A 72,089-nucleotide genomic window follows, 5' to 3' on the forward strand; every position below is an offset into this window, starting at 1 on the left:
GCCCTATGCACACGGCCGTGCCCGTAATCACGGTCTGCGATTTCAGGCACTCGCATATTTAGCCCGTGCTCCCATACAAAGTATGGGAACACAGCCCATAAAAAGCAAAACCTAGGACATGTCCTATCTTTTGCGGAGGCTCTCTACGGCCTGGACACCTTCCCGTAGATATACCGGAAGGTGTCCGTGGTCAATAGAAATGAATGGGTCTATAATTACGTTCCGCAATTACGGATGAACACTATGGTCGTGTGCATGTGGCCTAAGTCCTGCACGGGTGATCCGTGCAGGCTGGAGCGGGTGCTCGGCTGTCTGATGACAGACGAGCTCATGCTCCAATGGTAGCGATCGAAGTTTACTTAGATTGCGGCCTTTTAACCTCTTAAATGCTGCGGTCAGTAGCGACCGCAACATTTAAGTTGTTTACAGACTGAGAGAGCTCCCTCTGTCACCCATTGGCGGCCCGCAAATGCAATAGGGGGTCATGGTAGCCGGGGGCCCCAGGCCTGCCCTGGCTATATGCATATTATGCTGTGCCAGAGGCATGGCCTAATAATGCTTTGATATACTGAGTATACCAAAGCATTATATCTGCGATCTAAAGATCGCCTAGTGACGTCCCCTAGTGGGACTAAAAAAAAAAAAGTTATAAATGTTAAATAAATAATAATTATTACAGTAAAAAAAACAAAACTTTTTTTCCCATAATGGAAAACAAAGTTAACATGTAATTTAAACCGCAAGGTGAACGCCGCAAAAGGAAAAATTAGAAATTGCTATTGTGCTATTTATGAAAATTGTCTCGTCCCACAAAAAAACAAGCCCACATATCACTTCATTGACGTAAAAATAAAAAAGTTACGGCTCTTTGAAAGAAACGGCGCAAAAAACACAAAAAACATTTGAGTTCAAAATACTTTTTATTGTGCAAAAGTAGTAAAACATAGAAAACCTATGCATTTGTGGTATCATCGTAATCGTACCGACCCATGGAATAAAGGTAATGGCGAACCGCGTGAATTTAATAAGCATAGAATAATGGTGGAACTTCTGGCTTTTTTTTCTATTCCCCCACCAAAAAAAAAAAAAGTTGATAAAAAAAATATGTACCCCCACAGTGGGGCCAATAAAAAGTACAACTAATTCCGCAGAAAACAAGTCCTCATACAGCTGTGTAGATGGAAATATAAAAAAGTTATAGGTCTTTGAATGCGACTATAGAAAAACGAAAACAATTGCTTGGTCATTAGGCTAAAATAGGCAGGTCACTAAGGGGTTAACGCCTATTCATTGCAGCTTCCATAAAGCAGTGACACCTTGCAGTGCTGTTTTATACAATGTAGAAAGGAAGTGTGTGCCTTCTTAATATGGCGGCTCCCTGGGAAGTTTTCAAAAAGAAATGGCTACAATATATATATATTTTTTTTTAAATGTTAAATAATAACAATGTGGAATAAATATTTTTGAACTTCTGCAGACTAAAACAGGGCTAGTTCACACTGAGTTTTTTTGCAGGAGGAAATTTCCTCCTGCAAAATCTGCTCCAGGCGTTTTTTGCACAGTGGTTTGAAAAAACATGTCAAAACACTCGTCGAGGCGTTTTTTTTTCCCCGTCTCTCACGGATTAAAATGGGGTTTTGGAGGCGGAAACAGTCTCGCGATGCGTCATGTCGCTTCTTTTTACCGAGCGGTGGTTTTTCCGCTCACTAAAAAAAACGCCCCTGCCTCCCATTGGGAGGCATTTTCGGACGTTTTTTTTTACGAGTTTTGCGGAGCGGTTTCTGTGCCAAAAAACTCGACAAAAAAAACTGTGTGAACAGGGCCTTACAATGAGCGACGGATGTATTTGTCACAAGCAGGTGTTCGTTCCTGCATAGCGACTGATGCATCCGTCGCTTTGATCTCATGGTTACTGCCAGTGTACCCACGAGATCAGGGTCAGGAGCACGGCTGTTATACACAGCCAGGCTCCTGCCGCAACTGCTAGAATAGAATCGCTCTCAGGTTCCGGAAGTTTAACCCATTAGATGCTGCTGTCAATATTGACAGCGGCATCTAATCTGTTTGACAGAGGGAGGGAGCTCCCTCTGTCACCCCATCGGCAGCCCCGCAACGATCTTGCAGGACGCTGATCTGTTTCCATGGCAGCCTGGGGCCTAACAAAGCCCCCAGGTCTGCCTTCCGCATATGCCTAGTAGGCCATGCCAGAGGCATGTCCTACAAGTTTTACACTGACAGGCAATAATGCTTTGGTATACTGACAACCAATATAAGTATACCAAAGCATTATGTCTGCAATCAGAAGATCGCAAAGTGAAGTCTCCTAGCGGGACAAAAAAAAAAAAAAGTAAAATAGTTAGATAAACTTTATGAAAAATAAAATAAAAATATTACACTAAAAATAAAATCACTTTTTTCCCCAAAACATTAATTAAACCGCCAAGTGAACGGCGTCCAAAAAGACGCAAAAAAACAAATGGCAAAATTGCTTTTAAAGGGGTTTTTATTTTGCAAACGTAGGAAAACATAAAACCTTTACATAATTGGTATCCCCGAAATCACGCTGTCCCATAGAATAAAGGTAACATGTTATTTACGCCGAATGGTGAACGGTGTAAATTTATAACGTCGAAATTAATGCGGGAATAGCTGTTTAACTTTTATTTAAGGAGAGAATAGAAAATAATCAATATATTATATGCACCCAAAAATTGTGTAATTGACAACTCGTCCTGCAAAAATTCTAGGGAATTTAGGAACCACTTTTTTTTTTTCCCCTCGTTCTTCCTCTTCTCTCAGGCCACACCCATAACCTTTTAATTTTTATATATAATTTTTTTTCCTCAAGCTTATGTAGTTGTTTGGAGGCTTCGATTTATCCATGGACTCTTCAGTAACGAGTGACATGGCTGGGCCAGATGAGGAGTCTGCAGAATGTTAGTGTCCACTGCACTTGACAAATTACCACAGTAGAAAATAAGTTTAGTTTCATTAAGGGTATGTTCACACACACTAATTACGGACGTAAATCGGGCGTATTAACCCCCGAATTACGTCCAAAATTACGGCTTGAATGCGTTGACAAACATCTGCCCATTGAAAGCAATGGGCTGACGTTTGTCTGTTCACACGAGGCGTATATTTACGCGCCGCTGTCAAAAGACGGCGCGTAAATAGACGCCCGCGTCAAAGAAGTGACCTGTCACTTCTTGGGGCGTAATTGGAGCCGTTATTCATTGACTCCAATGAAAAGCAGTGCCAATTACGTCCGTAATGGACGCGGCGTTCAAGCGCCTGCACATGCCGCTACGGCTGAAATGACGGGGCTGTTTTCTCCTGGAAACAGCCCCGTAATTTCGGCCGTTACGGACGCTGTCGTGTGAACATACCCTAAAAAGAACTAGACCTAGTTTACACTGTTTTTTGCTGCAGAAACGGTGGCAAAAAACTTCCAAAATCGCCTTCAATGGGAGGCAGAGGCTTTTTTTTTTTTTCCCGCGAACGGAAAAAAATGCTTCCGGGAAAGAAGCGACATGCCCTTAATTCGTGCGTTTCCGTCTCTGACCTCCTATTGCCATCAATGGGAGGCAGAGAAAGCGTTTTTTGCAGCGTTTTAGGCCCGCAGCACTCAATGGCCACGGTAAGTGTTCTGTCGGGAAAGGTCGGAATTTTGAGGCAGGTTTTTGTGCCTGCAAAATACTGTGTGAACGTACACTACTAGGTATTATATTTTCAGGAGTATTTCGGGGGTGTTTATACCTCGAAAAACCCCTGAAAAAACGGAAGTAGAACGCCTCCAAAGATCTGCCCATTGATTTCAATGGAAAAGAATGCCGTATTTCCCGACTGGGCGTTTTTTTTATGCCTCGTTTTCCAAAAACGCCATGTAAAAAACGCTGCAAAAATTCAGAGTGGCTTAAAAAAACATCTGAAAATCAGGAGCTGTTTTCCCTTGAAAACACCTCCGTATTTTCAGACGTTTTTGATTTTGTGTGTGCACATACCCTTAAGTGTTTCAAGTGGCTTCTGAAATGGACCTTCATTTAAGATCACGTGAGTGAATTGTATAGATAGCAGTTCCTTGCTCTAACGGTATTATAATGCTGGTAGAAATGTTAAATATATGTTGCATTATCGTTGGCAGGGTCCAGATGGTGTGGAATATTTGATCATCCCACTTGATTTAGGGACCTTATCAGATTTTTTGGACATGGAAGACAAAGAAGGGTGAGAGCAGAACCATCAACACAAGAGCAACAATTGCGAACTTTGCTTGAGGGCCTCGTCAATGATCTTCAGATACACTGCTCGGATGCTGGTGACGCAACAGGAGAATTTGCCCTACAAATATATACGGTCGTTGTATGTAACCGGGTGCTACAGTATTGAGCATGCCCAATTTTGCATCTTGAGAGATGAACATTGCATTAAAATAACATTTGCTATTGGCTGCTATGTGACAAACCGTTAACATTGATTGAGTATGTTAACATGCAGCAGGTGAACATATTGGGACACTGTTCAAAATAAGCTTTCAATTTCTAAAGAACCTTTTCAAGAAATGAGGGCTGGAATCAAAGGCCGAGTTCACACGAGCTTGAACCCCTCCCCCAGATTAAAATCAATGGAAGGTGTTTTCGGACGTGTTTTGGCTCTGTTTCCGACGCGGTTCCCGTGTCAAAAAAACTGTGTGAACATACCCTAATGGGTGCTACGAGTAACTGCTCCACTTCCCGGCACTAGTTTTGATGTCTTCCCGTTATGTTTTCCGTGTACTATAAATACATGTGTAATATTAACCTGTGTCACAGGATGTCATCAAATAAAATTGGTATTTTATAGTTTCATGAAAGTTGAATGGATGAATTAAGGAAGCACTCTTTAATTAGGTACCTATCTCCCCAATATATATACTCTTTATTTAGTTATTCATTTCCTATCTGAATTCTTCTTATTTAGGCCATGTGACCTCACTCTGACCTAATAAAATTTACAACAGTTAGGGTATGTTCACACGACAGCGCAAAAAACGTCTAAAAATAGGGAGCTGTTTTCAAGGGAAAACAGCCCCTTATTTTCAAACGTTTTTTGAGCAACTCGCGTTTTTCACGGCCGTTTTTGGAGCTGCTTTCATTGGAGTCTATGAGAAAACGGCTCCAAAAACATCCCAAGAAGTGTCCTGCACTTCTTTTGACGAGGATGTAATTTTTACGCGCCGTCTTTTGACAGCGACGCGTAAAATGACAGGTCGTCGGCACAGTACATCGTAAAGCCCATTGAAAGTAATGGGCAGATGTTTGCCAACGTATTGGAGACGTTTTTTCATACGTAATTCGTCTCCATTACGTCTGAAAAACGCCTCCATTACGTCTGAAAATAGGTTGTGTGAACCCAGCCTTAATGTAGATCAGAATCGGCCTCTTTACTTTCTGATTTATGGACTGTATCAAACATGTTCTCCCCAGAGAGGATACAGAAACAACTGTCACTAACTACTGATGAGCAGAGACATAACTATCATATACTTCTCAACCATCCCGGATTACGTGGAACAATCCCGGGCGGCATGTCCTCAGGACGCAGATACAGTTGAACACCATGCCGAAGCAGGAAACAATCAGCTCCCTGCCTCAGAATTAGTTTAGAGCGGAGGAGCAGAGGGAGCTCCTCCGCTCGCCGAGGACTCCCCGGCACAGCGCTACTTTATGCGTTCTGCTCTGGGAAGCCCTTGATGTCACTGTCTACTCCTTCAGCGGATCTGGCTGGGGATTCCGCTCCTAGAGGAAACCCTTGAGGTCACTGTCCATATATGGACATAGACGTCAGTAGAATTCCCGGACAGAGTCTGCAACGGGGATTCCACTCAAGGAGTAGCCACTGATGTCATTGTCCATATATGGACAGTGACATCAGGGCTTCCCTCTAGGAGTGGAGTCCCCGGACTATGCTCTGGCTGGGGATTCCGCTCAGAGTGGGCCCCACTGGCTCTATCTACGCGGGGCAGGGGGGAGCGCTATCTACAGGGTGTGGAACAATCTACATGGACACTGGCGCTATCTACATGGGAACTGGCACCATCTACAAGGGCACTGGAACTAGAGGCAGCTAAGGTGATTATACTGTGGGCACTATACTGCATTGGGGCAGCTATGGAGGCCACTGCTGTATGGGGGAATTTGGGCATTATATTGCATGAGGGCATCTGTGTTGGCTTTATACTGTATGGGGGGGGGGGGGGGCATTATACTGCATGGTGGCAACTAGAGGGTGCTATGGGAGCATGATACTGTGTGGGCTGAACTGGGTGTGTAGAGTCAGGGACTGGGTGGGATTAGAGGCGTGGGTTAAAATAAAAATATTTGCTGCGCCGCATTGGTTGTCCCTCTTTGTGATACTTGAAAGTTGGTGGGTATGCTATCATATGGTTATAATGAATGAGTTTGCAGCTCACTCTCCAGACTTAAGGTCTAGTTCACACGGTTTTATGCAGGCAGAAAAAAATCTGCCTCAACTCCTTCAGGAATTTTGAGGCAGATTTTGACAGCCTGCATTTTTTTTTTTTGCCGTGGATTTCGTGAAACGCTTTTTCTGCCTCCCATTTTTTTTTTAATGGGTGATCAGAGGCAGAACTGTGGCAAGAAAGGATATGCAGCTTTTTTTTTTTTTCCCCACAAGCCGCTAATATCTTCCCTGGAAAAGAAACTCATCTGCCTCCCATTGAAATCAATTGGAGGCGATTTCGGACGTTTTTTGCCACTGAGTCTGATGTGGTTTCCAAGTCAAAAAACTTTGTGTGAACTGGGCCTAACTTGGTGACCGTTACAGTATGTGCCTGCTAATCAGTAGTTAGTGACAGTTGTTTCTTTATCCCCTCTATGGAGAACCTTTTTGGTACAGTCCATAGATCAGGAAGTGAGGAGGCCGACTACATTACATTTAAAGGGATTGTCCACTGCTGGACAACTGATGACCTCATCAGTATATCATCGGTGCGGGTCCAAAACCCGGATCCCGCAGTTAAGCTGCCTCTGCGCACCTGATGTACATGACGGAACCAGTTGGCTCCATCCACTGAATAGCGGCAGAGCTGCAGCACAGCTGATATGCAATGTACGGAGCCAACTGCTTCCGTCTCCGTACATCACATAATGTGCAATAACATCCGGTGCCTGCGGCTGAATGGTGCCCCAAAAAGGCTGAAAATAAGGAAGCTGAATGCCTTCAAACATCTACCCGTTAATTTCAATGGGGAAAAACGGCACTTCGTCCCGATGAGGCGTTTTTGATTTTTTTTTACACGGCTGTCTGAAAAAACTGTGCATAAAAAGAAAGTTCATGTCACTTCTTGAGCCGTTTCTAGAGTTTCTAGAGTCACTAGAAAAAAAAGCTCTAAAAAACGGCTGTAAAAAACCTGCTGAAAATCAGAGGCTGTTTCCCTTTGAAAACGGCTCCGTATTTTACAGCCTTTTTTTTGTTTCGCGTGTGAACATACCCGAACTCCTGTTGATTTTATCAGGTTAGCGTGAGGTCACATGACCCAACTAAAGAGCGACTTACCTTATTTTGTTATTCCTTTCCGTCTGAATTCTTCTGAGTATCTATATTTACTGTGTCTAGATGATTTTTAAAATTGCTGCTTGTCACTATGGAATGTTGTTAAAGAGGCTCTGTCACTTCGGAAGCAAATTGGATTGTACAAACATTGGTCCCCAACCAGTTGCTCTGGCAGAAATTTATTTTAAGAGGCTCTGTGACCACATTATAAGTGCCCTATCTCCTACATAATCTGATCGGCGCTATAATGTAGAGAACAGCAGTGGTTTTTATTTTGAAAAACAATAATTTTTGAGCAAGTTATGAGCAATTTTAGATTTATGCTAATTAGTTTCTTAAAGACCAACTGGGCGTGTTTTTACTTTTGACCAAGTGGGTGTTGTAAAGAAGTGTGAGGCTGACCAATCAGTGACCAATCAGTGACATACACTTCTCATTGTGGGAGGAAGCTTCCCCTCCTCCCAAAAAAAACACAAATTGAGACAGTGAAACCGTTCAATCTGTCTAAATATAATCTTAAGGATGAAACTAGCCTCTTATCCAAGGGCCTGTCTTTCTGTCCAACCACTCCTCCAGATGGTTTTGAAATTTTTATGGATCTTAATAGATTTATGCGCAAACTGACATTGCTACGGCATTTCGCAATTTCTCCCTCTAATATTATACCTATTCCCCTGATACCTTCTTCAGTCCCTATGCCTATCAGAGTAGATATATGCCCAAAATCCACGTTCTATCCTCTCCATCATCGGGGACCAGCCCTTGAAACATCTTTTCAATTTTAGTTAGTAACGATTTCAAAACAATCGAACATCCGATAACCTCACCAAATCTGAACGTTTTTCTTTGAAAAGTTTACAAAAACTCAGCAAATCGTCATACGTTCAGCTGACAAAGGAGGCGGTATTATTATTCAGGACCGCACTGACTACACAAACGAGGCCTATAGACTACTGTCAGATACCAATTTTTATGAAAGATTACAGTCTAACCCTATCCCTTTATTTCAAATCGAATACAAATCCCTCATTGAAAAAGCATTCCTTGACAATATTTTATGCAAAAAAGAAAAATAATTTTTAACTGTCCCTTTCCCTACTATTCCATTTTTATACCATTTGCCTAAAATTCACAAAGCTTTATCCAACCCCCCTGGCAGACCGATCATCTCAGGGATTGGGTCTCTCACCAGTAATGTGTCCCATTTCATTGACATGCACCTCCAACCGTACGTTGTGAAGTTACCATCATACTTGAAAGACTCTACCTATCTCATCAGAGAGCTACATAACTTACAATCCACTCAAGACCTGACAGACCTATGGTTCCAGCCGATGTATCATCTTTGTATACAAATATTCCGCATAACCTTGTCATGCAAGCCATCACTTCATTCCTGACCGCTGATCCACGTTTTCCGAACGATCAGATCAATTTTTTAATTAATTGCATTGATTTTATACTAACTCACAACGCGATGGGGTCACGTTTTGCCCCATCATACGCCAATCTGTATATGGGAGTCTTTGAAGAGTCATATATATATATATATATATATATATATATATAGGGATCATACTTATAGAGACATCATTTTCTATAAACGCTACATTGATGATCTTCTATTTATCATCAAAGGAGACATCTCTGATCACTGCATTAATCAATCACCTCAATAACAATACTTTTGGAATTTCCTTTACACATGTCTCTTCTGCCAACAAAATAGATTTTCTTGATCTCACGATTAAGAATGGGCATTTACTAACCAAAAAAACCCATTTTAAAGCAGTCGACGTCAACAGTTATCTGAATTTTAGGAGCGCTCACTATCCACCATGGCTCAAAAACGTACCTTTTGGTCAATTCAAAAGGATACGAAAAAACGGCTCTAGCGACAAAGATTTCTCTAAAGAATGCAACCTTCTAAGAAAGAGATTCAAAGAAAAAAAACTTCCCGTCTAGTTTGATTAAGGCACCATTTACACGAGCGTAATATACGCGCGTGCTTTTCACGCGTGTCGTACGCACCTATATTAGGCTATGGGGCAGTGCAGACTGCGTGAATTTTGTGCAACGCAAGTGCGTTGCGTAAAACTCACGACATGTCCTTTCTTTGTGCGCTGTTCGCGCATCACGCACCCATTGAAGTCAATGGGTGCGTGAAAACCACGCATGCCGCACGGAAGCATTTCCGTGCGACCTGCGTGATTCGCGCAACAGCTGTCAAACTCTGAATGTAAACAGAAAAGAACCACGTGCTTTTCTGTTTCCAAACATCCAAACGGAGTGTCATAATGATGGCGGCTGCGAGAAAATCTCACAGCCGCGCATCATACACTGATGACACACGCAGCTGTTAAGTGCCTTTTGTGCACGCAAAACGCCTCGTTTTTTGCGTGCGCAAAACGCACACGGTCGTGTAAATCGGGCCTAAGGGTGCTGAATCCAGGGCAAGAGCATTGACGCAAGTTGATTGCATAAACCCTGTAACCCATGACCCAAAAAAAATCCACTGATTTCGGATGCAATTTTATTACCACTTTTAATAAAGGTAGCAGATTGGTCAGCTCCACGCTACAAAAACACTGGCATATCCTTTTGAATGATCAATTTATGAAGACCCTTCTCCCTGTTAAGCCCAAAATTACCTATAGAAGGGCCAAAACCCTAAGGAATTTGATTGCACCCAGCAAATTACACAATATCAAACAGTACCCCCAAAAAATGCCTATGATTACGAATGGTTCTTTTCGTTTTGCGAAAGACTAGATGCCTATGTTGCTCGAATATTGAAAACAAAAAATCCATGTTTACCTCCCTAGTAACCAAAGAAAGTTTTCAGATTAAGAGTTTTTTGAACTGCGGTAGTAGCTACGTAATATATCTGCTGCAGTGTACATGCAATCGTCAATATGTGGGTCGCACCACTCAGGCCCTAAGGAGTAGAATCAACCAACATAGATTCAACATAAAAAATGGCTATTCCAAACACAGTGTATCCCACCATTGCGCTCTCGAACATGAAAGCAATTTTGACGTTATTACTGTCACCCCTATTGAAATCATTCCCTTAGATTTATCCAATCGGTTCATTAGACTGAAACGGAGGGAACATTTTTGGATTTACAAATTGGGGACCCTATAATCCAAATGGCCTCAATGACATAACACAGTCTGCATTGGATTAGCATCAATTTTTCTATTCCGACATTCTGCAATGTATTATCCCCCCTTTAGTGTGAAATTTTCTTTTCTACTACCCTCTATGATAATTTCTGGCTCACACCGATCATTAATATTGTAACACTTCAATATTTGCCAATTACCGATTATTTCAATATTTTGTCTGTATGTCCGGTCATCTTTCATATCATCCTTAACATGGAGTCCCTTTTAGTGTATATTTTCTTATAATTTCTTGTAATATATAATCATTATCGCTCTTTACTTACTGTTCCTCTCCCATCTGGGCTCTGCTACACGCGATCCTTCGCTTGTGCGTGTCATCATGCGTTCCATCCTTTCTTTTTTTGTCCTCCCAGGCCACCGTAATGTTTGCGGTCGCCTGGACTCCGGCAACGATGTTCTGTTTACACTCCAGGTCATATACAGACTGTCTGTACGTATATATTTACGACAATCTGTTGCACTAATCTTTATTTATTGCCTTTATCTCAGGATATGTTGCTTCCTCTCCCCTCTGATAAATTAGATGAACTGAATTTCTGTTTTGCCGCAACACACTGGTTTATTCAATTGTTCATTTATCGATCTTAAACGTATACCTTGCAATTTTATTGTTATATCATGCTTATTTGCACTGTGTATTATGCAAACTTTTACCCTGTTGCTTTGAACTTTGACCTGCCTCTGTTTTGGCATTTGTTTTTTGTTTTTTAATTGGTCCAATCAGCTATATTGTATCTCTGTATATATACACGTTTTGTGTGGGTTTTACTTGCCTGATGAAGACACCAGTCCGGCGTTGAAACGCGAAGCAGCTGTACTTCATTTACCTAATAAATCTATTTGTTCATTTACAACCAAGCAGCGCCTGTATATTCCCATTTTTTACTATTATATATTTATCACTTTTGGCAACCCCTCCGGGTGTTTGCGTTTGGGATTGGCAGCAACTTCTTTTTCATTGCAAATACCTGCCAGTACTTGCAACTACAAGGTGAGCAATTTTCTTGATCAATTCACCCTTCTACGTTACCATCTGAACTACACTATGTGCGCCGTGTCCTTTTCACTTTGCTTTAGCAATACATTAGTGAGAGACGTAATAACAAAACCAAAAAGACAATGGAGGAATTGCAGGTTTTTCCAATTCCACCCCCCAAAGAATTTTTTTTTTTTTTTTTTTTTTTACATTTCACAGTACATTATGGTACTTTAAATATTGGCAATAGAAACTTCAACTCCTCCCACCAACAATAAGAGTTCCCACCGCTCCATTGACCGAAAAATAAAAAAAAGTTATGGCTCTTAGAAGGCAGGGAGTGAAAAACAAAACTGGAAAATGTCTGTGGAGCAAAGAGATTAAAGCATCATCATTTTCGAAAAAAAATGTAGCCACGGTGTGTATCACACATGCGGATTTGTGGACACCATTTTCTGTCCTGCATAAAATTTAACAGTGTGCGTGCACGCATGCACACTTTGTCAGTAATTACGGGCACGGTCGTGTGCATGAGGCCTAAAAAGTCAGTAATTACGTACCCATTCATTTCTATGGCCGACAAACCCCTTCCCATATTTTTACGGGAAGGCGTCAGTGCCATAGAAAGGCTCCGTAAAAGATTGGCCAGGCCCTATTTTTTGCTTTTTACAGACAGTGATCCCATACTTTATAATGGGAGCACGGCCCTTAAATACGGATGACTACGGCTAAGGCTGGCCACAGACAATTACAGACCGGCATTACGGCTACGGCCATGTGCAGGGGGCCTAAGTGCATGTTCACATGCTAAAGTAAAAACTGCTGTAAAATACAGAGCTATTTTCAAGGGAGAACAGCCTGATTTTCAGACATTTTTAAAGCATCAAACATTTTTTTGATGCGTTTTTGGAGCTGTTTTTCTATTGACAATGAAAAATGCCTCCAAAAAACAGCTCAAGAAGTGACATGCACTTTTTTACGGGGCGTTCTTTTATGCACCGTTTTTTTGTTTTGTTTTTTTCAAACAGCCGCGTAAAAAGAAAAAACCACCGTCTGAACATACGTTTGTTTCCTCATTGAAATCAATGGGCAGACGTTTGGAGGTGTTCACGCCCCAAAAAAAGGCTGAAAACACAGCATGTGAACAATAGTGCAGCTTGTGTGTGCTGGAGCCCTGGTAACTACATATAGGGAGGTGGTGGCAAATCACATCTATCGGATACTAAAGTTACAGGGAATTTCATATTGTGAGCAGGAGAGCAACAGATACAGGTCTAAACCACACAGGTGAGCGTGCAGACTGTGCTTTGTGCAGCCGAGTTCATGTCGCAGACAATGTGCAAGATGATTGGCTAAACGGGTTATCCAGGATTAGACCATAGGCTGTGTTTGATATTGCAGCTCATCCCAATACTAAATTCTTGGTGCCACAGGTGCGCCACTTCGTTTGTTTGGCTTAGCTCCCCTCGGAAAGCAGAGCGAGCGGCGTACAGGCTCAATAGAAAGTAAGTCTATACACAGGAAAGCAGAGTAGAGCCAATCAGAAACAAAGCGGCACAGCACTCGAGCGCCTCTACTGCTGTTTTAGTGATCGGTAGGGGGTCTCACTGCTCGAAACTACTTACATGTCACTATGACATGTCAAAAGTTTTCTGAAAGTTTAGTTGCACTTTAAAAACGCTGAAACAGAGGCCACGCAACATTTGGCCTTCATCCACTAACGTGATAAAAATATCTAGAGTTCTAAGAAAAGAAACCCCAGAATTGTGATTTTATCGGAAGTACAATTATTTACTAAAACAAAATGTTAGATAGGTGACAAGTACTCTTAATAATTTAGATACACCACACCTTCACACAGCTTTGCATCAAACAGTAATAATTTGCCGAAAGTACAAAAAAAAAAATTCAACTTTGTGACTAAAACGCTTTGGCCTTATTCTCTCATTGCAGCCAAAACCAGGATTGAATCCTAAATACAGGGGCAACGTAATATAAGGCGCATACATCTATTTTAGACATCCACTCCTGATTTTGGCTTCAAAACACTATGCAAAATACTGGCCAATAATGGTGCCCATGCTGACCCTGCTCTCCTTCCAAAAGCGCCTACAATGGGCACAAACATCAGAACTAGACCATGGAGGCAGGTGGCCTGGTCTGCTGAATGATGGTTTCTTTAACATCATGGGGACAGCTGGGTGCATGGCTTACCTGGGGTGAAGATGGCACCAGGATCCACCATACTAAGAAGGCAAGCCAGCGGAGGCAGTATGACGCTCTGGGCAATGTTCTGCAGGGAAACCTTTGGTCCTGGCCTTTATGTGGATATTACTTTGATACGTACCACCTACCTAAACATTGTTGCAGACCAAGAACACCCCTTCATAGCAAAGATATTCCCTAATGGAAGTGGTCTCCTTCAGCGGATAGTGTCCTGCCACGCTGCAAAAATTGTTCAGGGATGATTTGAGGAACATGACCGGGCTCAAGGTGTTAATTTGACTTTCCCAGATCTCAATCTGAGAATCTGTGGGATGTGCTGAGGAAAAACACAAACAAAAAGTCTGATCGATGGAGACTCCACTTTGCAACTTATAGCACTGAAAAGGATCTCCTGCCAACAGCTTGGTGCCAGATGATACAGGACACATTTAGGCCTTGTTCACACGGCCTGTATTAGACACATCTTACGCACCAAACGCATGATTTAAGCTGCCCATTGACAACGGGAAAGCGCATTGTTAGTGCATACATTTAAACAAACAAGTGCAGCAAAAAAAAAACAGTCAAGTCAATTCTTTGGCGCATAAAACGCACCCGATTCCCATAGTCAATGAGAATCCTAATTACACACCAAAAAGGCCAGCATTTTAAAGAGTGCAAAACCGACCGCAGCATTTAAATCATTAGAAAGAGGGGGGGGGGGGGGCAGCCCCTTCTAACAGCTCATCGCACGCCCCACCCCCCGCAACACAGTCACCGGGGGGGGGGGGCGATTGTTGCTATGGCTGCCTAATGAAGACCCAAGTCCGCCATCTTTGTACACCTATTAAAGAGGCTCTGTCACCAGATTTTGCAGCCCCTATCTGCTATTGCAGCAGATCGGCGCTGCAATGTAGATTACAGTAACGTTTTTATTTTTAAAAAAACGAGCATTTTTGGCCAAGTTATGACCATTTTCGTATTTATGCAAATGAGGCTTCCAAAAGTACAACTGGGCGTGTTGAAAAGTAAAAGTACAACTGGGCGTGTATTATGTGCGTACATCGGGGCGTTTTACTACTTTTACTAGCTGGGTGTTCTGATGAGAAGTATCATCCACTTCTCTTCAGAACGCCCAGCTTCTGGCAGTGCAGACACACAGCGTGTTCTCCAGAGATCACGCTGTGTCGTCACTCACAGGTCCTGCATCGTGTCAGACGAGCGAGGACACATCGGCACCAGAGGCTACATTTGATTCTGCAGCAGCATCGGCGTTTGCAGGTAAGTCGATGTAGCTACTTACCTGCAAACGCTGATGCTGCTGCAGAATCAACTGTAGCCTCTGGTGCCGACACGATGCAGGACCTGTGAGTGACGTCACAGTGCTGCACTGCCAGAAGCTGGGCGTTGTGAAGAGAAGTGGATGATACTTCTCATCAGAACGCCCAGCTAGTAAAAGTAGTAAACACGCCCCGATGTACGCACATAATACACGCCCAGTTGTACTTTTACTTTTCAACACGCCCAGTTGTACTTTTGGAAGCCTCATTTGCATAAATACGAAAATGGTCATAACTTGGCCAAAAATGCTCGTTTTTTAAAAATAAAAACGTTACTGTAATCTACATTGCAGCGCCTATCTGCTGCAATAGCAGATAGGGGTTGCAAAATCTGGTGACAGAGCCTCTTTAAGCCTTGCCTCTGGCAGGGCTTAATAGATGCCTGTCAGAATCACGATATACTGCAATACATTAGTATTGCAGTATATCGTGCAAGCGATATAACGATCGCTGGTTGAAGTCCCATAGGGGGGGACTAATAAAAAAAAAAGTTAAAATTAGTTTTTGTGTGTAAAAAAAAAATAAAATATTAAAAGTTCTAAAAAAAAAAAAAAAACCCTTTTCCCCCCTAGAGCATAGTAAAAAAAGTAAAACATAATTGGTATCGCAGCATCCGTAAAAAAATCTGAACTATTACAATATATCATTATTTAACCCGCACGGGGAACGCCGTAAAAATAATTGTAAACGCCAGAATGTCTATTTTTCTGTTCACCTAATCTCCCACAAAAAAAATTAAATAAAAAGTGATCAAACCGTCGCATGTACACCAAAATGGTATTATTAAAAACTACAATTTATCCCGCAAAAAATAAGCCCTCATACCACTTAGACGGAAAAAAAAAAAAAAAAAAGTTATGGCTCTCGGAATTCGGCGACAAAATACATTTTTTACACTTAGGTTTTACTTGTAAAAGTAGTAAAATATAGGAAAAAAATATATATATATTTGGTATCGCCGTGATCGTATTGACCCGCAGAATAAAGTTAACATGTTGTTTTAATTGCACAGTAAATTCCGTAAACACCATGTAAGAATTGCTGTTTTTTCATTTTCTACCCCACAAATAATTTTTTTCCCGTTTCCTAGTACATTATACGGCAAAATAAATGGTGCTATGAAAAACTACAACTCGTCCCGCAAAAATCAAGCCCTCCTAGTACTATATCGACGGAAAAATAAAGACGTTATGGCTTCTGGAAGGTGGGGGGAGGAAAAACCGAAAATGAAAATCTGAAAGTTGTTTATGACGGGAAGGGGTTAAAATAAGACTCCACAAGCTGATTTGTTCCATTGAAACTTCCCCCTAAAAAAAAAATAATAATCAATCAAAACTAATGTTGGCAAAAAAGCAAAAAATGCTTTAAAAATCCAGCTCCAAAAACACCTGGATTCCAGAGGCTGTTGTCTCTCAAAATCAGCCTTGTATTTTTGGGTTTGAACACATGGCCCAAGTCTCATGAATCCCCAATGTATTCTATCAAAAGTCTTTTCGCAATCTATAGACAAACCCACTAGGAATCTGTTCTAGGTCTACTAGAGGCTGCAGATTGAGACAAGGTGTGGCATCTCTGGCTGGTCTACCTTGTGTAAATCCTGATTGCTTAGACTATAATAAGGCCTCCTGCACACGGCCATAGTAGAGTGACAGGACAGAGTGACAGGACAGAGTGACAGGACAGAGTGACAGGACAGAGTGACAGGACAGAGTGACAGGACAGAGTGACAGGACAGAGTGACAGGACAGAGTGACAGGACAGAGTGACAGGACAGAGTGACAGGACAGAGTGACAGGACAGAGTGACAGGACAGAGTGACAGGACAGAGTGACAGGACAGAGTGACAGGACAGAGTGACAGGACAGAGTGACAGGACAGAGTGACAGGACAGAGTGACAGGACAGAGTGACAGGACAGAGTGACAGGACAGAGTGACAGGACAGAGTGGTTTATTGCGGTAATTCTTGAGCCGTGGAAACCAGTCTGCGTTGGCCCATAGGGTAGCATGTGTTCTATACTATCCACAATTACAGATCGTATACAGCCACAAAACTACGATAGTGTGCATGATGACTAATTCTTGCCAATACCTTCTCCACCCCTAGTATAAAAATTATGGATTTTTAGATTATTATAAAGAGGGCAATTGACCTGTTAGCAATCTTTCATCAGGCTTTGGTATCAAAATTATACTTGTCTCCAGCATTAGATAACCAACTATTCCCATGCAGAACTTAGACATAAGTGTCAAAAAAAGACATTCAAACAGTCTCTGTAGGTTGCACGATACCGGTGTACCCCCTAAGATTAGTCTCCCATAAAAAGCAAAGCCATCTAAAATTTGATGTTTGCAAACATTTTCTTCATTAAAACAATTTTTTTTTTTATACCTACCCAGTAAATATATAGCATGGAAGGGGTTAAAGGAACATTTATAATTGCCATTTACTTTGAATTTTTGGGTTCCTTGTACGTAATTAAAGAGGCTCTCTCCACATTATAAGGGCGGATTTACACGGACCTATGCTAGTCTATGGGGCAGTGCAGACTGTCAGTGATTTTTGCGCAGCGTGAGTCCGCTGCGTAAAACTCACGACAGGTCCTCAGTTTCTGCATTTTTCGCACATCACGCACCCATTGAAGTCAATGGGCGCGTGAAAAGCACGCATGCCACACGGAGGCACCTCCGTGGGACGCGCGTGATTCGCGCAACAGCAGTCAAACTATCAATGTAAACAGAAAAGCACGCAGCCGCACACCGTATGATCACAACACTGAGCTGTCAAGTGCCTTTTGCGGGCTCAAAAAGCAGTGTTTTTTGCACACGCAAACGCTCGTGTAAATCCGCCCTATCTTCTACATAATGTGATCGGTGCTGTAGATTACAGCAGTGATTACAGAAGTGAAGTGTCAGAATTCAGAATACATGAACGTTTGTGCTTGATTTACAGCACAGCAGGCGTAGTCTCACTAGAGGATCACGTACAACGCAGGATCACTATGTGTGGAATAAATGAATGGATAGAAGTGTATGACGCTGATTGGTCAGCGTCATGCACTTCTCTCCACAACGCCCACTTGGTCAAAATGTTAAAAAAAACAAAAAAAAAAAAACACCCAGTTGGGCATTAAGAAACTCATTAGCATAAAACAGGTCGTAACTCAAAATTATCATTTTTCAAAATAAAAAAACACTGCTGTAATCTACATTACAGTGCCAATCACATTATGTACAAGATACACCACTTATAATGTGGTGACAGAGCCTCTTTAAAAAAAAAAAAAGTCTGTTTTATTAAGGCCTCGTGCACACTATCACCGTTTTTGACAGATCCGTGCTTCCATGATTGAATCAGTGTGCTTCCTGTGTTTACTCAGTGTATACTTCGTGTTTGTTTCCTATTCACACTATGTATATGATATTGTGAACGCCGCACATGGTATTCACTGTCCAGCGGTAGTCACTGTCCAGGGTGCTGAAAGAGTTACGGCCGATCAGTGCAGCCCCTGGACAGAGACTACCGCTGGACTACCGCTGGACAGTGAGTACCATGCGCGGCGCTCACAATATGGATTATTATTATTTCATTTAAAAAAAAAAAAAAAAATGATAAAAAAAGAAGTTACTTACCCAGAACTCCCTGCTTCCCCCTCAAGTCCGGCCTCCTGAGAGGATGTTTCAGACCACGTGACCGTTGCAGCCAATTACAGGCTGCAGCGTCATCCAGGGAGGTCGGACTGGATGTCAGAAGAGGGACACGTCACCAAGACAACAGCCGGGGTACGTATGAACTCATTTTTTTTGTTTCTATGGCTGCGTTCCAGCACTGATCAGCAGCCTCTTCTCTCTATCAGTGCTGATAGAGAGAAGGGGCTGCCTATTAGTGCAGTGCAATATCGGTCTCTAGGTGTACCTCTGCCCGCCCGGCCGTTGCTAGGCAACGGCTCCGTCACACACGGACGCCTTCAGTTTTTGACAGACCCATTGACTTGTATGGGTCGCACGGTCACGGAATCTCAGACAAAAGTAGGACATGCTTCACTTTTGTCGGAACAGGACCGTCAAAAAAAACTGAAGTGTGCATGGCCCCATTGAAATGAATTTGTCAGGATGCTAGCAGTCAAAAAACCGGCTAGCACCCTGAAGGAAAAAACAGAAATGGACATGAGGCCTAAGCGATCTGCAGTTAGTGAGAGTTCTGAAAAGCACCTATTAACATATCTGTTCGCCCATCACAAACTGGCACGTAAAAGAAAAAATATACCATCTTATGCAAATAAAAACCACGAAGAGTTGTTGGTTGTCGAATATGGCATTTAATTTGCAAATAGTTTCCATAACAAATATACCAAATCAGAGCAATTTTAAACTTTATTTTTAATAGAAAACCAGGGGATAAAACAAATGGTTAAATTTTGAAAGGCCTTAAATTACATTATTACAGTAGAAAATACAGGAGGTAGAGGGTAAAAAAAAAATTTGAGACAGATCTAGACATAGCAATGCTATTTAAAACATGGTTTGAGGAAAAAAATTAAATAATAAGTTGACTTTAAAAGGGAAAACAATAAATGAGTGATGAAAGCCCTTATATCATGCTTGATACAGGAGGTAGGATGCAATAACAACCAGAAAGACATAATTGAACATGAGAAGTTTTATCTACAGCTCCTGTGTTTGCTTACTGACAACTCAGTCACCCTCTTCATTTTCAGACTCTGATTCTGTAACAAAAATGAAGATTTAAAGCGTAACTAAACGTTCAATCAACTTTTTATTTTCTAGCAGCATGTGTAATATAAATATATTTTGTAATATACTAATGAATTTGGGCTCCTTTTTGTGTTATATGTGTTTTAAATGGCCACTCTGACCACATTTTATTTCTTGCATTTCTCCTGTTGCTAGCAGAAATCCGTACACCGTTTGACCGTATCAGTGTACGGATTCTGCTGCCTATGAGTACGGGTGGGTGGTGGCCCCATCCTGACGTCAGATGTGCACGCCACCATTGTGACGTCAGAAAGGTCTCTCTGCCTCTATACACTACACAGTTCTCTTTAGTGTAACCTGCAGCAGCAGAGCGCATGAAAGAGACTGGTCTCTGTGCCTGGATGATTCTCCCCCTTCCCTCCGGCAAAGTCTCAGGACATTGTAATCTGAGCTGCCAATTAGCATCAGATAAGACTAGGACTGCTCAGTCCATCCCCTCCCAGCACGTCCTGTCTTATCTTCCCTGAACTTGCCAGGGAAAGTGAAAAGAAAAACTCGGATTGCTTTCTTCTGGAGTGTGCAGAGATATTTCCATCTCTGTATACAATGTGTTCTGCTGTGCATAGCTCAGTGCACGCTCACAGTATTGTAGTGATCACCTCAGAGTTCACTGCCCATGAAAGATACAGACAAATCGTAACATCACACACAGTAAGACACGCCCCTAGCAACCAGCCAGAAGTTGCCATCAATCGCTCCAGCACCTCATGGGGTCAGTAGGATTACTTTTTTTTTCTAGGATCATTTTGTGATGCAGTTCATTATTGAATATATATTTACATACAAACGTTTGTACATTCCTGTCTGCATTTGTATGTTTTACTTCATTTTCTGACCCATGTAGATATGGTTTATCACTTGTCTTTCTTTTAGTGTGTCTGTGGACCTTTTTATATAGGTTTGGTTTTAGTATTCTCAATAAAGATTACATATATTTTGATACGTTACAATTGTGTTTTGCATTTCTTTTCGCCTTGGTTAGGTTATCCAGTTTGGATGCAGGCAAACATATACTAAACTTACTTTTTCTCAACCCTCCTAATAAAACTATCTTTTGATATATATTACTTGTATTTGGTGGGTGACCACTACTAGAATTGTCTTTTTAGTTATACATGTCCTAATGTTGGTTGATTACATCTGTATTTTGCTGGAACTATATTTGTTTCTTTGGTTTTACAGTGAAATTCTGCTGCTTCTCCGCAACAAAATGTGCACGCTGCAGAGTGGAAATTCTGCACCGCAGCCTAAATTCCGCACAGTTATTTTCTGCAACGTCTGAACTAAGTTACCTAGAAAGGTATAGAAACTAATGTAAAAAACGGCTGCTGCAGATTTCCACTGCGGACTGTCCGCAGCGGAATTCAACAGCAATTCCGCCATGTCTGAATGTGCCTTAAAGAGTCTGTCTAGCCCTGGCCTTTAGGGTTCATTCACATGTTGCAGTCAGAACCGCATGTGTTTTACTGCTACTTCATGCTTTTTAGACGTGGTTGCGTTTTATTTTTTACTGCATCGAAAAACGCACCAAATTGCATGCAGTTTCTCAATGCGGTTTTAACCGCACCACAATTGATCTAAAATAATTTTCAGCAAAGTGCCATATTACAACTCATTAGAGAGTGTTCATGGTTTTGACCAGATTAAAATAAATAGAAAATCCAGTCAAATTGACCTAGATATACATGTTGAGTAGACGTGAGATCACATTCCGAAAAATGTGATCTTAGATTGCTTCTTACTTGCAGAATTAAAAAATAAAATCAAAACAAAGACTAGACTTAACCCCTTTGGCACTGCACACAAAAACCGGCCTACCTTCTTCGGCGTTCTTGAGCCATTCAACAAATTTTTTCATCTGTTCCAGAAAGACACTTTTTCCTTTTGCAACATGTGCATCTTTGTACCACTTCAAAATGGGCTCTTCACTTAGAACTTCAGCTGAAAAGGAAGAGATTGAGAAGTTAACTCCCTTACCCATTTTTAAACTTCATATCAAAAGACAAAGCGGAAGGAAAATGTTCCTCTGGAATAGGGGTACTTCATGATTCACTAAACCCAAATAACTTAACTTTTCAAGAAACCTTAAAACAAAATTGTGAATTTAAACTGGATTTTGTCAGCATTGAACCCCCCTCCCCCTCCTGTAATAAATCATGGTGTAGAGTGGACTATTCTCTTCCCGGTGTACAAATACTTTTATTTATAATCAATTAAAGCACTTACCTTTGTAAAAAAGCACCACAATTTTCTGGAAAGATTTCATGAAGTGAATGTTGTCATAACAATACTCCTGAATTTTCAGCAGCAAAGTCAGTTCAGACTGACCTTGTGTAGTAAAGGCAGCAAGGAGAGGGCTGTATTGCTGGGGAACAAAAAAAAAAACACGAATGAGCTGTCGCTGTAGGTAGAAATACTTCATAACTTCTGCTCCTCAATAATCTGAACGGTTAACGGAATGCTAGTGGTCACATGACTGTCAGATTCAGATATCCTACAAGTGCTTTTTTTATGGACAAGTCTGTGGGCTATACCTTTTTTTTACTTTTAGACAGACAACTGCACGGATATAAGAAAAGTATGTGTGAGCAGAATTTTAAATACATTTAGATTATACATTTGTAGGATTGACAGATCTAATACATTGCACTACGGGGGATTGCGTGGTTCCTGGCTATTTAAAAGGGGTTGTGATATAAAACACATGTATCCCCTATCCAAAGGATAGGGGATACATGAGTGATCGCTGGGGGTCCGACCGCTGGAACCCCCAGCAATAAGGGGAATCCGAAAGTCACCACAGCACTACACGAGAAGCTTGGGCTTCCGGGAGTCTTCTGCGCATGCGTCAGCGGCTCCATTGATTTCTATGGAGCTGCTGAACAAATAAGCTGGACACAGAACCCAGAAGTCCAAGCTTCTTATATAGAGCTCGGTTACTTTCGGCCCCCTGTTCTCATCACTGGGGATCCCAGCTATCGGACCCCTGCGTTCACACAAGGGATACACATGTTTTATGGTAGACCCCTTTAACTAGTTAAATGCCACGGTCAGTAGCAACCGCAGCATTTACAGGGGTTTTTCCATGAAGGACATTTATGACATATCCACAGGATGTCAAATTTCAGATAGGTTAGGGTACCAGAGGTGGGACTTGCATCTATCTCTAGAATGGTGCCCCCTAAACCCTGTTCTAGCTTTTTGTGCTCTCCCGGCCACTTGGTTACATGTTGAGTTACTGAAACAGCGTAACTCGCTGAGCTATGCTGTTTCCGTAACTCCAATGGAACTGAATAGTAGTTACAGAAACAGAGTAGCTCGCACGCCACTTCTGTAATGGCCATTCATTACTATGGGAGTTACGGAAACAGAGTAGCTCAGCAAGTTACACTGTTTCAGTAACTCAACATGTAACCAAGTGGCCGCTGGTTAAAGTCCTAGGGGAACTAATAAAATGTGTAAAAAATAAATGTAAAAAAAAAAAAAAAAGATATATATATATATATATATATATATATATAAAAAAGCAGAGGATTGGAGCAGCACTGAACAAATGCCTGACTAGGCTGGTGCACAGCTTCAAAAATAAAGGAGTGACCTCTCCTTATGTGTTAGATATCCAAAAAAGAGAACGTGAAGCAGCACTCAAATAAAGTGAATTTATTCATCCAACATGGAACCACAACATTTCACCTCCTCTATGAAGGCATTTTCAAGTGAAAATGCCTTCATAGAGGAGGTGAAACGTTGTGGTTCCATGTTGGATGAATAAATTCACTTTATTTGAGTGCTGCTTCACGTTCTCTTTTTTGGATAGAGAGATATATATATATATGTTTTTTTTTCCCACTCCTAAAAATTTAAAGTAAAAAAAAAAAAAACATTTTCCTACAAGCACAAGGTAAAAAATAACTGGTATCCCTGTGGCCGTAAAACTCCGATCTATTACAATACACCCTTATTTAACTCACTGTGAACAGTGTAAAAAATGTAAAGCATAAGAATAGCTTTTTGTTCACCGTAGCGCTTAAATTAATATTTTTTTTAAATAAAAAAAAAAAGTGAGAAAAAAATATATAAAATAAAAAATTTATGGCACAACGTGGTGAAACAACATTTTTTAAACAAAATACTTTTCTTTGTAAAAGTAGTAAAATAGGAAATATTTTTTCCCTATTTTGTGGTCTAAAACCTGGGTGCGTCTTATAGTACGAAAAATACGGTAAGGCTCGAATAAGGTCAGGAAATAAAAATAAAAACCAGTTGTACAGGCCTGAAGGGAACATTTCTATTTCAAAAGGTGAACTATCAGGGCCCTAAAATAAGGTAACCAGGAGGGGTGGAGCCCAAAACATCTGCTGGAAGCAGCGGTGCCCATATTACACCAGGACACTTTCCCAGCAAAATTACCCAAACTGCAAAAGGTGCAGATTGTGGACCAAAAGGGGGATAAGAAACGACACCATTTATCAGTGCAACACCGGCCTGTGCATACAGGATTGCTTCACAGCATAACACACATCTATGGATTATTTTACCCCATTATACTACCACCATTATAATTGAATATTGCTGGTGTTTTCAAACAAAAAGAACCACTACCAAGCACAATCCACACTCCAAAAGCCAAATGGCGCTCCTTCCCTTCCGAGCCCTACACTCTGCCCAAACAGCTGTTTACTTCCACATATATGGAATCGCCATACCCGGGAGAACCCCTTTGACAATTTTGGGGTGTCTCTCTCCAGTGGTGCAAGCTGTGCACGACATATTTGCCACTGAAATGGCATATCTAGGGAAGAAAAAAAAAAAAAAAAAAAAAAAAAAGTTTTACTTTGCACCATCCACAGTGAATTAATTTATGGTGAAAATGCTCACTACACCCCTTAATAAATGCCATGGGGGGGGGGGGGGGGGGTGTCTTTCAAAATGGGGTCACTTCTCAGGGGTTTCTTTTACTACTTCACATCAGAGCCTCGAATTGTGAGCAGATACTTTGTAAATCACCAAATTAGACCTCCATTTCGTATGGTACTCTTTCATTCCTGAGCTTGGTCGAATGTCCAGGCAAAAGATTAGGGCCACATGTAGGGGTGTTTCAAAAACCGGGAAACAGAATAATTAGAGATCTGTCTTTTCACGGTGGCACAAGCTGGGCGTGGTACCATATTAGTACATCTATGGAAAAATTCCCATTTTCACTGCAACACTGAGTGCACACGAATTTCTGGAAAGCACCTGCAGGGTTAACATGCTCACTACATCCCTAGATGGTTTCCACTGTTTTGTTCCCACAGGAGCTTTGCAAAAGCAAGATGGTGTCCAGAAACTAATCCTGCAAAATCTGCGCTCCAAAAGCCAAATGGCACTACTCCTCTTCGGAGCCCTACTGTGTGCCCAAACAGCAGTTTATGACCACATGAGGTATTTTCGCACACTGCTTGTAGTTTCTAAAATGAGGTATTTTTTGGGGGCGTTTCCTTGTTTTGGCATCACAAGACCTCTTCAAACTGGACATGGCGCCTAAAATATAATGTAATAAAAAGGCGGCCCCAAAATCCACTAGGTGCTCCTTTGCTTCGGAGGCCGGTGCTTCGATCCATTAGCACACTAGGGCAACATCTGGAATATTTCTAAAAACTGCAGAATCTGGGCAATAAATATGGAGTTGCGTTTCTCTTGTAAAACCTTCTGTGTTACAGAAAAGTTAAATATGAATTTCTACAAAAATTTAATTTGTAAATTTCCCCCTCTACTTTGCTTTAATTCTTGTGACACGCCTAAAGGGTTAAGAAACGTTATAAATGCTGTTTTGAATACTATGACGGGTGCAGTTTTTAAAATGGGCGATTTATGGGGGTTTGTATTGTATGGGCCTCTCAAAGCCACTTCAAAAGTGAACTGGTCCCTGAAAAAAAAAAAAAAGCCTTTTGAAATCTTCTTGATAAGGTGAGAAATTTCTGCTAAAGGTCGAAGCCTTGTAACGTCCTGTAAAAATAAGAGGAAGTTCAAAAAACTACGCCAATCTGAAGTAGACATTTGGGTGGATGTTAATTAGCAAGTATTGTGTGTGGTATACAGCAGATACATTTAAAATTTTGAAAAAAGTGCTAATTTTGGTGTTATTTACAATACAACTACTGAATGAAGCGACCAAATTTTACCAGTAACATAGTACAATGTGTCGTGAGAAAACAAATCTCAGAATCGCTTGGATGGGTAAAAATAATCCCAATGTTATTACCACATAAAGTGGGATAGGCCAGATTTGAAAAAGAAGGCTTTGCCAGGAAGTGGCCACAGCGGGAAGGGGTTAAGGCTTGTAATTTCACAGAAACTAAACTGGACAAGAGAACTACAGTGCATGGCAAAGTTTAAATTGAACATTATACGATGTCAAACTATAGCATGGTTTACAGCAGAGATCCCGCTAAACTTTTTCTAACTCAAATATGACAGGTGGTGCAGAGTCACATGGTACTAAAAAGAGGGGAAAATTTTTAAAAAATTAAAGACATGATTCACAAGGATATTACCCTAGTACTCAGCGACAGTGATATGCTACAAAGCTTTAGACATGGCTGGTGCCACTTTGACTCCCTGCTTTAAAGAGGCTCTGTCACCAGATTATAAGTGCCCCATCTCCTACATAATCTGATCGGCGCTGTAATGTAGAGAACAGTGGTTTTTATTTTGAAAACGATAATTTTTGAGCAAGTCCTTAGCAAGTTAGATTTATGCTAATTTGTTTTAGACAACTGGGCGTGTTTTTACTTTTAACCAAGTGGGCGTTGTACAGAGAAGTGTATGACGCTGACCAATCAGCGTCATACACTGCTCATTGTTCCAGCCCAGCTTCTTTCACTGCACAATCACGCTGGGATGGAACAATGAGAAGTGTAGGACACTGATTGGTCACTGATTGGTCAGCCTCATACACTCCTCTGTACAACACCCAGTTGGTAAAAAGTAAAAACACGCCCAGTTGGTCATTAAGAACTAATTAGCATAAATCTAACATTGCTCATAACTTCCTCAAAAAATTATCGTTTTTCAAAATAAAAACCACTGCTGTTATCTACATTACAGCTTATGTAGGCGATATAAAGTACAGAGGAAATAGACTTAGTTATTGCATGATATGCTTGTTTCTAATTGTTACCTTCAAGTGTTTGATGGCTTGCTCTGTAACCAGCTCCTCCTTTTTATTCCATTCTACGCAGCTCATCACACTTGACCACAGGATTCCAATCACGGTTTGCTCGGAGATGTTGTTTTTCTTCATTTCTTCTTTTACATACATACTAATCTAAAAAGTAAAACTGTGTTACATTAGCTATACTGCGTGAACAGCCCTCAGCTGGAACATGCAAGACTCCTAGATTACCTCTTTAAGAGGCTCTCCTCGTGAAATCATCTCTTGTAGTTCTTTCTGAAGCTCCTTGCGAGCACCAATGGTTTGTTGATTCCTGACATATTCCGAAAGCTCCTTCAATCCTGCGTCAGTGAAGTATTTTGTGAAGTGTTCTAAACTCTGCTTGTTTGCAGGGAAAAGTTCCTGAAAATGAGAATGAATGGTAGAAATAATTTTTTCTATTCTCTAGAAACCGGCAATAAATACTATCTACAGATCTGTATATGGAGCCTTATGGTAATTTCTTGGCTTCCAATCTCCTGAAGTCTTGTTAGATCAGGAAAGACTATTTGCTTGCTTTTGGAATGGCTTTCCTGATCTCCGGACAGGATCAGATCAAATCCTCGGTAATAAATATACAGCTTATGCCATGAACTGCAATATGGCCTTAGCCCTTAGGCTTGGTTGCTCAAAACCAACAGAACATTTAACATGCAAGTTTCTCCCTCACATAGAGCATGCTGTATCAAGGATAGTACTTTCTCCTAGAAGCATTGTTGTTTTTAAGGGTAGAATACTGTAGGAAACTGATTAATTATGGGAACCCAAGTCAGTTGACGAGCCTCTGTCCACAAGGCATTAGCGTGCATTCACAGCTGTATTCTTGGTCCAAACGCCTCCATGTTTTCTCCTGTTTTCGAAAAGGAACATCTATGCAAAGTAGAAAATCCTCTGCTACTTTCCTCTAATAGACTTTATATTTGGTCCATTTACGTATTTCTATGGATTTGAACCAAGTTCTTTACAAATTATTTTATTTAAAAATATATATTTATAATTACCAGAAGCCTATTGTCCATGTTTACTTTACGAAGACTAGCAGCTACTGCATTGATATCTTTTTCATTGATCCACGATTTAAATAATTTTACTGCAAATGCTGCTGAAACACCTGTGAAAAAGCAGAAGTTATTTGCTGTAATATGTTTGGATGGATGCTGCATACTTCCATGTATGTTTATGGCTGGGTAGAAAGTTTTTTTTATCAAGAGTCGGTTTCTACATTAGAGCAAGTCACAAGAGCCCTACAGTCAACATTTGCATAGCGATTGCATTTACCGACCACAAGATTTATCAACTATGCATGTAACGTTACGTATACTAGACTCTAGGGAAACTAACCGCTACACAAAAGCAAAAAATATACACTTTATATATGATAGCTACTATCCAAGTGGTCTACTAATGTATTGCTTAAAGGGGTTGTCCGTGACGAGACAACTGATGACCTATCCACAGGATAGATCATCAGTATATGATCTGTGGGGGTCCGACACCCCACACCGATCAGCAGTTCAGTTTGCCTTCGGGGACCGGACGTCCGTGCCAGAAGCAGATGGCACCAGTCACAGAATAGCAGCCGAGCTAGAGTACTGCAGCTCTGCAGTGGTCAGAGCTACCTGCTTCAACTACTGCATACCCTTCAAAACATCCGGCGCCCGGAGCGGATTGGTGCGGGGTCCAGGTGTTGGACCCCCACCGATCATATACTGATGTTCTATCCTGTGGATAGGTAATCAGTTGTCCGGTCTTTAACAAGTATGCAACAATATTTAAAAAACAGGATTGGGCATTCTTGATATTTCCTACCTTCTTTAACCAAGTTCTCATTGTAAAGACTGTTGAGAATTGATGCAGACAGATTCCCGTTGGCCAGAAGTATACCAGTGAGCATGGCCAGCTTATTCCTCTCCGACTCTGAAAAACCTTTCAGAAACAGCAACAGCTACAAGATAAGAGGCAAACATTAAGGCCGGATTCACACGAGAGAGTGTTCGGTCCGTGATATACAGTCCATGTGTCGGCCGTATTTCCCGGACCGATCTCACTGCAGGGAGCCGGGCTCTCAGTATCAGTTATCTATGACACTAGGAGTCTCCGCCTCCCCATGGAACTACTACCCCATACTGAAAACGTGATGACAGTACGGGACAGTTGTCCCGCAGCGAGGCAGTGACATCTAGCATCATAGATAACTAGGATGCTAGGAGCCCGGCTCCCTGCAGTGTGTTCAGTCCAGGAAAGGCGACTGACTGACTCACGAATCCGGCCTAAGGGTCAAATAAAACACGCTACCACAAATCAACAACGGAGGTCAGCTTAAAAGGATGAGGGAAAAAGACGGTCTAAGGCTGCGTTCACATCTGCGTCAGGGCTCCGTTCCGATGGAAAAGGCAACGGAGTCCTGACACAGATGTGACCGTAACCTTATGGATCAAAAGTGGCTGTACTGCGCCCCCCACCCCCCAGTAACCAACCAGATTTTATTTTCTGAACTGCACTTGGAATAGAGTATTTAGCAGCATAAACTGACTCGTTGGGACGAAGCATTTTCTCCAAGACATTATTTGGGCCCCAATTATAGAAAATAAGCAAAACATTTCACACCTTCTTGACCTCATCTTCAAAGCCTTTTTCCAGGTATTTATAGCGCCTGATTAGCTTGTTAAAAACCTAAGAGCAAAGAAATAATAATAATTTAGAATTGCACTTCCAGAAACGTTACTTTGAGTGCGGCCAGTCCAGTGGGGGACAGACCGTGGGTATATGCTGTTGCCACTGGGAGGAGTGACAAAAAAAAAACAACACATGTTGGCACCTCCTACAGGCACGGAGCAAATTCAGTCTAGACTGAAGCAGAACACAAGGTAAACCCAATAGCAGAACTAGATAGGAAACAGTGTCCAACAGACAACCATATCAACTGCAGAAATCTAATGGGTGGGAGCAGCGTCCCCCACCGGACTGGATGAGAAAAGGATTAGTGCGCGCTAATAAAAATCTTCTTTTCTCGTAGTCTCATTGGGGGACACAAGCTGTGCACATCCGTAAGCAGTTCCCAAGAGAGGGAATGGACTAAAAAGGATGTGATCACCTACTCCACAGATGCCTGCAAAACATTGCGACCAGAGTAGTATCCACTGTAGAACTTGGTAAACATGTGCAGAGATGACCAGGTACAGGTAGCCAGCTTGCACATCTGAGGAACAGAAACCTTACTGCGCACAGCCCAGGAAGCACCAACTGTCCTAAGGTAATGAGCCGTAATCTGGTACGGATAATTTCCACCTCCCTTTAAGCCAGTATACCCCGCAAATAGTCAACTGAATCCATCAAGCTATAGAAGCCCGAGAGGCCACCAAGCCTATCCCTATTACCACAAACAAAGAATCAGAAGTGAGAGGCAGACCCGCAAGGCACAGACAACATCCAGATTGTGAAAAGAGAATTCCTTAGGATGGACTTGAGACGGGCAGAAGGATATGCTTGTTTAGTTGAAAGGAGGAGACCACAGTGTTAAATATGGTAGACAAGACAACGCTATCTGTTCAGAAAACCTCCATATAGGAGGTCACCGCCGCAAGAAACACCATCTTCCAGGTGAGGATACTTTATATATATTTAAAAAAAAACAAAAAAACAAAAAAAAAAAAACGACCTCCGTTTTGTTTTAACATATAAACTGAGCTGACTGCAGAGCGGTTACAACCAAAGTCAGATCCCAGGGTAGGAGTTGGGAGGGACGTGGAGAACTGTGTGAGCAACCAAAATCTTGGGAGAAAAATAAATAAATAATAAAAACGGAGGAAAATACCAATCCAGACCAGCATAGCCACGTCTTTCAAGTGTTACGGTAAATGCAGGCAGAAGGCTTCATAGCCTTCAATATTATGTGTATCACCCGCTCGGACAAGTCCAGTGGAACCTTCTGGATCAAGTTCATGTTCACAACCTATCCCAGCTGGAGAAAGTCCAGTGAAGAGCACTCTCCAGGGTCGACCCATTTGCCACTTCTGAAATCTGTAACCCCGTTGACCCCAGGATGTGCAGTTGAGGGAGCAGAGCTTCGCATACTCCAGAATCTGTGGCCATTGCTGCAGAACACAATTTCCTTCCTTGGTGCTTTAGATGGACAGTGTCTCAGCAGTAGCCTCTCTGAACTCAGCAGCTGGACTGAAGAGTCATCCAATTTAGCAGACAGGAATATCGTTCTCATTTCTAGGAGGCTGATGGAAACAGAGTCCTGGTGGGACCACACCACCCCCAACCCCAGAGACTCGCATCTGTAGATAGGACCTGCCAGCGGAGGAGAAAGGAGCAGCTCAGAGGGATGGATATAGAGGAGAGCCTGAATTGAGGAACCATCATACGGTCAGGGGGAAGTCCGATATGTTGGTTCAAGGATTTCAGAGAGCGGTTCCACAAGGGGAGGATTGTCTTTAAAGCAGACTACGATGAAACTGGGCAAACTGAATGGCTATAAAAAAACAAAAATATAAAAACAAAGCCACTGTAGTGCCCAGGACATTCATGTAGAATCAGAGGCGGGAGCCCCCTCCACACATACCCTACTGCAGGTGGAGCACAGAAAACCCATGGGGCCGTTAGCAGGGTGAATATGAGTGCCACAAACGGATAATAGGGAGGGGAAACCGCAGGAAGCAGAGATGGAAAGGGGTAATTGGAGAGGTGAAGGTATGCGTCCTTTATGTTCACAAAAGAGAAAATCCCCCTGATCCATGAAGGTTGCGACCAAGTGAAGGGACTTAATGCAGAAATGACAAACCTTGACATAGGCATTCAAACATTTGTGGTCCAGGATAGGGCGTGCCAGCCTGTCATTTTCAAGAATGACAAATTGGAGTGAAGTCCTCGAAATTCCTGGTCTCACCAATCTATAGGGAACTTAAGGGGATTAATGGAGTTATTTGTTTTGAGAGACATTTAAAAGGAGGGTCGAGAAAGAAATATGAGGGCCAACGAATGGTGTGGTTGGAGACGGCAGACTTACCTGATGCAGATCTTCAAGATCTATATCATTCAATGCAAGATTCTGTTTGACTGTATAACTATAGATTTCGCTGTAAATTAATATAAACATTTGAAGTCTTTCCTCCCTGTGCATGGTTCTTTAGGGGGTTGGTATGCATGGTGCTCCTTGGATGTTAGGGAAAGTGGGAGGGGAGGGAGAGGGTATGTAACTTATCGTAAAGTATTGTCTGTATGTATAATGGCGTGTCTTTTTGCTGGAAAAATTCATAAAATTTGATTTAAAAAAATAAAAAAAATAAAGAAGAAGTCCTCAAAATTCCTGATCATTAGGGACAGGGGTGATTACTCTGACTCAAGAGTAAGTTTATCGCCTGAAAAAAGGCAGTTGCCCTGGCAAGCAACAGAGGAGGCATGGACAGGAAGAATCTGTTGGGTGGTAGGCTTACAAAGCATCTTTTTCCTGAGGCGACAACTACACGCAGAGATCTGATAGAGCCACACATCCTTGAAGTGCAGAAGCCTGAACTAATCTAACCTTCTCTGGGTTCTGTGTCCTGAGGATGGGGGGGGGGGGGGGTGCCAAGAGGGACAAGGGAGGAGGGCTTGTTCAGAGTCCTGGTGGACTGAGGAATCTGCGAAAGGGACAAAAACTGACTGTTTCCTGGAAGCTATGGCACAATCGACCTTGGTGCCAGAGCAGTGAGCGCTCTTTCCACCTGTGACTTCCAAAAATTATCTCATCCAGGCAGGTCTCAGAGGTGGGAACCCGTGAAGGGAAGAGTTGTCAAGGACTGCTTGGCAACAGTGTCGGTGGACCAGTATTCAAGCTAAGCAGTTCTTTGGATGGCAACCATGGAACCGGAGGCAAGGGCCACAAGGCATCTTGCATCCAGTGAGGCTTTGCAGATATTTGGTGGCACAAGACAGCTAATGAGAGGTTCACTAATTCTTCAGTGGGTGCCCCAGAGAGAATACTGTGACGGAGTTGGCAAACCCATTAGGTGGAGACGCTTACTACTGCTTGGTTCAGCTGAGTCGGTCTCAAAGACAGACCAGTAGTTTCAAAGGAGGACATAAAAGGACTCTATGCCACGGTTCACAGGATCCCAGCAAGGGACTACTTCTGCCAAAGGAATAGTAGTAGTCTTGGCTAGGAGAGACAGAAGGGCCTACCGATGGCAATTTTGTCCAATTGTAGGATATTTTTTTCCCAGAAAAGAATACAAGATTCAAAACGTGCGGTCTGGGAAAACTCCTTGTTAGGATGTTTCCATTCCCTTGAGACTGCCTCTGAGTGAGAGGGAAAAGACTCGAGACCGTCTGGGACAGCAATAGGATATCGCAGCTGAGGGAGACTGTTCCGTGTCAGTGACTTGTAAGGTGTCCCAGACTGCGGTGATAAGACTGTCCACTTTAGATGACAGTTTAAAAGATTGCTCCTCATCCATTTCAGAGTTGGAATATGAAACTTCTTCTTTGGACAAAATCGGCCTAAAAAGGAGGGAGCAGCAGGGGGGGGGAAGAGACCAAGATAGGATATCAATATCAGGTAAAAACAGGCAGATATAACCCATTTTTGGGCCTGCCACTTGAGGAAGACTGATGCTAGAATTGGAGGCCGGCATGTAACATCCAAAAGAGTAAGTCATCCACATGAAATCTTTTGGAATAAGTGGAGCAAACAAACATAGCGAGTTACAAAGGTTGAGTATTCGCCTCGTGTTTCCGATACGGCAGTAGAGGGTTCTGCCTCCTACCGACACAAAGTTAAATATATAGCAGTTATTTTACCGCTCAGACGGTCATATAGAAGAGTCTGATATGTATCGAAGGGTACAAAATCCCCCAGCCTATATGCAAGAAGGCAAATCCTTAGTCCAAATAGTGTGCTTTTTCTTCAACTTGTAGTTCCACACAGGGATCTATGGATTATGCAATGTTTTAAACCTTTTCCCTTTTTTGTGGGATGGAATAAAAAGCATGAAGTGAACTAGTCCAAGAAGTGTTGCACTATTTGTTCCCTTATTCCTTCTTTGGAGATATAGTGTGGTGTTCGACTGGGCTTAGCTGGACCATAGCATCTCTACATCCGTGTGGAACGAACGGTTGAAGAAAAATCCAAAAAGCACCCGATTTTAAGGATTAGCCTTCTAGCATATTGGCTGGGGTATGTTGTACCCTTCGAAGATACGTAGACTGGAACGGTCTTCTATATGACAGAGCGGTAAAATAACGGCTATATTTTATTTGTATCTGGGTGTTGAGGATTTCACCTGGTCTAATTTTGCAAGCTCCGGTCAAAATAACATTGAGTGAAGAGCCAGGGATTATCTAATATTTTGTTTCGACACAAAGATAAGACTGAATTAGCTCAGTGCCCATAGGAGGGGCCAACACTTCATGTCACGCGTCCCAGTGGCAGCAGCAAGTGCCCATGGTCTGTGTCCCCAATGAGACAAGCAAGAAACAGAGAATTATAGGTCTAAAAAAAAAAAAAAAAAAAAAAAAAAAAAAAAAAAAAAAGATGAAACACATGTACACATACCTGAGCAAATGCTTGCATGGTCTCTAGATCTTCCTGTGCAGAAAACACACAGACATTGGTACGGATCACGTCATCTGCCAAAGTGCCACCCGGTGCTAAAAAGAACCATATACGATGGTTATTCCTGAAATGCTATACGCCAGACTATACTAGCGGTTATGTTGCTAATTCCATGTAAAACGATATACTGTGAAGATAAATACGCCAGGATTACATACCCAGCATCCCACCAGCCACGAGGATGTCAAAGAGTGTTTCTGCATAGCGACGGTAGTCAAGCTTTGCTCCTGAAGCATCAAGAAACTTTGCTACTGCTTCCAAATCGTTGCCAGTTTCGTCTAAGCCTTGAATAATGCAGTCTTGAAATTGAGTAGGGTCAAACCTCTCCTTTTCATCTATAGAGGAAAACAAATATATTTGAAACATGAACCATAAAAGATTTATATGCTGTTCAAGGGTGCCCACACGTAGCAGATTTTCCACAGAAATTCTGCAGCAAAATCCGCACGTGTTACGTGCAGATTCAAAGCGGATTTCACCCCTTCTAAATTGAAAAGTGTGAAGTCAGCTCTGAACATCTGGATAAGAATTCTTCAAGTTTCATCCACACAGCTGGTACGGTTATCTGCATGTGCAAATCCACAGCATTTCAGTCCTGTGTGCAAAGGGCCTTACAGATCAGGCCCGTGTCTGAACTTTCCATAACAGAAAAGTAGCCGGTACAATTTACATTTTGGATAGGGAGGGAAGCAATTGTATAAAGCGTCTATCAGCACAAAGTGATCTGTAGTCATCACCAGGAACTCATGCAATTAAGGGACATATTTAAGCTGGCAAAACACATTGATGGAGAATCCTTTTTAATAATTTAAGTTATTGATCTATCATAAATATCAGTCATCAGAAAGGGTCACCCATGAAAGCCAAATTCTACCCTATAACATTAACCAGCGGAAAGGAGGTGAAAGATGTGGAGACGTAAAAGAGTAAACTATAAAGTGATACGGTTGCGTACAATGCCCCAGTCATGCATGTCCGCCCACGTAAAAGGTGCTCACCTATTAAAAGTAAAATACATTACCTCTTTTTCGGGTCTTAAAACGCTGGCCGGATAGCGTTGGCTTTTGTTGCTTTTGATTATTCATAAAAAAGATGCCCTGTGAAAGTGAAACTTAGATTAGCTTAAAATGAAAGCTTAGCAGTGAGAAGTATAAAGCCCCGCTCACAATGTTTTTTTTCTTCAATCAGTGGTATACGTTGGGAGGAGTCCCGGCGTACACCTCCGACATCCCACTGTATAGAAAAATATCACATTATTTATCCCACAAGTAGACGGCGTAATTTAAAAAAATAAAAATAAACAGCGGTAGTCTTGGGAACACTCCTTTAATTTCAAGAGGTGGGTATCATCTGGCCTGTACATAGGGATGATACCAGTAAGAACTACAGCTTGTTGCTTAAAAAATAAAAAAAAAGCCCCCACACAGCTGTAAATGTATTTATTTTTTCTTTGACTGCTGTGTAGGGGCTTGTTTTTTTGAGTGATAGGCTGTCGTTTTTAATGGTAGCATCTCTGGGTGCATGTGTGGGGTTTCCCCTCCCCTTCTTCATCTCTTGGAAGGTAACGATGCAAAATGATGGCCCAGACTATTTTTTACGTCCACGGGTTTTTGGCCCCAAAATCACACATCTTTTGCTATACCCCAAAGCCAAAGATTAGGGAATACTGGAGCGCAAATAATTTGTACAATACGCTGGTTTACCATATAGCCAGCCACATCCCATGGTACAAAAAGATGGCTGTACAGATGGCATTGTAGAACACATACGTGTTATCCCTATGTACAGGCCAGATGATAACCACCTCTTGGAATTAAATATTTGTGTACCAGGAAGGGGGGGGGGGGGGTCCCAAGCTCATCTGCCCCATTAAGTTCTCTCTGCTGGAAGCCAGGCAGCCGATATTGTTCAGCAAAGTTCCCCAACTGCAAACAAGGGAATGGAGCACAAAAGGTTCAGAGTGTTCCAGAAAGGGGATCAGGAAGGACACCATTTATCAGAGCAGCACCTGCACCGAAAACCCGGCCTGTGCATAAAGGATTGCGTCAGAGCAGTGGTCGCATTACATAATTTCCAGACGGGTAAAAATTCTCCTCTTAGCATTTTTGAGGAGTATTTTTAGCCAAGGAGTATATAATTTGCGGTAGCGCAATTAAATAGTAAGTAGGCTGAAAACAAATTAGTTCAGTGTGTGGGGTGCGGTTGGTGTGTGTACTTCCTGCTGGTAACGCTACGGCAGATAAGGCCTTGTTCACATCTGCGTCTTTCTTTCTGTTCTGCTCCATCAGAGAAGCAGAACTAAAAAAACAAAACAAAAAGCACCGTTTCCGTTGTACAACAGACACCACCATTAACATCCAATGGTACCCATGGACTTTAATGGGTTCTATCGGGGCGCCAGTGGTTTTACCGGAAAAAAAAGGACTTTTTTTTTCTCCCACCTGGCTCTTTGAAGGAGGCCCCTAATGAAGCCTCCAAAGCAAATGTGAACCGGGCCTAATAGTCTGACCATTGTTTACAATAAATGCTGTACACAGTGGCGTAGCTATAGGGGTCGCAGTTGCGACCGGGTCCCTAAGCCTGGGGGGCCACGGGCCCCCGTCGCCATACAGCAAGCTTCCTAAATAAATCTTCTGTGCCGTGAAGCCGCAACTTCCTGGTTACTACGGTCACATGGTACACTTAGTGTACCATGTGACCGTGTTCTCACGTGACACATCTTCCAGACAGTGGAGTGGAAGAGTCGGTTCGGAGGACTCCAGGTAAGCGGCAGTCTGTAATGTGTGGTGTTGTGATGTAATGCGCTGTGATGTAATGCGCCGTTTGCGGTGGAGAGAGGGGGGGGGGCGTTAAATCACAGCCCCCCCCCCCTCCTTTCTCCACCGCAAACTGCACAATCCAACACAATACAGTATAGTACACATGACTGTATGAGAGCGGGGCTGCGGCTGTGTAATACAGCCATTGCCCCACTCCTGACACGTGCGCGCCGTCAGGATGATCTGCGGCACTGAAGACAGAACATGGCGGGCGCACTACAAAACACCCCCATGTGCTGTCCTCAATGCCTGAACCGCCGCTCATTAGTGCAGCGCCGACCGCATCACCTCATACTGACCGCGCGTGCACTTACTGTCAGGAGCGGGGCAATGGCTATTACACAGGGGAGATCAGAGAAACCTCTCATCTCTACCGCTATTCTCCGGAATGCTGCGATCAAAGCTGACTGCAGCATTCAGGGGAAAATGAGAAGGGGGGATGCTGCTGGATCGCGTCACAGGAAATTCCTGTGACGCGATTGAGGGACATACCATATATGGGCAGACAGCCCAGGATCCATTGAAGGACCCCAGTGCTGTCTGACCATATTTCCTGTTAGGGCATACTTGGGTATGTCCTAACAACTGCCTGTGTACTATCTGTACACAGGCTAATGTACTGTAATATAGATATATGCCAGTACATTAAAGTTTAAAAAAATGAAGTAAAAACAAAGTAAAAAATTAAAAAAAAAATAATACACATACGCCTTTTTTACAATGAACATTAAAATAAGTCTCAATACATAAAAAATACACAATCGGTATTGGCGCGGCCGTAATAACCTGCACAACTATTTTTTTGCATCATTTATGATGTGTACGCTGTAAAAAATAAAATAAAAACTGCTTTCTATCACTTATTGTGGGGCACGAGGTGCGATGATGAATTTAACCTCCATGTGCCTCACATTAAGGGCTCATTCTTTTGCGCACGCAAAAACCGCTGCGTTTTGCGTGCGCAAAAGGCACTTAACAGCTCCGTGTGTCAGCCCTGTATGATGCGCGGCTGCGTGCTTTTCGCGCAGCCGCCATCATGATGACACTCCGTTTGATGCAGATGCTGCCACACACACAGCCCCCGCAGATGCTGCTGCCACACACACACAGCCCCCGCAGATGCTGCCACACACACACAGCCCCCGCAGATGCTGCCACACACACACAGCCCCCGCAGATGCTGCCACACACACACAGCCCCCGCAGATGCTGCCACACACACACAGCCCCCGCAGATGCTGCCACATACACACACACACGCACAGCCCCCGCAGATGCTGCCACACACATACCCCGCAGATGCTGCCACACACACACACAGAGCCCCCGCAGATGCTGCCACATACACACACAGAGCCCCCGCAGATGCTGCCACACACACACACAGCCCCCGCAGATGCTGCCACACACACACACAGCCCCCGCAGATGCTGCCACACACACACACAGCCCCCGCAGATGCTGCCACATACACACACACACAGCCCCCGCAGATGCTGCCACATACATACACACACACACAGCCCCCGCAGATGCTGCCACATACATACACACACACACAGCCCCCGCAGATGCTGCCACACACACACACAGCCCCCGCAGATGCTGCCACATACACACACACACAGCCCCCGCAGATGCTGCCACACACACACACACACACAGCCCCAGCAGATGCTGCCACACACACACACACACACACACACACAGCCCCCGCAGATGCTGCCACACACACACACACAGCCCCCGCAGATGCTGCCACACACACACACAGCCCCCGCAGATGCTGCCACACACACACACAGCCCCCGCAGATGCTGCCACACACACACACACAGCCCCGGCAGATGCTGCCACACACACACACAGCCCCGGCAGATGCTGCCACACACACACACAGCCCCCGCAGATGCTGCCACACACACACACACACACACACACACACAGCCCCCGCAGATGCTGCCACACACACACACACACACAGCCCCCGCAGATGCTGCCACACACAGCCCCCGCAGATGCTGCCACACACAGCCCCCGCAGATGCTGCCACACACAGCCCCCGCAGATGCTGCCACACACAGCCCCCGCAGATGCTGCCACACACAGCCCCCGCAGATGCTGCCACACACAGCCCCCGCAGATGCTGCCACACACAGCCCCCGCAGATGCTGCCACACACACACACACACACACACACAGCCCCCGCAGATGCTGCCACACACACACACACACACACACACAGCCCCCGCAGATGCTGCCACACACACACACACAGCCCCCGCAGATGCTGCCCCACACACACACACACAGCCCCCGCAGATGCTGCCACACACACACACACACAGCCCCCGCAGATGCTGCCACACACACACACACAGCCCCCGCAGATGCTGCCACACACACACACACAGCCCCCGCAGATGCTGCCACACACACACACACACAGCCCCCGCAGATGCTGCCACACACACACACAGCCCCCGCAGATGCTGCCACACACACAGCCCCCGCAGATGCTGCCACACACACACACAGCCCCCGCAGATGCTGCCACACACACACACACAGCCCCCGCAGATGCTGCCACACACACACACAGCCCCAGCAGATGCTGCCACACACACACACAGCCCCAGCAGATGCTGCCACACACACACACAGCCCCAGCAGATGCTGCCACACACACACACACACACACACACAGCGACGTCAGGGGACCCTCCTGGACCGGAATGGGATATCAGGGGCAACCACGGTGCAGAGCACTAGTAAAGGATCTTCACCGGAACTCTGGGGAAGCCACTGACATCAGTGTCCATATATGGACAGTGATGTCAGGGGCTTGCCCACAGCTTGAGTGCCGGAGCAGAGATTCCAGCTCTGCTCCTGACATCACTGTCCGTATATGGACATGGATGTCAGGGGCAACCCTAGAGCTTGCGTCCCGGGCAGAGCGCTAGTAGGATCTTCCTGGGACTCCAGCTGTGCTCCTGACATCACTGGGACTCCTGCTCTGGGGAAGACCCTGACATCACTGCCGATGTCTGGACAGCAATGTCAGGGTATTCCACAGAGTCCCGGAGCAGAGCCGATACTAGCGCCCTGACGGGACTCTGCTCTGGGGAAGACCCTGACAATGTCCATATGTGGACAGCGATGTCAGGGAATTCGAGTCCCGGAGCAGAGCCTGTACTAGCAGCTCTGTGTCCCGCGGGCCGCAGATGACAGCCCAAGGGGCCGCATGCGGCCCACGTGCTTGAGACCCCTGAACTAAACTGACAGAGTACACCTGTCAGGGGCCCTTGTCATTACCCTTTTCCCAGGGTGTACAGCACTCACCAGCAGCATTTCTCATCCATCCACTTGTCACCTCAGTCCTCCCTCAGCAGAGAGTGTGTTGATAGAGCACTGTCCCCTGCCAGAGTCATTGCAGGACTGCCGGCCGTCTCCTAACGACGTTGCACAGGCGCAATCATACAACCGCCATCATTAGGAGCCGCCGGGCAGTCCCGCATTGGTCGCTCAGTACAAGAGTGCAAAAAAAGGTTCTATGAACCGCTTCTCATACCCCTCATACTGCACCACCAGCGCTATCTTCCCACCCAAAATGAATTCAGTCTCATGCATAAGAATAGGCATGGGACAGACTTCAAAGCTTTCGGGAGCCTCTTTAGGCATCAATGCCTGTAGAGGCTTTATTGGGATCTCTGCTGCAAAGTGTATCACACATCCATTGATTATTAAAGGGAACCTGGAAAATGAAGTCCAATCTGAAGCCAGCACGTAAGGGTATGTTCACACGGCGGGGGTCCGTAACGGCTGAAATTACGGGGATGTTTCAGCCTGAAAACATCCCCGTAATTTCAGCCGTACCGGCATGTGCAGGCGCTTGAACGCCGCGTCAATTACGGCCGTAATTAGCGCTGCTATTCATTGGAGTCAATGAATAGCGGCTCCAATTACGGCCAAAGAAGTGACAGGTCACTTCTTTGACGCGGGCGTCTATTTACGCGCCGTCATTTGACAGCGGCGCGTAAATATACGCCTCGTGTGAACAGACAAACGTCTGCCCATTGCTTTCAATGGGCAGATGTTTGTCAGCGCTATTGAGGCGCTATTTTCGGGCGTAATTCGGGACAAAATCGCCCGATTTACGTCCGTAAATAGGCCGTGTGAACATACCCTTAGAGAGCAGGAGGAGCGGAGCAGACTGAAATATATTTTAGTGAGAAAAACTTCAGTATAACTTGCCATTGATCTATACCTCTGCTGAATCTGAGCTTAGGAGAGTCCAGTGGGAGGTCCTACACAATGGCGGACAGCGATCTCTGTACGTATATATACTTATATAGGGAAGACTGTCAATCACAAAGTAGGCCCACCCACTGGACTTCTAAACTCAGATTGAGGCCTCATGCACACGACCGTAAAAACTCCCGTTATTACGGGTCGTAATTACGACCCGTAATAACGGGCTCATAGACTTCTATTGGCGACGGGTGCCTTCCCGTTTTCTCACGGGAAGGTGCCCGTGCCGTTGAAAAAGATAGAACATGTCCTATTTCAGGCCGTAATAACGGCACGGACAGTCCATAGAAGTCTATGGAGGTCTCGTAATGACGGGTGGCTACATGTGTGCACCCGTCATTACGGCAGCGTTGCTAAGCGACGTCAGTAAATAGTCACTGTCCAGGGAGCTGAAAGAGTTAACTGATCGGCAGTAACTCTTTCAGCACCCTGGACAGTGACTACCGATCAGTGTAAACCTGTAAAAAATAAAAATAAAAGACGTTCATACTTACCGACAACTTCCTGCTTCCTCCAGTCCGGTCTCCCGCCCGTTGCCTTGGTGACGCGTCCCTCTCGACATCCGGCCCGACGTCCTGGATGACGTTTCAGGCCATGTGACCGCTGCAGCCAATCACAGATCAATCACAGGCTGCAGCGGTCACATGGACTGCCGCGTCATCCAGGGATGTCGGGCTGGATGTGAAGAGAGGGACGCGTCACCAAGACAACGGCCGGGTAAGTATGAATTTCTTTAACTTTTATTACAGAAAAGGCTGTCCCTTCTCTCTATCCTGCACTGATAGAGAGAAGGGGCTGCCGATTAGTGCAGCGCTATTTTGCCGCCAAAAACGTGCCCGTAAATACGGGTGGAATACGGGTGACACCGGACCCATATTTACGGGCACGGGTTCGTAAATACTGGTGCAAAACGGGTGGAATACGTGTGACACCGGACCCGTATTTACGCCAGTATTTACGGGTGGGGAAAAATACGGTCGTGTGCATGAGGCCTGAGACGGTATATCAATGGCAAGTTATGCTGAATCTTTCAATCCGCTCCTCCTGCTCTTTAATTTGAATTTACAATGTGACAGGTTCCCTTTAACTGTATTATTCCACACTTCTATACTCCTCACAGATTACATGTTCCCCCACATTATAAATTGAAGTAACAGTAAAGCACCAAACAAAACTACCAAGCAAAATCTGCGCCGCAAAAGCCAAATGGCGGTCCATCCGAGCCTGACAACGTATGGGGTATTACCGCACTCGGGAGAACCTGCTTAACTATTTATGGGGTGTGCGTCTCCAGTGGAACTAGATGGTCACGAGATATTTAGCACTGAAAAGGCATACGTGGGGGAAAATTACTATCCGTAGCGTGGCAGGGACTCCTAGTGTCGTACAGAACTATGCTAGGAGCCCGGTATTTGGTATTGCTGTAAACGTATCGACCCTGAATGCCAAAAATGAAGCGCAAAAAAACAATGGCGGACTCTTCATTTCCTACCCCACAGATAACTTTTTCCCCCCATTTCCCAGTACATTATTCAGTAAACGGTGCCATAAAAAAAACGACACAGTTCACCCCACAGAAATCAAGCCCTCATAGGACTAGATCAACGGGAATATAATATATATATATATATTAAAAAAAAAAAAAAAGGCTTTTGGAACGTGGGGAGGAAAAAAAAGGCTGAAACATGGCTGCGGCAGGGAGGGTTTAATGTATGTAGTAAAATGAAACCAAACGTTGCATCAATTTAGAGATGCAGCTTCTATGTATCCACTATACATAGAAGCTGAAAATCGTCGCTGTCAGCAGAATCAGTCACTGTGCTGGACTGACAGCAGCTCCTACCTGCCTCTTGACAGCTTGATCAACTTAGATGTGTTCGGTATTAGGATCAGTTCACACTGAGGTTTTTGGCACCGATTTTGATGAAGAAACCACATGGGAATCAGTGCCAAAAATAGCCCAAATCACACCCCATTGATTTCAATTGGAGGCAGAGGTGTATTTTTTTTTTACCGTGCAGCTTTTGGCTGCTTGCAGAAAAAAAAAAAAAAAGGGGGCATGCTATTTCTGCAACCAGTTTGCACCTCTGACTGCCCATTAGGCAAAAAAATCTGCAGCACTTATTCAAAGCGTTCCCCCCCCCCCAGAGTTTTGCATACTACACCAGTTCCATAGCCTTTAAAATGGGTAAATGGGCATATAAGTGCCCACTTAACCACCATTAGTGAACTGCTGACTTGTGGGCTATTCTGTGGACCTTGCCACAAAAACTGCCACCATCAGTATTTCCAGGGAGAGGCTCAATGTGAACAGAAACATTTGGAAGCCAAGGAGGAGTCACAAGATCGTAGTACCGAGAAGAGCAATAATCACCTCAACAGGCCGGAGTATATCAACCCGGCCAACCACGTATCTTTTAGTAGAAATAAAGAACGACAAACAAGGAAACAAAACCAGAAATCCAATACATTAATACGGGACGTGAAGCAGGGCCTTCCAACCACTAGTCATACAGGGCCGGGCCTAGACGAAGCGCACCTACAGCATTGAGACACACAAGGTCCCAACAACTACATAGCTCACCGAATGTAAGGCAGGCAGGAAACGGGCCAAAGACGAGGCGGGCGGTTACGGAGAACAAACAACGGAGACCTCGTCCGAAAAATTCCCCTGTGCTTCTCGACGACCAGGAGAAAGAGAGAGGCCGGAGAACGTCACGGTGACCTCACTGAGGGCGGGGAAAGGGGAGGATAATACCATAACACTTCAACATGTGGGGGAGCATAAGGTTTTATCCTTTAATAGGAAAGTAAACGTTTGGGGCACAGGCGAAATATAATCTGTACACACGTTTCATATAAAAACCTCTTCTTAATATTGCCTGTAATGATAACCGCTATGATTTTTAATAAAAATTATAGATATATTGTCGCTAGGCTTCCCCTATCCGTAAGGCACCTATAGCTGCCGACAGATGATTGGTAGAGAAGGCAGAGGAGGCGCCAGTGCAGGGCGGAGTTAGAGAACCGGAGGCAGCAAGTATTGTATACAGGCTGGACTTGATTGAGAAGTGCGAGTTCATATCGTCTACCACCATTTTGACCCATTGTTCTTATGTATAAGGCGTCACATACGCATATAAGCTTTTGTTTTTTGTCTACATTCTAGAATAATATTGTAGACGTGACAACTATGAAGGAACACATAGAATTAAGTAGTAAACAAAAAAGCATTAACCCCTTCAGGACCAAGCTCATTTTGGCCTTCAGGACCAGCCCCATTTTTTTTTCAAATCTGAGATGTGTCACTTTATGTGGTAATAACTCTGGAATGCTTTTACCTAGCCAAACTATTCTGAGATTGTTTTCTCGTGACATATTGTACTTTATGTTAGTGTAAAAATGTGGTAGATAAATTTATTGCTTATTTATAAAAAAAAAAACACCAAAATTTAGAGATTTGAAGAAATTATGATTTTTCTAATTTTAAATGTATCTGCTTGGAAAACAGATAGTAATGCCACACAAAATAGTTACTAGTTTATATTTCCCGTATGTCTACTTTATGTTTGCATCGTTTTTTGAACATTCTTTTATTTTTCTAGGACGTTACAAGACTTAGAACTTTAGCAGCAATTTCTCACATTTTTAAGAAAATTTCAAAATGCTATTTTTAAAGGGAAGAGTTCAGTTCTGAAGTGGCTTTGAGGGCCTTGTATATTAGAAACCTCCATAAAACACGCCATTTTGACTGCACCCCTCAAGGTAGTCAAAACAGCATTCAGAAAGTTTCCTAAAGAGAGCCGTTCACCTCCCCAAACATGTGCAGCATATTATAGGAAAGGCTTCACAAACCCGGTCTCACGTAAAATTATTTTTCTAACTCCCTCCGTTATTTAGATATCGGTGCCATATATTTGGCGCCCGATATGTAAATAAGCCCCTGAACAGTCAATGGGGCGTTTCTAACTAACTAAAAGGCAAGGGGGCGTGATGTCTCCGCTCTGACACTGTCCAATCAGCTACGGACAGTGTCAGGACGGCTTGCACTGTGTTCCCTCCCACGAGAACACACACAGACTTGGTGTTTGTGCTGCAGATAGCGTGCGCGCGCCCTCACGCATGCGCACACGGCCGTTCGCTCGCACATCCACGTTGCAACTCCAGACACCACGGAACGAGAATAGACGAGAAGAAACAGACGAGGAGATCTACTTACATACGTGCGCGCCCACGCTATCTGCAGCACAACCACCAAGTCTGTGTGTTCTCGCAGGAGAGAACACAGCGCTAGCCGCCCTGGCACTGTCCGTAGCTGATTGGACAGTGTCAGAGCGGAGACATCACGCCCCCTTACCTTTTAGTTAGCTAGAAAGACCCCATTGACTGATCAGGGTCTTATTTACATATCGGGCACCAAATATAATGGCACCGATATGTAAATAACGGAGGGAGTTAGAAAAATAATTCTACGTGAGACAGGGTTTGTGCAGCCCTCCCCATTACTTGCTGCACTCAGCCGCACATGTTTGGGGAGGTGAAAGGTTCTCTTTAACCCTTTAGACGTTTCACAGTAATTAAAGCAAAGTAGGGGGGAAATTTCCATATTTCATTTTTTTTGCCTAAATTCATTTGTAATACATTTTTTTCTGTAACACAGACGGTTTTACCAGAGAAATGCAACTCAATATTTATTGCCCAGATTCTGCAGTTTTTAGAAATATCTCACATGTGGCTCTAGTGTGCTAATGGACTGATTCACGGGCCTCAGAAGCAAAGGAGCACCTAGTGGATTTTGTGGCCTCCTTTTTATTAGAATATAGTTCAGGCACCATGTCAGGTTTGAAGCTTGGCTTGTTGTGCCAAAACAGTGGAAACCCCCAAAAGTGACCCCATTTTGGAAACTACACCCCTCAAGGAATTTATCTAGTGGTATAGTTAGCATTTTTACCCCACAGGTTTTTTGCTGAATTTATTGGAATTAGTCTGCGAAGATGAAAATCTACTTTTTTTCTGAAAAAACATAGAATTTTTGCAAGGAATAATGGAGAAAAAGCAAACCAACGTTTGTAAAGCAATTTCTCCCGATTACGGCAATACCCCATATGTGGTCATAAACTGCTGTTTGGACCCACGGCAGGGCTCAGAAGGGACAGAGCGCCATTTGGATTTTACATCTCAGATTTTGCTGAATTAGTTTCTGGGCGCCATGTCGCATTTGCAGAGACCCTGAAGTACCAGTATAGTACAAATTCCCCAGGTGTGATCCCATTTTGGAGACTATACCCCTCAAAGAATTAAATTAGAGGTGTAGTGAGCATTTTGATCCCTCGGGTGTTTTATAGATTTTATTGGAATTGGGCTGTGAAAATGAAAAAAATAAATTTTTCCAGTAAAATATAGATTTAGCTCGTAATTTTTCATTTCCACAAGGACTACAGGAGAAAAGACACCCCAAAATCTGTTACACAATTTCTCCTGAGTAGGGAAATACCCCATATGTGGTTGTAAACTACTATTTGGACACACGGCAAGGGTCTAAAGGGAAAGAGCGCAATTTAGCTTTTGGAGTGGAGATTTTACAAAATTGTTTTTTGGCGCCATGTTGTAATGCACTGAGGTACGAGTACAGTGAAAACCCCTGAGAAGTGACCCCATTTCGGAAACTAAACCCCTCCAGGAATTAATCTAGAAGTGTACTGAGCATTTTGACCCCAAAGGTTTTGCAGAAATTAGTGCACAGTAGATGTTGCAGATTGAAAATTGCCATTTTCCACAGATATGTTATTTCAGTGCCCAATGTGTTGTGCTCAGATTGTGCCACTTTAGACACACACCCCATAAATTGTTAAGCGGGTTCTCCAGAATACAGTAATACCCCATATGTGGTCATAAACTGTTGTTTGGGCACCCTGTCATGCTCAGAAGGACCGCCATTTGGCTTTTGAAGCGCAGATTTTGCTTTGTAGTAGTTTTGTTTGGGATTTTACTGGTATTTCTGCTTATAATGTGGGGGCATATGTAATCTGTGCGGAGTACATCAGGGCATATGTAAGCTGTAAGGCGTACATCAGGGTATATGTAATCTGGGCAGAATGCATGAGGGTATATGTAAGCTGGGCGGAGTACATCAGGGTATGTGTAAGATGGGCGGAATACATTAGGGTACATGTAAACAAGGCGGAGTACATCAGGATATATATAAGCTTGTCGGAGTACATCAGGGTACATGTAAACAAGGCGGCGTACATTAGGGTATATGTAAGATGGGCGGAATACATTAGGGTACATGTAAACAAGGCGGAGTACATCAGGATATATATAAACTTGTCGGAGTACATCAGGATATATGTAAGCTGGGTGGAGTACATCAGGGTATATGTAAGCTGGGTGGAGTACATCAGGATATATGTAAGCTGGGCAGAGAGCATCAGGGTATAGGTAAGCTGGGCGGAGTTCATCAGGGTATATGTAAGCTGGGCGGAGTTCATCAGGGTATATGTAAGCTGGGTGGAGTACATCAGGGTATATGTAAGCTGTGCGGAGTACATCAGGGTATATGTAAGCTGGGCGGAGTACATCAAGGTATATGTAAGCTGGGCGGAGTACATCAAGGTATATGTAAGCTGGGCGGAGTACATCAGGTTATAATAGTATGATGAAGTAATGGGGTAAATTAATAATAAAATTAATGATCCATGGATAGTGACGTACGCTTTGAACCAATCCTTTATGCACAGGCCAGATTTTTGGGGGCAGGAGTTGCACTTCTAAAGGGTGTCCGTGGTATTGTACAAAATATCAGCACTCCAGCATTGCTTAATCTTTGGCTTCTTCACTAGCCCCATATGTAGCACAGACCCCAAAATGTCATCGTTTTCGCTGCATTTACAGGGTTTACCAGTGGGGGCTGCAAATGATGACGTGGGGTTTTAGGTGAGGAACTGTTGCACATATAAATTAGTCTGGGCCGTCGTTTTGCATTATTGCGTTCCGAGAGTCATAACTTTTTATTTTTCCGTTGACGAGCTGTGTGAGTGCTTGGTTTTCACGGAACGAGCTGCAGTTTTTATTAGTATCATTTTGGGGTACAAGAGATTTTTTTGATCAGTTTTTATTCAATATTTTTTGGGAGGTGAGGAGACCAAAGAACAGAAATTCTCTCACTGTTTTTTATAAATGATAACAGCGTTCTCTGCGAAGTATAAACAACATGTTTACTTTATTCTGCGGTTCGATATGATTGGCAAATACCAAATTTCTATCGTTTTTATATGTTTTACTACTTTTACACAATAAAAACACTTTTTTTCTAAAAAAAAATAATGTTTTAGTGTCACCATATCCTGAGAGCCATAACTTTTTTATATTTTTGTCGACGGAGCTGTGTGAGGGAAACAACATGACCAAAAAAGGAAATTCTGCCATTGTTTTTTTTAGGGTATGTTCACACGCACTAATTACGGACGTAATTCGGGCGTTTTTGCCCCGAATTACGTACGAAAATAGCGCCTCAATAGCGCTGACAAACATCTGCCCATTGAAAGCAATGGGCAGACGTTTGTCTGTTCACACGAGGCGTATATTTACGCGCCGCTGTCAAATGACGGCGCGTAAATAGACGCCCGCGTCAAAGAAGTGACCTGTCACTTCTTTGGCCGTAATTGGAGCCGTTATTCATTGACTCCAATGAATAGCAGCGCTAATTACGTCCGTAATGGACGCGGCGTTCAAGCGCCTGCACATGCCGTTACGGCTGAAATTACGGGGATGTTTTCAGGCTGAAACATCCCCGTAATTTCAGCCGTTACGGATGCCCTCGTGTGAACATACCCTTACAGTGTTCACCGTGCAATCTTTTTATAGGTCAGGCCGATACGAATGCAGCGATACCTATTATGTATAGTTTTTCTTTAATTTTTTACATTTTTTTCTAATTATAAAAGACTTGATCAGGGAAACAGGGCGATTATTGTTTTTATTACGTAAAACTTTTATTTATTTATCTAAAACTCTTTTTTTACCTTTTTTTTTTTTTACAGTTACTAGGGTACTTGAAGATCTGATCTTCTGATCCCCAGTACAATACACTGCACTACTTGTGTAGTGCAATGTATTGTAAGGGTATGTTCACACGGCCGTTTTTTGGGCCGTAAACTCCCGAAAAACGTCCGAAAAATCGGAAACAGAGCGCCTCCAAACATCTGTCCATTGATTTCAATGGGAAAAATGGCGTTCTGTTCCGACGGGGCATTTTCTTACACGGCCGTTCCGAAAAACGGCCGCGAAAAAGAAGTGCAGGTCACTTCTTGGGACGTTTTTGGAGCAGTTTTTCATAGACTCTAAGCTCCAAAAACGGCCGTAAAAACCGCTGCGAAAATCGCGAGTGGCTTAAAAAAATGTCTGAAAATCAGGAGCGGTTTTCCCTTAAAAACAGCTTCGTATTTTCAGACGTTTTTGAGTTTGTGTGTGAACATACCCTTATTGTCATTTTACAACTGACAGTTAAGCCTATTACGTCCTGCCTTGGGCAGGACCTAATAGGCTTCAGTACCTGGCAACGAGGAAGCTGTTACTAGGTTTCCTGGTTGCCATAGCAACCATCGGCACCCCGCAGGGTACAAAAGGGGCCCCCTCCCTCTGTGTCAATCACTTAAATGCCGATGTCGCTATTGACAGCCATGTCATCTGACGCAGCACTCCATTACTCTCCTTCTTGGTCAAATAGCCTGGAAGTGTGTTCTGGGTCATTGTCCTGTTGAAAAACCAATGATGGTCCCAGTAAGCACGAAACCAAATGGGATGGCATGTCGCTATAAAATGCTGTGGTAGCCATGCTGGTTAAGTGTTCTTTGAATTTCGAATAAATCATCAAGGGTCACTAGCAAAGCACCCTCGCACCTTGACACCTCCTCCTCCATGCTTCACAGTGGGAACCACACATGTTGAAACCATGTGCTCACCCTTTTTGCGTCTCACAAAGATATGGCGGTTGGAACCAAAAAAATCTATAATTTTGACTCATCAGACCAAAGTACAGATTTTCACTGGTCTAATGTCCATTCCTCGTGTTTCTTGGCCCAAGCAATTCTCTTCATCTTCTTGTTGTTCTGAGTAGTGATTTCTTTGCAGCAATTCAACCATAAAGGCCGAAGTCTCGTAGTCTCCTCTGAACAGTTGATGTTGAGATCTGAGGTGCTGTTAATTTGTGATTGCTGAAGCTGGTATCTCTAATGAACTTAAAGAGGCTCTGTCACCAGATTTTGCAACCCCTATCTGCTATTGCAGCAGATCGGCGCTGCAATGTAGATTACAGTAACGTTTTTATTTTTAAAAAACGAGCATTTTTGGCCAAGTTATGACCATTTTTGTAGTTATGCAAATGAGGCTTGCAAAAGTCCAAGTGGGTGTGTTTAAAAGTAAAAGTCCAAGTGGGCGTGTATTATGTGCGTACATCGGGGCGTTTTTTAATACTTTTACTAGCTGGGCGCTCTGACGAGAAGTATCATCCACTTCTCTTCAGAACGCCCAGCTTCTGGCAGTGCAGACACACAGCGTGTTCTCGAGAGATCACGCTGTGACGTCACTCACAGGTCCTGCATCGTGTCAGACGAGCGAGGACACATCGGCACCAGAGGCTTCAGTTGATTCTGCAGCAGCATCGGCGTTAGCAGGTAAGTCGATGTAGCTATTTACCTGCAAACGCTGATGCTGCTGCAGAATCAACTGTAGCCTCTGGTGCCGATGTGTCCTCGCTCGTCTGACACGATGCAGGACCTGTGAGTGACGTCACAGCGTGATCTGGCAGAAGCTGGGCGTTCCGAAGAAAAGTGGATGATACTTCTCTTCAGAGCGCCCAGCTAGTAAAAGTAGTAAAAACGCCCCGATGTACGCACATAATACACGCCCACTTGGACTTTTACTTTAAACACACCCACTTGGACTTTTGCAAGCCTCATTTGCATAACTACAAAAATGGTCATAACTTGGCTAAAAATAAAAACGTTACTGTAATCTCCATTGCAGCGCCGATCTGCTGCAATAGCAGATAGGGGTTGCAAAATCTGGTGACAGAGCCTCTTTAAGGAGAGAATAGAAAATAATCAATATATTATATGCACCCAAAAATTGCGTAATTGACAACTCGTCCCGCAAAAATTCTAGGGAATTTAGGAACCACTTTTTTTTTTTCACAGGACGATTATTGGGAAGACGAGTGTTAAAATAACGCTCGTTGCCGATAATTGCCCTGTGTAAAAAGGGCAGCGATCAGCAGATGAACGAGCAAATGCCCGATCATCTGCTGGTCGTATCGTTTTAAAAAAGTAAAAGATAATCGTTGTCGGCAGCACATCTCCCTGTGTAAACAGGGAAACATGCTGCCGACATGATAATAATGTTAGGGGGACGAGCGATCAGTGTAATGACTGCTCGTCCCCATCCATAGCTCCGTGTGACAGGAGGAAGCGAGCGATGATCAACGATGTCTCGTTGATCGGCGCTCGCTGCATCGGCCGAGTGTAGGCCGGTGTAAAAGGGCCTTTATTCTATGCAACAGAGGTAACTCCTGGGGTATATTTGCACGTGGCATAAGCACTGCGGGTTTTCCGCAACAAATTTCATTGCCGAAAACCTGCAGCGTAGCAGCAGAGTGGATGAGATTTGAACAAACATCATCCACACACTGTGTAAAAAATCTGTACAAAAAAGTTCATAAATTGACAGTGTGTTTTTTTTAATCCGCAGCATGTCTTTTTATGCTTCGAAATCACTTATTTTCTGTTGCAGGTTTTCCCTACTGAATAAAGTGGGGAAATAAAACCCGTAACAAATAGCAAATGTTGCGATTTTTGCGGTGAAAAAGCTGGGATTCCGCAGCAAAAACTGCAACTCAGAAAAAAAAAGCTTTCTTTCGATTAAAATGAATTAAAAAAATGTTATACTTACCACCCAGGCTTTGTCATAGTGACACTTTCTTCTGTTTTCCATCCAGGCTACTGAGGTCACATGGGCTGCAGCAACATCCCAGGGGACTGGACATCACGGACAACAGTGGGATGCATCGCCATGACAACGGAGAACTTGGTAAGTATGAACTTTTTTTTTTCCAACCAATGTTTTCTGCAGCAGACATTGTGCCCGAAAAACTGTACCACAATTTGGCGCGGTTTTTCGGGCAGCATTCCCTGTGGGTTCCAGGACGAATACGCTGTGTACTTTTACGCAGTGTATCTGCCCTGTGTGAACATGGCCGTGGTCTTCCTTTCCTGGGGTGGTCCTCATGAGAGACAGTTGCATTATAGCGTTTAATGTTTTTTATGACTGCACTTGATGAGAATAAATTCAAAGTTCTTGAAATTTTCCGGCTTGACTGACCTTCATGTATTAAAGTAATGATGGATTGTTGTTTCCCTTTACTTAGTTGAGTGGTTCTTTCCATAACGTGGATTAGAACAGTAGTTGAATAGGGCTAAACACTGTATGAAATTATGTACCAATCCTAACTGCACAACACAACTGATGGTCTCAAACACATAATGAAGGCAGGAAATTCAACTCGACACGGCATACCTGTTAGTTGAAAACTATTCCAGGTGACTACCTCATGAAGCTGATTAAGGGGATGCCAGGAGTTTGCGAAGCTTTCATCAAAGCAAAAGGGGGCTACTTTGAAGAATCGAAAATATAAAACATATTCCGGTTTAACACTTTGTTTACTACTTAATTCAATATGTGTTCCTTCAGGCTGGGTTCACACGACCTATTTTCAGACGTAAACGAGGCGTATTATGCCTCGATTTACACCTGAAAATACGGCTCCAATACGTCGGCAAACATCTGCCCATTCATTTGAATGGGTTTGCCGACGTACTGTGCCAACGACCTGTAATTTACGCGTCGTCGTTTGACAGCTTTCAAACGACGACGCGTAAAATGACTGCCTCGTCAAAGCAGTGCAGGACACTTTGGACGTTTTTGGAGCCGTTTTCTCATAGACTCCAATGAAAACAGGTCCAAAAACGGACGTAAAAAGCGCCGCAAAAACGCCGCGAAAAACGCGAGTTGCTCAAAAAACGTCTGAAAATCTGGGGCTGTTTTCCCTTGAAAACAGCTCCGTATTTTCAGACGTTTTTGGTCACTACGTGTGCACATACCCTCAGGCTGGGTTCACACGACCTATTTTCAGACGTAAACGAGGCGTATTATGCCTCAATTTACGCCTGAAAATACGGCTCCAATACGTCGGCAAACATCTGCCCATTCATTTGAATAGGTTTGCCGACGTATTGTGCCGACGACCTGTCATTTACGAGTCGTCGTTTGACAGCTGTCAAACAACGACACGTAAAATGACTTCCTCGGCAAAGAAGTGCAGGGCACTTCTTTGAAACGTAATTTGAGCCGTTCTTCATTGAATTCAATGAAGAACAGCTCAAATGATCGGCCGTCAAAGACGCCTCGCATAATGCGAGGAGGAGAGGAAACGAAAAACACGGCGCCACATAGTGCAGGTTACCCAAGTTGAAGTGGATAGATGAGAAGAGTGATGCTCACCATAAAACGATGTAAAATAAGCGATGGAGAGATAAAGTGCTGCTGCTGCCAGGACTCAAGGCCGGTGATTCAAGATGAAAGACCGCAAAGAATATGCTGGGTGAGCTGGAAAACAGAGTCTGCGAGGGCGCTGCTGCACACGGATGAGACCGAAGAAACAAAACTTCGGAGTGATGATAATAAAATGAATGATAGAATGATAAATAAATGAAATTTATTGGTAATATGACTACGCGTTTCAATGCCGTACCGGCATCTTCATCAGGTCATGAAGGAAAGCACACAAATCACTGTTTAAATAGAATGTTAAAGTTGGAAAAAACCCGCCAATGTGAACGAGGACAGGGCGTTCTAATGACGTCAGAGTTCAAAGGTTAAAACATGACAAATAACAATGATAATGAGATACGAACATATAATAAACATAGTTGCAATGATAAAAATGGAAAGATAAAATGCATAAACTGGGAATATGAGAACAATGAAAGTAATAGCACGGAATGAATCGCTAAGGATGCCGAACCTGATGAATGGCCGTCCGTGAAATAAACAGATAAAATTAGATGCTGGTACAAATGTATAGATATAAAACACATACAGATATGTGGTATGTGAATAACGTTTTTTGGTCCAGAAAATGACGTTTAAAAGAAAGACAAATAGTCGGCAATAATTCTAAAACCCCAAGAAAGAGCTATAAAAAGAAAATAAAAGGGGTGACAACGTCAATGGATAGAACTTTAGGCAAAGTGAGCAAGCTAATACCGTAAAGTATGATCTGCAAACCTATGTACATAATGTAGTGTAATAACTGAATAAAAGTTATAAAAAGTAGGACCGAGTAGCAGATAGTGAGAGTGATTTTAAGGATAAAGGGTACAATATAAATGAATATATAATATATAAATGGTCCGCATACTAGCACAATTATCAGGAGTGTCAGAGAGGTAGTAAGAACTATCCTTATATACTCTAAAGAACTCAGTCGGCAAAAGCCGGTAAAACATAATTAATGGCTCAACGAAATTGGAAGACTGTGATGTCTCATGTATAAAATTAGAATGCAAAAACATAACTGAGAACATTACTAAGAGACTGAGAGTAACAGTAATGTGTATGAAACTAGTGAACAAATATATATGGTATGGTGTAGTAATACGCTATGTGGCCGATTGTAAAGTCGGCAGCCGGTAAATGATAATTGGTAACAGAACGAAATGATAAATAGCAATAAATTTATGGGAGAGAATGTCAAATTAAGAGGGGGGAGGGGGGGGGGGTGTAACAAAAAGGCTAAATAATGAAATGTACGATTAGAGAGGACGGTAAGTGGTAATTAACAGTCGGTACTATTAATACTAATAATGGCCAAAGGAAAGGCCATATGTCATGAATATATTCAAAAGGAAACATAAACGTGCATATATCAGAAAAAATAAGACCACTAATAATATAAGAGAAAGGATGAGAAAACTTAAAATGAGCAAAGATCTGAAAAGAGAAACACTAATGATACATAACAAGAAATGGCATAAAATGTATTGAACCAACAATATATGGTCTCGGGACGGAAAACAATACAGCAATGATATAATATAATATAATGTAATATAATGTAATAATGAAATGAATCATAAATCAATTAACAAAAAGAATAAGAATATATTATATTAACAATTAAGGCATTTACTAATCAAGAGTGGACTCTGAAACATCATTGAGGCCATCAGGTTGGAGAGTTTTCATTTTAAAAATCCAGTAATTTTCACGTTGTTTGAGTTTGCTGAATCGATTGGTGATGTTGAGCGGAATTTGCTCTATAGGTGTAATGAGCAAACTACTAAACTGACTATTGTGTGTAGTGGAGAAGTGTCGAGAGACACTATGTTTTAAAAAACCAGTATTTATGTTAAATCTGTGATTATTAATCCTGGTCCGCAAACATTGCGTAGTACGGCCAATATATTGGAGATGACATGGACATTCCAACAAATATATAACAAAAGAGCTTCCACAGTTCAGAAAGCTGTTGATATTAAAAGATTCTTTAGTTATTGTGGATGTGTAGGTGGAGGCTTTGTGAGTTATGTTGGTACAGCACATACAACGCTGTCGGCCACATTTGTAAGAACCTAAAATCCTAGGAAGCAAAGTGGAACAAGGTACCATGGGATTTTTCAGTTTGCTGGGTGCTAAAATATTTTTAAGAGATTTTGATCGTCTATAGGTGATAGTAGGTCTATCAGGTAATTCTGTTTTTAAAAAGGGATCATTTCTCAAGATGTACCAATGTTTATCAAGGACCTCTCGGATTTTTTTGTTTCCACTGTTAAAAGTTGTAATAAAATTATTACTAAAATTCTGTTTATTTTTAATTGCTATATCTTGCTTAATGCACGAAACTTGTAATAATAGAGAAGCTTTATGACGTGCCCCTTTGATAAGACTCAAAGGAAAATGCTTTTCCTTGAACCTTTTTTCTAATAGGTTACATTCCTCTGTGAAATCAGAGTCAGTTGTGCAATTTTTTCTCACTCTTCTAAACTGTCCAAAGGGAACATTTTTTATCCATGGGGGGTAATGGGCACTGTTGAAATTTAAGTAGCTATTTACATCAACAGATTTGAAATGTGTCTTTGTTGTAAATTTATTAATTCTGGTATCAAATGAAATGGTCAGGTCCAAAAAGTCGATAGACAGAGTGGAAAAAGTGTGTGTAAACGACAGTCCTAAGCTATTCAAATTTAAATGCTCAATAAAAGATGAAGCCTCAGTCTCATTGCCCAACCAGATGAAGAGGAGGTCGTCAATGTAACGTTTATAAAATAAAATTTTGCTTTTAAAGGGGTGATCATGATATATATACTGATCTTCAAACTGTCCCATATACAAATTAGCATAAGATGGTGCGAACCTTGAGCCCATGGCGCATCCTTTGATTTGGTTATAACATTTATTATCAAAAGTGAAAGAATTGTGATTTAAAATAAAGTCAACACATTTAATTAAAAATTCAGTTTGATTCTCTGGCATACAGGTTTTGGTTGATAATGCAGAACTAATGACCTTTAGACCTTTGGAGTGGGGAATATTACTATAAAGGGCAGTTACGTCAGCTGTAAGGAAATTGATGGGGTACATAGAATTAGTGACATTTAATGAGTGGAGTTCTCTAATCACTTGGGTGGAGTCCCTAAGATATGACGGAAGGCTAACTACTAAAGGTTGAAGGTGAGTGTCAATGAAATGTGAAAGGTTACTAGTAAGGGACCCAATCCCCGATATGATCGGACGACCAGGGGGATTTGTGATGGATTTGTGCACCTTGGGGAGATGGTATAAAAAGGGTATGTTTGGGAAGGGCACATTGAGAAAGCCTCTTTCCTTTTTGGTGATGATCCCTTCATGGAAAGCTGTATCTATAAGAAGAGCGTATTTAGGTATATGAATGGGTAACGGGTTTGTAGCTAATTTAACATAGAAACTACTATCGTCCAAAATTCTATAGGATTCATCCAAGTATTTGTCCTTATCCATGATAACAATCCCACCGCCCTTGTCAGCAGAACGGATCACAATGGTATTATTTTTGGCTAATGATTTCAGGGCAATTCTCTCCTGGTAAGTGAGATTATGAGGAGTATTGATGGGTTTGTCAAGGGATCTAAGTTCATTACCTACTAGAACAGAAAAGGTTTCTATAAAGGAACCTTGGTGGTGCAGAGGGTAGAAGTTTGATTTAGGCTTCAAATTAGTGGCAATAATTGCTTGAGGAATAGTTGCAGTGGAGGGTTCAGGAATCGCAGTCGGTACAGGAACGGTAGGGGCCATTTTTGACATAGAGAAATGCCTAGTTAAGGTAAGTTTACGGATGAAACGGTTAAGGTCCATGAAGAGATCAAAAGTATTGGGTGGGGAGACAGGGCAAAAAGAGAGACCTTTGCTAAGAAGACTAATCTCATGTGTATTAAATTCATAAGAGGATAAGTTGAAAAGTTTGATTTTTAATAGTTGGTCCGATGTTTCTTTAGATTGGTTGGTGAGGTTCTTTTTGTTGGCATTTCGTTTACGGCCTCCTCTTCTTCCTCTATATCTAATTTTCTTTTTGTCGATATTTTTTGAACCAAGGGAAAAAAATGTGTGATTGTTTGAATTTTTGGACTTATGAGGTAAGTAATGAGGTGGTCGTTGCTGTTGATAGTCGGCGTGACAGGTGGCATTGTGAGTTGGGAAGGAAGTCCTAAAAAAGAAGTGGTAGTGTCCAAAAAGGATACTGGCGCTAAAGATACAGCTTCAGATGCAACAAAAAATGCATCATTGGGCAATGATGCAGAAGCGACATTCTCTGTACAAGTAGGTAGAGACATTTCAAAAAGGCTAGCAGAGGTGTTATGAATGGACAATTGTAAGAGGGAAGGGGATATGCCATGGTCAGAAGATGAAATAGACTCATTGGGAGATAGGGATATTGAAATGGGGTTGGAGGAATTTTCAATAGTGGATTGGAATTGTAGTAGACGAACTTCCAATTCCGAAGCCTTAAAAGCATTGATAGGTACTTTAGTAAGGTAATTAGTGGGTGGTGCCGAGATGGTATTAATAGAGACATTGGTAGGCTTGGGTACAGTGGAAACGGTAGTGGAGACAGGTGCTGAAACCATAGTGCGTCTAACTATTGGTGATTCAAACCGGTGAGCAGAATCTATAATAGGTTTTGAAAGATTATTGTTCCTAAGGCTGTTCTTAAAAAATCTGTTTCGGGGTGAATAGCTCCGTGGTTCACCCCCAAAAGAACCGTTGGTATGGGGATATTTATTAGGAACCGCTTTTAATGGGAGAGTCATATTACCAATAAATTTCATTTATTTATCATTCTATCATTCATTTTATTATCATCACTCCGAAGTTTTGTTTCTTCGGTCTCATCCGTGTGCAGCAGCGCCCTCGCAGACTCTGTTTTCCAGCTCACCCAGCATATTCTTTGCGGTCTTTCATCTTGAATCACCGGCCTTGAGTCCTGGCAGCAGCAGCACTTTATCTCTCCATCGCTTATTTTACATCGTTTTAAGGTGAGCATCACTCTTCTCATCTATCCACTTCAACTTGGGTAACCTGCACTATGTGGCGCCGTGTTTTTCGTTTCCTCTTATCCTTCTAGTCCTGGACAATCTCCTCTCTGAGCTGACGTCCTGGAGTGAAGTTACCTCGCTGCGGCTTTTGGTCTCCTCGTGTGAACAACGTCCTAGCAGTTTCTTCTTCACACTGGCTGCCACGACATTCGCTTAGAAGCAAGATTCATCTCATTTATTTCTTTTTGAAGACTCTCCATCCCTTTGGCAACTGTCTTTCATCTGGACCTTTGGATTATTGTGCCATCTTATACTTTACCCCTCTACAATATGACTGATTTCATCAACGACAGGAGGCACTTCCGCGAGCAATGGATTCTGCAATCTCTAGGGATCATGGACAACATGGATCCAGCAGACGTGGTGAGTAATGACTTTACTCCCGAACTCACGAAGATTATGACTGATTCATTCTTAACATTGGAAAATTGTCTCAAGGATGAGGCTAAACAGAATATAGACTGCCTGTTTCTACGAACTTATATCTCAGAAAATATCACCCCTAGGGGTCTGAGAGTTGAGTTGAGCAACCCTTATCCCACTGATGCCACCTTCAGTACGATTTGGAACAAGATGTTGGATGACTGTCACTCAGGCATCCTTGATGTCCTTCTCAAAAAAAGGACAGCCATCAGTGATATACTTAAATCAGAGGTCAATACAATCAAGGGGAATCTTCTCAAATTCTCCGATCATCCTGATTTTTTACAAATAGAAACATCCATTAACAAACGTCTGAATATTTATGAAAAAGATTTAATTTTCAAAAAAACGAACAAATTCAAAAGAGACCGCCGTGATTATGAAAATTCTTCTAGTTCAAGCAATGAAACTGTTGACAACTGTATTGAGAATACGGTAAACTCCCGTCGGGAAGGCTCACATCTCCCATTAAAAGCGGTTCCTAATAAATATCCCCATACCAACGGTTCTTTTGGGGGTGAACCACGGAGCTATTCACCCCGAAACAGATTTTTTAAGAACAGCCTTAGGAACAATAATCTTTCAAAACCTATTATAGATTCTGCTCACCGGTTTGAATCACCAATAGTTAGACGCACTATGGTTTCAGCACCTGTCTCCACTACCGTTTCCACTGTACCCAAGCCTACCAATGTCTCTATTAATACCATCTCGGCACCACCCACTAATTACCTTACTAAAGTACCTATCAATGCTTTTAAGGCTTCGGAATTGGAAGTTCGTCTACTACAATTCCAATCCACTATTGAAAATTCCTCCAACCCCATTTCAATATCCCTATCTCCCAATGAGTCTATTTCATCTTCTGACCATGGCATATCCCCTTCCCTCTTACAATTGTCCATTCATAACACCTCTGCTAGCCTTTTTGAAATGTCTCTACCTACTTGTACAGAGAATGTCGCTTCTGCATCATTGCCCAATGATGCATTTTTTGTTGCATCTGAAGCTGTATCTTTAGCGCCAGTATCCTTTTTGGACACTACCACTTCTTTTTTAGGACTTCCTTCCCAACTCACAATGCCACCTGTCACGCCGACTATCAACAGCAACGACCACCTCATTACTTACCTCATAAGTCCAAAAATTCAAACAATCACACATTTTTTTCCCTTGGTTCAAAAAATATCGACAAAAAGAAAATTAGATATAGAGGAAGAAGAGGAGGCCGTAAACGAAATGCCAACAAAAAGAACCTCACCAACCAATCTAAAGAAACATCGGACCAACTATTAAAAATCAAACTTTTCAACTTATCCTCTTATGAATTTAATACACATGAGATTAGTCTTCTTAGCAAAGGTCTCTCTTTTTGCCCTGTCTCCCCACCCAATACTTTTGATCTCTTCATGGACCTTAACCGTTTCATCCGTAAACTTACCTTAACTAGGCATTTCTCTATGTCAAAAATGGCCCCTACCGTTCCTGTACCGACTGCGATTCCTGAACCCTCCACTGCAACTATTCCTCAAGCAATTATTGCCACTAATTTGAAGCCTAAATCAAACTTCTACCCTCTGCACCACCAAGGTTCCTTTATAGAAACCTTTTCTGTTCTAGTAGGTAATGAACTTAGATCCCTTGACAAACCCATCAATACTCCTCATAATCTCACTTACCAGGAGAGAATTGCCCTGAAATCATTAGCCAAAAATAATACCATTGTGATCCGTTCTGCTGACAAGGGCGGTGGGATTGTTATCATGGATAAGGACAAATACTTGGATGAATCCTATAGAATTTTGGACGATAGTAGTTTCTATGTTAAATTAGCTACAAACCCGTTACCCATTCATATACCTAAATACGCTCTTCTTATAGATACAGCTTTCCATGAAGGGATCATCACCAAAAAGGAAAGAGGCTTTCTCAATGTGCCCTTCCCAAACATACCCTTTTTATACCATCTCCCCAAGGTGCACAAATCCATCACAAATCCCCCTGGTCGTCCGATCATATCGGGGATTGGGTCCCTTACTAGTAACCTTTCACATTTCATTGACACTCACCTTCAACCTTTAGTAGTTAGCCTTCCGTCATATCTTAGGGACTCCACCCAAGTGATTAGAGAACTCCACTCATTAAATGTCACTAATTCTATGTACCCCATCAATTTCCTTACAGCTGACGTAACTGCCCTTTATAGTAATATTCCCCACTCCAAAGGTCTAAAGGTCATTAGTTCTGCATTATCAACCAAAACCTGTATGCCAGAGAATCAAACTGAATTTTTAATTAAATGTGTTGACTTTATTTTAAATCACAATTCTTTCACTTTTGATAATAAATGTTATAACCAAATCAAAGGATGCGCCATGGGCTCAAGGTTCGCACCATCTTATGCTAATTTGTATATGGGACAGTTTGAAGATCAGTATATATATCATGATCACCCCTTTAAAAGCAAAATTTTATTTTATAAACGTTACATTGACGACCTCCTCTTCATCTGGTTGGGCAATGAGACTGAGGCTTCATCTTTTATTGAGCATTTAAATTTGAATAGCTTAGGACTGTCGTTTACACACACTTTTTCCACTCTGTCTATCGACTTTTTGGACCTGACCATTTCATTTGATACCAGAATTAATAAATTTACAACAAAGACACATTTCAAATCTGTTGATGTAAATAGCTACTTAAATTTCAACAGTGCCCATTACCCCCCATGGATAAAAAATGTTCCCTTTGGACAGTTTAGAAGAGTGAGAAAAAATTGCACAACTGACTCTGATTTCACAGAGGAATGTAACCTATTAGAAAAAAGGTTCAAGGAAAAGCATTTTCCTTTGAGTCTTATCAAAGGGGCACGTCATAAAGCTTCTCTATTATTACAAGTTTCGTGCATTAAGCAAGATATAGCAATTAAAAATAAACAGAATTTTAGTAATAATTTTATTACAACTTTTAACAGTGGAAACAAAAAAATCCGAGAGGTCCTTGATAAACATTGGTACATCTTGAGAAATGATCCCTTTTTAAAAACAGAATTACCTGATAGACCTACTATCACCTATAGACGATCAAAATCTCTTAAAAATATTTTAGCACCCAGCAAACTGAAAAATCCCATGGTACCTTGTTCCACTTTGCTTCCTAGGATTTTAGGTTCTTACAAATGTGGCCGACAGCGTTGTATGTGCTGTACCAACATAACTCACAAAGCCTCCACCTACACATCCACAATAACTAAAGAATCTTTTAATATCAACAGCTTTCTGAACTGTGGAAGCTCTTTTGTTATATATTTGTTGGAATGTCCATGTCATCTCCAATATATTGGCCGTACTACGCAATGTTTGCGGACCAGGATTAATAATCACAGATTTAACATAAATACTGGTTTTTTAAAACATAGTGTCTCTCGACACTTCTCCACTACACACAATAGTCAGTTTAGTAGTTTGCTCATTACACCTATAGAGCAAATTCCGCTCAACATCACCAATCGATTCAGCAAACTCAAACAACGTGAAAATTACTGGATTTTTAAAATGAAAACTCTCCAACCTGATGGCCTCAATGATGTTTCAGAGTCCACTCTTGATTAGTAAATGCCTTAATTGTTAATATAATATATTCTTATTCTTTTTGTTAATTGATTTATGATTCATTTCATTATTACATTATATTACATTATATTATATTATATCATTGCTGTATTGTTTTCCGACCCGAGACCATATATTGTTGGTTCAATACATTTTATGCCATTTCTTGTTATGTATCATTAGTGTTTCTCTTTTCAGATCTTTGCTCATTTTAAGTTTTCTCATCCTTTCTCTTATATTATTAGTGGTCTTATTTTTTCTGATATATGCACGTTTATGTTTCCTTTTGAATATATTCATGACATATGGCCTTTCCTTTGGCCATTATTAGTATTAATAGTACCGACTGTTAATTACCACTTACCGTCCTCTCTAATCGTACATTTCATTATTTAGCCTTTTTGTTACCCCCCCCTCCCCCCTCTTAATTTGACATTCTCTCCCATAAATTTATTTCGTTCTGTTACCAATTATCATTTACCGGCTGCCGACTTTACAATCGGCCACATAGCGTATTACTACACCATACCATATATATTTGTTCACTAGTTTCATACACATTACTGTTACTCTCAGTCTCTTAGTAATGTTCTCAGTTATGTTTTTGCATTCTAATTTTATACATGAGACATCACAGTCTTCCAATTTCGTTGAGCCATTAATTATGTTTTACCGGCTTTTGCCGACTGAGTTCTTTAGAGTATATAAGGATAGTTCTTACTACCTCTCTGACACTCCTGATAATTGTGCTAGTATGCGGACCATTTATATATTATATATTCATTTATATTGTACCCTTTATCCTTAAAATCACTCTCACTATCTGCTACTCGGTCCTACTTTTTATAACTTTTATTCAGTTATTACACTACATTATGTACATAGGTTTGCAGATCATACTTTACGGTATTAGCTTGCTCACTTTGCCTAAAGTTCTATCCATTGACGTTGTCACCCCTTTTATTTTCTTTTTATAGCTCTTTCTTGGGGTTTTAGAATTATTGCCGACTATTTGTCTTTCTTTTAAACGTCATTTTCTGGACCAAAAAACGTTATTCACATACCACATATCTGTATGTGTTTTATATCTATACATTTGTACCAGCATCTAATTTTATCTGTTTATTTCACGGACGGCCATTCATCAGGTTCGGCATCCTTAGCGATTCATTCCGTGCTATTACTTTCATTGTTCTCATATTCCCAGTTTATGCATTTTATCTTTCCATTTTTATCATTGCAACTATGTTTATTATATGTTCGTATCTCATTATCATTGTTATTTGTCATGTTTTAACCTTTGAACTCTGACGTCATTAGAACGCCCTGTCCTCGTTCACATTGGCGGGTTTTTTCCAACTTTAACATTCTATTTAAACAGTGATTTGTGTGCTTTCCTTCATGACCTGATGAAGATGCCGATACGGCATTGAAACGCGTAGTCATATTACCAATAAATTTCATTTATTTATCATTCTATCATTCATTTTATTATCATCACTCCGAAGTTTTGTTTCTTCGGTCTCATCCGTGTGCAGCAGCGCCCTCGCAGACTCTGTTTTCCAGCTCACCCAGCATAATGCGAGGAGGAGCATTTACGTCTGAAACGACGCAGCTGTTTTCTCCTGAAAACAGTCTGTCCTTTCAGACGTAAAAGGAAGCTAGCGTGTGCACATACCCTCATAGTTATCATGTCTGCAATAAGAATCTACAATGTAGAAGGAACAAACAAAAAAAAACGTGGAATGAAAAGGTGCGTCCAAACTTTCGACTGGTACTGTATATATACATTGCCTTTGTGCCAGATACAAGAGGACATCTTCAGAAGTCTTGTGGACTCCATGTCTCGACAGGTCAGATCTGTTTTGGCAGCACTAGGGGAAGCTACACAATATCAAGCAGGTGGTTTTAATGTTGTGTGTGTGTGTGTGTGTGTGTGTGTGTGTGTGTGTGTATATACATGTAAATGAAAGCAGACCTGTGTGTTTATACACACAGATACATATACATATAAAAATTTAACAATTGGAAAGTATATGACAAAGTTTGTTTGTTTTATCAATAAAGATCAATAAAGACCTTGAAAACCCAAGAGGACTAAGATCAAATATCCAATATACCATACCATATAGACCACACAATTTCAAAGTCAATCATAATACTTGGTGGTCTAGGGCAGTGAAGGGGTAGACTACATGCACCTTCTTATTGCTCCTTATCTGTGTCTGTAAAATGCTCTTCAGAGTTGCCAGGTCTAAATTTCCAAACTCCTCAAAGGCAATCTGAAAAATAGCCCAACAGTAGTCCAATGTTTACATTTCAAACATGCATTTAACCCCTTCCCAACATCCACCGTGTATATATACGGCGCTGTCGGGAAGGGGTTTTCCGCAAAGTACAGTTATGTCGCGGTGATAGTGCGGGCTCAGAAGCTGAGCCTGCACCATCACTGCCAGGTGTCAGCTGTATGTTACACCTGACACCCTGCTGTAACTGCCAGGACCAGAGCTAGTCTCCGATGCGGCCGATTAACCCCTCAGATGCTGCGCTTAATAGAGATTGTAGCGTCCATGGCCGCGGCCCCGTCGGGTTTACTCACCCCCGTCGGCCGCAGCCATGGATCTGTGAGCGCTGTCTTGCATCTCCTTCCTGGAAGACGCCAGTGCTCACTTCTGCTCCAGTCCGCTGTGTCCCGTAGGGTGCGCGCGCACGCTCGTGCCAGGTCTTAGGCCAGCGCGCGCACATTTGGAAATCATCATCATCCACTACACATGATTTCCTGGACTATAAGAAGGGGCCTGCCCTTCTGAGCCTTGCCTGAGCATTGTTATTGTATCCCATGTCAGTCTTGCTAATGGTCCCTTAGTGTTATCCCGTTCCAGTTGTTACCCGTGCCCTGTTATCCTGTATCTCGTGCTGTTTTCTTGTTTCTGAGCCTATCAGTGTTGGAGTCGTGTCCTACTGCACCTGCTGTGGTTTGCCACATCCAGTATTTTCTGCCACGTTCAGTGTCGTCTACCACGTCCAGTATTTTCCGCCACGTCTGGTGCAACCTGCTGCACCCACCTCCATCCTTTCTGAAGCCTCAGCCACTGTCTGGACTAGTTCAGGTACCCGTGTGTTCCGAACTACTATAGACTCTTGTATAGACTGTGACTAGGCCAGCTGCCTCTCCGCTACGGCGGAGCGGCCTAGTGGGTCCACATACCCTATGATCGAGACAGAGATCAGAGCATCTGAGGGGTTTTTAGCCACCGGCACCCCAGTGATGCGATCGCTGGGGTGCCGATGGTTGGTATGGCCTCCGTATCTGCCTTGTACGGAAGCCTATGAGGGACGCGCCTACGGCAGGTCCTCATAGGCCCGCTGTCAGTGTGTGACTGACAACTCTAATACACTGCACTACGTATGTAGTGCAGTGTATTAGAATAGTGATCAGAGGTGCAGGCCTTCAAGTCCCCTAGTGGGCCAAAAAAAAAATTGCCTTTCTTTCCCTTTTTTATTATTGGAAAAGAACGCAAAAAAATAAGAAAAAGCTATACATAATTGTTCCCGCAAAAAAAAAATCCCTGACACAGCTTTGTCCACCCAAAAATAAAAAAGTTATGGGTCTTAGAATATGGCGACACAGAAAACAAATGATTTTTTATAAAAAGTGATTTTATTGTGCAAAAGCTGCAAGACATGAAAATAAAATATATAATTTGGTATCGCCGTAATCGTATCGATCCACAAAATAAAGTTTACTTGTAATTTATGGCGCACGATGAATGCCGCCAAAAACCCCCAATAAAAAACAATTCCAAAATTACTTGTTTTTGGTTATTTCCTCTTCCAAAAAATGAAATAAAAAGTGATCAAAAAGTCGTATATATGTCCCAAAATGGTACCAATAAAATATACAGCTTATCTCACAAAAACAAGCCCTCACACACTCCATCAACTGAAAAATAAAAAAGTTATGGCACTAGTAATGTGCCCCTGATGTACTCTGCACAGATTACATATGCCCCTACATTATAAACTGAAATACCGGTAATACTAAAACAAAACTACTACCAAGCAAAACCTACGCTCCAAATGGCGGTCCTTCCCTTCTTAGCCCTACAGTGAGCCCAACCAGCAGTTTACATCCATAAATATGGCATTGTCATACCCGGGAGAACCTGCTTAACAATTTATGGGGTACGTGGTATGTGGCACAAGCTGGGCACAACATATTGTGTGATGAAATGGCATATCAGTGGAAAAATTGCAATTTTGACTTTGCATCATCCACTTCGTATTCATTTCTGAAAAACACCTGTGGGATCTAAATGCTCACTACACCCCTTGATAAATGCCTTTAGGATTGCAGTTTCTAAAATTGGGTCACTTTTATTTGGTACATCAGGCTAATGCAAATGTGACATGGCGTCCACAAACCATTCCAGCAACATCTACGCTCCAAAAGTTAAATACCACTCCTTTTCTTCTGAACTCCCCCATATGTCCAAACAGCACTTTATAACCATATATGGGGTATAACCATACTCGGGAGACACCGCTTTACAAACGTTGGGGTGCTTTTTCTTCTTCCTTGTAAAAATGAAAAATGTTGATCTAAAACTACATCTTATTGGAAAAAAATAAAATTTTTCATTTTCACGTCTTAATTCGAATTAATTCAGCAAAAAACCTTTGGGGTCAAAATTATCACTATACCCCTAGATGATTCCTCAAGGGGTGTAACTTCCCAAATGAGGTAACTTTACTAGTACTACAGGGGCTCAGCAAATGCGACATGGCGCCCAGAAACCATTCCAAAAGCCAAATGGCCAAATTCCCTTCTGAGCCCTACCGTGTGTCCAAACAGCAGTTTATAATCACATATGGGGTATTGCCGTACTTGGGAGAAATTGCTTTACAAATGTTGGGGTGCTTTATCTCCTTTAGTTCTTATGGAAATTTTAAAAAGATTGTTAAACCTACATTTTATTGGAAAAAAATTTATATTTTCATTTTCAGGGCCTACTTCCAATAATTTCTGCAAAAAACCTATGGGGTCAAAATGCTCACTATACCCCTAGATAATTTCATTGAGGGGTGTAGTCTCCCAAATGGGGTTACTTGTGGGGGTTTTCCAGTGTTTTGGCCCCACAGGTCCTTTGCAAATACGACATGGCTTCTGCAAACCACTCCAACTAATTTTGAGCACCAAAAGTCAAATGGCGCTCCTTCCCATCTGAGCCCTGCCATGTGTCCAAACAGCTGTTAATGACCACATATGTGGTATTTCTGTATTCGAAAGAAATTGTTTTACAAATGTTGAGGAGCTTTTTCTCCTTTAGTTCCTTTGGAAATGTTATTAGAAATTTTTATTTTTTTATTTACACGGCCTACTTCCAATAATTTCTGCAAAATATGGCCTCCACAAACCATTCCAGCAAAATTTGAGCTCCAAAAGCAAAATGGTGCTCCTTCCCTTCTGAGCCCTGCCGTGTGTCCAAACAGTCGTTAATGACCACATATGTCGTATTGCTGTACTCGGGAGATATTGTTTTACAAATGTAGGGGTGCTTTTTCTCCTGTAGTCCTTGTAGAAATGAAAAGATTCTTCGTTTTATTGGGAAAAAATTATTTTTTCATTTTCACAACCCAATTCTAATAAAATCTATGAAACACCTGTGGGGTCAAAATGCTCACTACACCCCTAGATAAATTCATTGTTGGTGTAGTTTCCAAAATTGGGTATTTTTTGGGGTGTTTCCTTTGTTTTGGTACCACAAGAGCTCTTCAAACCTGACATGGTGCCTAAAATATAATCTAATAAAAGGAAGGCCCCAAAATCCACTAGGTGCTTCATTGCTTCAAAGGCCTGTGCTTCAGTCCATTAGCACACTAGAGCCACATGTGGGATATTTTGAAAAACTGCAGAATCTGGGTAAAACATTTTTAGTTGTATTTCTCTGGTAAAACCTTCTGTGCTACAGAAAAAAATGTATTAAAAATGAATTTCTGCAAAAAAAAAATGACATTTGTAAATTTCACCTATAGTGTGCTTTAACTCCTGTGAAACGCCTAAAGGGTATGTGCACACACACTAATTACGTTCGTAATTGACGGACGTATTTCGGCCGCAAGTAGTGGACCGAACTCAGTGCAGGGAGCCGGGCTCCTAGCATCATACTTATGTACGATGCTAGGAGTCCCTGCCTCTCCGTGGAACTACTGTCCCTTACTGAAAACATGATTACAGTACGGGACAGTTGTCCTGCAGCGAGGCAGGGACTCCTAGCATCGTACATAAGTATGATGCTAGGAGCCCGGCTCCTTGCACTGTGTTCGGTCCGGGACTTGCGGCCGAAATACGTCCGTCAATTACGGACGTAATTAGTGTGTGTGCACATACCCTAAAGGGTTAAGAAACTTTTTAAATGCTGTTTTGAATACTTGAAGGGATGCAGTTTCTAAAATGGGGTGATTTATGGGGGTTTGTAAAGTATGGGCCCGTCAAACCACTTCAGAACTGAACTGGTCCCTGAAAAAATAGCCTTTTGAAATTTTCTTGAAAATGTGAGAAATTTCTGCTAAAGTTCTAAGTCTCGAAATGTCCTAGAAAAATACAAGGATGTTCCAAAAACAATGTCAATCTAAAGTAGACATATTGGAAATGTTAATTAGGAACTATTTTGTGTGGTTTAACTATCTGTTTTACAAGCAGGTACATTTAAATTAAAAAAAATGCTAATTTTTGCAATTTTTTGTTACATTTTTTATTTTTTACAATCAAATACTGATTGTATCGATTTAAATGTTACCACTAACATAAAGTCCAATCGCTTGAATAGATAAAGGCATTCCAAAGTTATTACCACATAAATTCACACATGTCAGATTTGAAAAATGTCAGGAAGGTCAAAACTGGCTGCAGCGGGAACAGGTTAATGGCAAGCAAATTTTTTTCCCCACTTTTTTCATGGTCGCATTTCAAGAGCCATAAGTTTTATCTTTTTCCGTGGACAAGAGGCTCTGTCACCAGATTTTGCAACCCCTATCTCCTATTGCAGCAGATCGGCGCTGCAATGTAGATAAGAGTAACGTTTTATTTATTTTTTAAACGAGCATTTTTGGCCAAGTTATGACCATTTTTATATTTATGCAAATTAGGCTTTCTAAAGTACAACTGGGCGTGTTTAAAGTTAAAGTACAACTGGGCGTGTATTGTGTATGTACATCTGGGCGTTTTTACTTGTTTTACTAGCTGGGCATTGTGAATGGAAGTGTATGATGCTGACGAATCAGCATCATCCACTTCTCTTCAGAACGCCCAGCTTCTGGCATTGCACAGACACACAGCGTGTTCTCGAGAGATCACGCTGTGTCGTCACTCACTTCCTGCCCCAGGTCCTGCATCGTGTCGGACGAGCGAGGACACATCGGCACCAGAGGCTACAGTTGATTCTGCAGCAGCATCAGCGTTTGCAGGTAAGTCGATGTAGCTACTTACCTGCAAACGCTGATGCTGCTGCAGAATCAAATGTAGCCTCTAGTGCCGATGTGTCCTCGCTCGTCAGACACGATGCAGGACCTGGGGCAGGAAGTGAGTGACGTCACAGCGTGATCTCTCGAGAACACGCCGTGTGTCTGCACTGCCAGAAGCTGGGCGTTGTGATGAGAAGTGGATGATGCTGATTCGTCAGCATCATACACTTCTATTCACAACACCCAGCTAGTAAAAGAAGTAAAAACGCCCCGATGTACGCACATAATACACGCCCAGTTGTACTTTTACTTTAAACACGCCCAGTTGGACTTTAGAAAGCCTCATTTGCATAAATATAAAAATGGTCATAACTTGGCCAAAAATGCTCGTTTTAAAAAAAAAAAACAAAAAACGTTACTCTTATCTCCATTGCAGCGCCGATCTGCTGCAATAGGAGATAGGGGTTGCAAAATCTGGTGACAGAGCCTCTTTAAGGCTTGTTTTTATTTGTGGGACGAGTGGTGTTTTTTTTTGATGGCACCTTTTTGGGGCACATATAACTTATTGATTAACTTTTTTTGGGGTGGGGATGATGGAAATTCCGACTGATTTACCGGCCTTTTTTTAAAAAATTCCTCTGCAGGTGTTCTCTTGCAGAAAATCTGCAGCGTCTCCTGCCTGTGGGAACATACTATTAGGCCTAATGTACGCAACCGTGTTTTTTTTATCCACAATTAAAAGTCCATGACTGCCAGGACATAAAACACAGGCCCCTTGACAGTCAAGGGGTTCAAAATATTCCTTTTTCTTTACATTTTGCAGAAGACTGCACACAGACTGCACATTACATTGGGGTCTGTGATAGAAGGATCAACAACAGTTCCTCACCCAATAATGTCATCATTGAACTACATTGTCCAGCATGACTAACTGCCAGGTTAAC

At 42.4% G+C, this 72,089-nt stretch overlaps 2 protein-coding genes across 4 annotated transcripts in view; one reads left to right on the plus strand and one right to left on the minus strand.

The window, feature by feature from the left end:
• The window catches only part of ORC2 (origin recognition complex subunit 2), a 57,054-nt gene extending 52,499 nt beyond the window's left edge, over window positions 1-4,555 (plus strand). For both annotated transcript variants that reach the window (XM_075829777.1, XM_075829778.1), the window contains exon 17: window positions 4,145-4,555. In XM_075829777.1, coding sequence (XP_075685892.1) covers window positions 4,145-4,231 — 87 coding nt within the window. In that variant the 3' untranslated portion in view covers window positions 4,232-4,555. The remainder of the gene's footprint in view (window positions 1-4,144) is intronic.
• Window positions 4,556-19,561: 15,006 nt separating this feature from the next.
• Window positions 19,562-44,691, minus strand: BZW1 (basic leucine zipper and W2 domains 1). Of its 2 annotated transcripts, XM_075829783.1 has the most exons (12): window positions 44,548-44,691; window positions 35,855-35,930; window positions 34,992-35,168; window positions 34,774-34,868; window positions 29,844-29,909; window positions 29,046-29,181; window positions 28,238-28,347; window positions 27,429-27,599; window positions 27,204-27,350; window positions 22,268-22,406; window positions 21,860-21,982; window positions 19,562-19,992 (listed from the first exon to the last, which is right to left on the minus strand). In XM_075829783.1, exons 2-12 carry the CDS (start codon window positions 35,916-35,918, stop codon window positions 19,961-19,963), a joined length of 1,260 nt encoding a protein of 419 aa, XP_075685898.1. In that variant the 5' UTR covers window positions 35,919-35,930; window positions 44,548-44,691; the 3' UTR covers window positions 19,562-19,960. The 2 variants fall into 2 exon arrangements, with proteins under 2 accessions (XP_075685898.1, XP_075685900.1); XM_075829785.1 differs by lacking the exons at window positions 34,774-34,868; window positions 35,855-35,930; window positions 44,548-44,691 and having other exon boundaries at window positions 34,977-35,162.
• Window positions 44,692-72,089: the final 27,398 nt, after the last annotated feature.

This window comes from Rhinoderma darwinii, chromosome 6, assembly GCF_050947455.1.
Source record: "Rhinoderma darwinii isolate aRhiDar2 chromosome 6, aRhiDar2.hap1, whole genome shotgun sequence".
Taxonomy (NCBI): domain Eukaryota; kingdom Metazoa; phylum Chordata; class Amphibia; order Anura; family Rhinodermatidae; genus Rhinoderma; species Rhinoderma darwinii.

What these genes read in the sequence shown, in the direction of transcription:
- BZW1 (XM_075829783.1), bottom strand. Translation starts at nt 35,918, where the DNA reads ATGAATAATCAAAAGCAACAAAAGCCAACGCTATCCGGCCAGCGTTTT. An exon ending in ACATGGACAATAGGCTTCTG is followed by an intron (nt 27,600 to 28,237) that starts GTAATTATAAAT and finishes TCTCATTTTCAG; the next exon opens with GAACTTTTCCCTGCAAACAA. An exon ending in TGTGGTGCTTTTTTACAAAG is followed by an intron (nt 21,983 to 22,267) that starts GTAAGTGCTTTA and finishes CTTCCTTTTCAG; the next exon opens with CTGAAGTTCTAAGTGAAGAG.